This window comes from Numenius arquata, chromosome 3 (assembly GCF_964106895.1).
Source record: "Numenius arquata chromosome 3, bNumArq3.hap1.1, whole genome shotgun sequence".
Taxonomy (NCBI): Eukaryota; Metazoa; Chordata; class Aves; order Charadriiformes; family Scolopacidae; genus Numenius; species Numenius arquata.
In genome coordinates, this window is record NC_133578.1 from 58978342 (window position 1) to 59050430 (window position 72089).

The 72089-nt window shown below is 39.5% G+C and overlaps 1 protein-coding gene across 2 annotated transcripts; it reads left to right on the forward strand.

Annotated features, from left to right (window-relative positions):
• The first annotated feature begins 10079 nt into the window (after positions 1–10079).
• EMC2 (ER membrane protein complex subunit 2) lies at positions 10080–52875 on the forward strand. Of its 2 annotated transcripts, none has more exons than XM_074146069.1 (11): positions 10080–10139; positions 16282–16395; positions 18762–18826; positions 23171–23256; positions 25704–25761; positions 38277–38362; positions 38532–38591; positions 41072–41153; positions 42301–42411; positions 42765–42869; positions 50092–52875. In XM_074146069.1, exons 1-11 carry the CDS (start codon positions 10100–10102, stop codon positions 50176–50178), a joined length of 894 nt encoding a protein of 297 aa, XP_074002170.1. In that variant the 5' UTR covers positions 10080–10099; the 3' UTR covers positions 50179–52875. The 2 variants fall into 2 exon arrangements, with proteins under 2 accessions (XP_074002170.1, XP_074002171.1); XM_074146070.1 differs by lacking the exon at positions 10080–10139 and adding an exon at positions 12389–12533.
• Positions 52876–72089: the final 19214 nt, after the last annotated feature.

A 72089-nucleotide genomic window follows, 5' to 3' on the forward strand; every position in this document is an offset into this window, starting at 1 on the left:
CTCAGCCAACCTACAAAGTCTACCCATCACTCTACTATCAAAGAACATAACTCAAAGGGCTCATGCCAGCAGAAGACCACGTCCTGAAAGCCTCTTAAGACTAGCACCTGTTCTTTAAAAATCCTTGCTCATATTAGTACAGATTTGTGATGCTATTTTAAAAAACTCTGAGCGATAAATCCTGAAGTCTGGCTTTCAGAGAATGAGGCTTACAAACTACAATAAGGTCACAGGTGGTACAAACATACTCAGTATTTGCCCTTTCACCAAAGGAACCAATGAATAAGTGAACCTTAAGATGTTCTTTAAGAGGCCTGAGGACCATAGAGCAAGCTTATGAGCACCAGCCTGGGAGGCATTGGCAAGATACACAACATCTGCATTTGGAGCAGATAAGACACACAGACTTTTGGACAAGCTGAGATCTTTATTCTCTCCCACTAATAACATTCTCAATAGGGTGCAGGTGCCTCCTGTTATTTTGAGGAATTCCATCTAGCTTCTCCTGCCAGGACTTATGAAGCCAAATATACACAAAATGCATCCACCCAGTGCACACAGCCCGTAATCGTTGCAGAATGGTGGTGGATTATTCACTGGGAAGGCCGGAGGCAAGAAGTCATGGTTTCCAGAGTCACTTGAATGCCAATACTGTAAAAACTATACATACGATGATGACCTGCTTTACCTTTTTGCAACATATGGGAAACTGGAGTTAATTTTTTTTTTATTATTGGAATAATATCTGGACACTGATGAACTCATTAGCTGATCTGAAAATCTGGAAAGGGCTCCCAAAGGCAATGCAGGTCCTAGTTCAAGAGACTAGGGAAATTAGGAAAGTCACACTGGAACTTTAGTGTATAATAATTACAAATTTTTCAGGATCACTTTATGGTCAATAGCATTTTTATAGCACCTTTTGTTATTGAAATTCTTCACATTTTTTTCCTGCTTACTTTTTCTGCCTTCACAGAAAAGCAGGAATAGAACAAAAAAGTGTTTTACAAAAAAGCAACAACACCTGTTTTATTATATGAAATGTAACACATATATTTCTTTCTCCTCTGCATATATACACCAAATAAATATAGCCCATATGGCACTCTGAGTATGTACATGTTCACATTCATGCCACACATAGTTATCCTTTCAAGAAGTCACCTGCTAACTCATGTGCTATTCTGCAGACTGGAAGTGCTCCTACTGTTGCAGTACTGCACTTGGAAGATGCTGATCTGCAGGGCAGATGTTACCCCTGGTAAATTCTAAGTCTGGCAGTGTATAAAACATTGATTTTTCCGCTGGATTAAGTATTGATTTAATTGGAGCTTTTTTCTGCCTGCAATTCTGGAATCATGGAACACTGTTTCTAAACTGTACATATTGCTTGGTGGTTTGTAATATTTCAGTAATGTCTTGAGGCTTTCTGTTTCATTGCAATTGCATTTACAGCTATAAATTGTTCAACAAACACTGAATTTTATTAAACTGGCAAAATATGTGATAAAGAAAGCTAAACAAGTCCACAGTCAGCTGTGCCAAAAGCAAACAAGTGTTTTCTTTTAGATGCTAAAATAATGTGCAAATGAGACTCGGCAAAACTAAAATGCAGAATAATCCAAAAACTGAAGTGTGTACAAAATTAAAACTCAAGAGAAGAATACTCACACCATGCAGCTGCAGTTCCACAACAGAAGGGATGAATCATTCCACGTATAAGGAAATCCTTAACCATTTTTTCCTATCCTTGGCCACCGTGTATTTCTCCTTCAATATGGTTAACTTAACCAAGAGACTAGATCCCAGGCCCTGAGCTGGAGCAAATGATCCTCCCTTTTTAAAAGCTCATTTTGGGTTAATTTTCCCTGCCTATATTTACTGGTTGAGAACAGCAAACAGTTGTGCGGGCATAACTGAGGGCACACTGTGTTCTCAGGGATGAGACAATAGGTCTGGAGAAGACAGGCAGCTCTTTACATCAGCCCTGCTGCCTAATCTTACATAGGGCGTAAGTACGGTCCCCCTGGACGTGATGCCCTCTACCATCTTTTCCTTTTGCTTTCCACCTTTGCGTTCTGTCTTTTCTCCAGTGAACAAGTGTGAAAGAAGAGGGGACAGCCTTGGCTTTGTGGTTGCTGAGCTTTTTCAGCACCCATGGAATGACCATTTGGGTTCTTCCTCTGGTCATCTGCTGCAGCAGTGCCATATCCACGCTGCTCACCCCACAAAACCCCATGTGCTGTCAATATGAAATAAAAATAGTTTTCATTCAGTGTTTTGTTTTAAATTAAGTACATATAGTTTCTCCTCCTCTCCTCTTATATCCTGAGTGTTACAAAGCTACGGTTTGCATGTTATGGTTTTATCATGCCTACACATATCCAAGACAGGTAATTCAGAGGTGAACACTAGAAGGCAAAGCAACTGCAGTCCAATCAGAAGGTAAGTTGTTTTCTTCTTTCTCATACAAATAATCTAGAAAGTCATAGCAACATGAAACCCATCCTCTAATGCAATCATTCCTATTTTGTCTGTTCTTAGTACCCTTCAGTGACAAAGACTCCATAGTCTGCCCAAGCAGTCGTTTACAGCACTTAATTATCTTTACCAAGTTTTCCTTGGTGTCCTATCTTGGTGGACATCAATTTCCTGTAAACACCACATGGTTATGGCTGATATAAAAGATCTCTTTCACTAGCTGGGGATCCATTGCTCTCCTTCAAGCTGATCATCTTGTTAGGAGCATAAATATTTCACAGGTTCCTGGCTGGAAAAGCATGGTGGCACTTTACACCAGTGAAGAACTTTCTTCAAAGACTCTCTTTTACAAACCTTATGACTGCAAAATATATAGATGAACAAAGGGGAATGATTATTTCCTTAATTCATCAATTAGTAGGTGTATAAAAACTTGCAAATGTCACTTCTTTACAATGGTGAGAGAAAGAAAGAACATCACTGGAGAGAAGAAAGAAGACTCTCAGGAGTTTTGGGTTGAGAACTTTAATGACTCATTCCCTAAGAGAGATTTGCTAAAAGCAGTGTTTTCTCTTTCCTGTTTTCAGTGGCTGTAGCAAGTCTCAAGCAAGGACAGCAGATACCACTCTAGGGAGAATTCATCTACTGAACATAGACATTGTCAATGAAGACATCTGCAGCTGAGCCAGTTCTCATGATTCCCTTTACAGTTAATGGAAAGAAAGAGTTGCCTGTAGGTTGTGATTTACCTTATTCCTTGGACACCTACTTTAGGATGAGATGCACCATACGAATGCATAATTTGCTCCACTGACTGCAAACTGAATGTGAGATAAATAGCTTGTGAGATAAAGAGCTTCTATACAGACATCCAGTCTGTTTGCATTTAAAGTGAAGAAGGATGAACCCTTCTGCTGCTGCCTTCTAACATGAACAGTTTCCATGAAAGGAGTCATATTATTTGCAGGCAAAATCACAGCCTTGTTTTGATTAACTTTTTTTTTCACAAGCTGCAGTCTATTAACACTCTCTCATGCAGATTGTAATGATGTATTGTATATTCTTTTTTAAATCTTATGTAAAAGCTCTAGTGTGTAACAATATCATGGTAATTAGAATCACAGTTTAGATTATTATGAGGCATTTTCTACTTGGCTTGTCCTTTAAAAATGTTATTTCTCTCATTTGGCAGCCATACTGCCAAGGATGTGGCAAGGCGGGGGAAATGTGCAAATCATCCAGTAAAGTTTCTATCCCAAATCAAAGCTAGTGACACCCCAGGAAATTCAGAATCCTCTGTTTTCATTATCAATCCATGAGAAAACTTCCTCCCCTCCGTGAAATTTTCCTTCCAAAATCAAGCAAAGAAGGCAGCAATTGAGACTGCCTGGTACTTCAGGGTGCAGCTGAGGCTGCACTACCAAAAGCACCTACAGAGAACCTCCCCAGGCCATCTCATGGGGCAGGTTCAGAGCACATTGCTCCACGATTGCCCAGGGATACCTGCTATTGCCATGTCCATGTTGTACCGCTGCTCTTCTACAATCTGCTTCTGCTTCCAAAAAGAAGCCCCAGGCTTAGGAACTGGATGAAGCAATCAGTAGATTGGAGTTTGGACAACCAGCAAGTATCTAACTCCTGTTTTTTCAGCAGAGTATGTAGCCAAGGCATTATTTGCCCTCTAATGAATTTTGTTTCATGTGTTTGGTGTGCTTATGGCTTTGGTAGAATAAAAATGCAGCTGAGGATGCTGCTGCCAATACTGATGTGCATTACGACTGCAATGGTGGTGTTCACTGTAGCTCCTCCAGACATGCCCAGTCCTTTGGATACAGACTCTACTTTTCTAACCAGTGACTTGGAGTGTGAGAGCAATTGGTCAGACTGGTAAAAAAGCAGCTAGCTGGCAGTGTGGAAACTCATAAAGGTTAGCCAGGCAGTTTGTAAGGAAACAGTTTGTAAGGAAAATATGGGGTTAAATGACAAATAACAAGGTCTACACTGCCACTAAGCTTCTAAGTCAAGGCAGGAGAAGGGCTGAACACCTAGAAAATTAATGTTGAAGTTTGACACCTCACAAACCTACCCTAATTGCAGCAGGACCTGGCAGCACACGTTGTAAGCAGCGCATTACACAAATGTGTGTGATCAGCAAATAGTTATATGGTTAGAACCAGGAATAGGGACTGTCAAATTGAACAATTACATTTTGCATGAATGGGAGGTAAGTCCTTCATTTTGCTTTAGGAGTTCACCTTAAGTTACATCAGCTCCCTGTATTTTGATTTTCTTATCTCTAATACTGAGATTAGAAACATGTATACAGAGACTTCTTTTCCTCAGTATGAGGTGATGCCTTGCTCAAGGAACAGCATGGAAGTAACTTCTGCCTCTGCTGAAAGGAGAATGGATTAGCTACCACCAACAAGCCGTCACCATCATTTTCTCTTGGCAGGTATGATAACCAGTCCTTGTTTCCACTACAGTTCACCTTTCTTTTTAAGGGTGGAAACACAAACCCCTGTATCTATGAATAAAATGTCCAGTGATTGTCCAGACACAATGATCTCAGAAACATCGCAAAAATAGACATAGCTGAACACAAAGAAAGAACTTGGAAAAGAGAACAAAGTTAATAAATAAGGACTGGGGGGAAAGCACAGGAGAATTCTTTGTGAGACAGACACAAGGTTCAGAAATGAGAAGATTTTTAAATGGTCAGGATGTCAGGAGGGCGTTAAGAAAACATTCTGAGAGCAGACTTCAGCCTGGGGAGAGCACTTCAATTCCCTTAACTTCAGTACAATTTATTTCGAGTCAGTCAAAAAAGACCCCAAATGTACATGACACAGTACTGCAGCTATGAGGAGATGAGCAAGGGGGCTGGGGGCTGGAGAGGTAATGGCAGGAGGGAAGACCCGAGCCCTCTCGGCAGCAGGCCTACGGGCGTACAGCTGCCTGCGGTGGCCCCCACCACCCTTGAGGGAAGCCCACGGGACCTGCTCAGCTGCAGACCCGCAGCCCTGAGCTCTTCCTCCAGCTCGGCCCCATCCGCTTCCCCTACAGCCGATGGCTCAGGAGCACCGGCATGTCTGCTGCCCCAAAAAAGGGGCTCTCTGTGGTCCTGCCACCTCTTGTCCTCATTTCTTGTCCTGGCAGGCACGTGGGCACGACATTTATTTCTTCTGCTCTGCCCTCAGAGGGGTAGCGCTGCTTGCTATGAGCAAGCAGGAGACTGCCGAGCCCTGCAGGCCTGCTTAAGAAGGGCAGTGCATTCATGCTGTGAAGAGAAATGGGATGAAAATGGTGGGATTAGGTCAGCTGGTAGTTTGCAGGCATCGCTACCCCTGTCCCTGGCACCACTGGCAAGGGGGGGCCGGGGGTGGCATGGCCCTGCTCTGCCCATCTCCTGGCCGGGCTGGCCCCGTTCTTGGCCTTCTTTAAGCTTCTGCAACATATTATTATTAATAATGGATTCTTACATTTAATTAATGCCCACAGGATCTAGTCAAGACTCTACAAAAATTCTTAATTAAGCACACAGAGAGCTGTCTTTGGGACAGCAGTTTCAACTTGTACATACTCAGCTAGTAAATGCTAAAAATGAAGCACGTATTACCTTCTCATATGAACTCAGAAACTTGGATCTGTGGTGCTTGTTCACTGCCATTTTAAAATCAGCCTCGGGAGGCTCTCAGGATACAGTTTAGAGCATCAAGATTAGAGCTGTAGAGGAAGTACTGTTCAACTTAAGGATTGTTATAGTTGTCAATTCATCAAGTTGATTTATATTTCTTGTTTTCCCCAGCTTTCCAAAAGTGTCTCCTCTTTGCCTTTTTCCATGGCACGCTGAATGATGTAATTCTGGCCGTGTTATCCATTTGTGAGTGTCAATAGCCAGGAAGATTTATAGCTCAAGGATAAAAAAAACTCCTCCAGCTATGGTCTCCTCTTGTCCTTTAGTCTGGTAGGGAGAAAGAGGGAATTGATTTTAAATTGACTGTGAATACTAATGCTGAATTACAAATTCAAAATGTACATGTGTTCCATTATATAATAGTTTGGTGCTAGTCAAAATGATAAGGAAGAGACCTCCAAATTTTTCAAGATGAGTCACAAAATTTTTACTTGATGTTTGTTAATTGTGGTGATGCTGTGATAAAACTTAAAAACATGTTAAAATGTTCTCCTCTCAATATTACTCCTCGTAGTAATCCCCTAAAGCAAATTTACTCAATTATTTTCTTACTTATCTTTTATGTTGGTAAATTTTAAACTTGATGTTAGAGAATATCTGAAGTTCCAATGTTAACAAATGGATATCGAGTAGGATCAGGTTCAAAAAAATCTCATTAAAGCACAGAGTCCTTAAGTCACATGATTCAAATTTCTTGAATTTCCTGTATTTTTCATCCACTAATTTGCCTTCTAGGACTGATGTTTACCATCACTACCCAAGTTAAATGTATCTGTAAACGCTCCATACATAAAATTAAGTTTGTCCCTACCCTTGCACAGTGGGAAAGTTCATCTTAACAAGCAAATGAACCATTTGGTTCATACAGAAGACAAATTAACACTTTATTCATTCACAGTGTACATGCATCCTATATGTGTACATTATTCCTTGCACCACGACTGTCCCAGAGTTTTCTCCTATCTCCTACCTACTTGAAGGAGGCCACCACTGTTACATTACTAAATTAACACCAACAGGCTCTAGAACCCCAAATAGGTTCTAGATCTTATTAGGTGACGAGCTCAAATATCTCTGTATGTCCCGTATCTCATGCACAGAACACTGACTTCTGTGCTTTGCTGTATTGGTAAGCTGCAAATAAACTTACTATGTTCTTCTTTCTTGGCAGGTATCACTTCTCTGAACCATAATTCTGAATGAATTATTATTGAACTGACTGATGGGTTTCATAAGAAAAGAGAAAGGTCTTTTAATAGGAAACAGTGAAAAGGGGTATTTGTTAATTTTTTTTTTTTTCATTTGGTAGTGTGTAGAACCAGCTGTGATACCTACAAAAAGCTTATGGTGAGTTTTCTGCATTTTTAAATAGGCTTCTCAAAACACCTTGCATTTACCATTACTATGTAAGATTTGGATCACTGCCTTTCTGGTTGGTTCCTGCAGAAGTGGCACAATAGCAGAACATGACAGAGCCAGAAAAGAGATTTTATATGACTATTGCCTTTTTAGAACATTTTAAGTTTTATTAGCAAAACACTTTCAACTTTAGATTAAGTGATGGAGCTCCTTGGCATTAGAAAACAGCTTTCAAAACCACTGTTTTAGTTTCCAAGCAGGAAAACCTTAATACCAAACCCATTTCTGTTTCCAACTATAACAGTATCTGGCATAATGGGATATTGTAACAATAATTCCCGGCTCTTGGTGAGTGTGGACGGTTTTCTCTTCCACAGTAAGAGCAGAAGAATGCAGTGGAAGGGTCAGTTTTGAGCTCGGCAGACAGCAGCCTATGTGATTTTAGGCAAGTCATTCAAGACTATGTCCAAAAAAGGCAGCAGGCAGCACTTACAGTGCATAACTGCAGGACCCAGTCTCCTCTTACAGTGCAGGTGGAGGGCTGCGTGTCTTAGGAAGCGATCCAACATAGCCGGGGAGCTGTCTGGATCTAGCTAGCAGGGAGATCAGAGTTATCTCCGAGAACAGTAACTGGATGGAGCGCCTGTGAGGTACTGTCTCCTGCCTCCCGCCGAGACAGAAAGCTGTGGGCAGGTGCAGAAGCACAGAGCCAGGCGTCCAGGGAAACCAAAGTCCGAACCCCTCCCAAACACTTCAAACACACATTTCTCAACTTTCAGTTCCTTCAGCATTAGGTGGCAGCTGACAGGGCATTTAAAAGGATCAAAATTTTGGATTTATTTGCTGAAAAAGTTCTGTCTGGGTCGCACATTAAGCATTACAGCTAGCTCAGCAATCCAGCAGAACTGAACTCTGCAAGCTAATTTCTCATTTTACCTCAGCATTTCAGTGTTACCCTGTAATGTGCAGAGCAGGTGTGTACTAAATCCTTTATGGATCTGGCATGGAACTATTCTGCATTCATTCCTTTACCTGTAAAACGGGAATAATAGTTCCCTACCTACAGGAATACAATGCGAATAAATACATAAATGTTTTTGGGAGTGTTCAGATAATACAGACACTGTAAAATTAGCACTGAAAATTAGCTGGAAGTACAGCTGTGCTACACAAGGTCTAAACAATCCAGTGACTTCAAGGGAAGAAAAATTAGGCATACACCATCTTTTTAGACCACCATTTGAATTCCAGTTGAGGCCTTTAAGCTTCCAAAGTCATTACACGTAATTACACTACTGATTGTAATGAGAATTAGTATTTTATTCCAGTTCAAAGGAAGCAACACAATAAATACAGAAACAGTTTTCTTGATACTAGGGTACATTTGTTGATGGCGCTAGGGGATTAATTTTGCGTATGGAGTCTGAGGCATTTCCCAGAAGAGATCTTGACAGAGTTGAATGTCAAGACAGTTTCTGGTAAGTAAGCTTCTGGTGTGGTAGTTCACTGCACATGGGGTGGCTGGAGCAAACGCAGAGAAACGGATAGTTCATAGAATCACAGAATGATTTGGGTTGGAAGGGACCTTAAAGATCATCAAGTTCCAACCCCCCTGCCATGGGCAGGGGCACCTCCCACTAGAGCAGGTTGCTCAAAGTCCCCCCAGCCTGGCCTTGAACACTTCCAGGGATGGGGCATCCACAACTTTTCTGGGCAACCTGTTCCAGTGCCTCACCACCGTCACAGGAAAAGGATTTCTTCCTAATATCTAATCTAAATCTACCCTCTTCCAGTTTGAAAGCATTACTCCCTGTCCTATCACTACATGCCTTTATAAAAAGTCCCTCCCCATCCCTCCGGTATGCCCCTTTTCGGTACTGGAAGGCTGCTACAAGATCCCCCCAGAGCCTTCTCTCCTCAAGGCTGAAGAACCCCAACTCTCTCAGCCTGTCTTCATAGGAGAGGTGCTCCAGCCCTCTGACCACCTTCGTGGCCATCATCCTTGATGGTTCACCCTCATCTCCAGAAGGAGCACTGGCAGTTCACAGGCTGAAAAGAAACCAAAGTCGGCACCTCCTCAGGCAGTACGTATTCACTTTGCGCCGTGTGAACTGGACACGGACTATGAAATAAGAGGAGTTAACGTGCAGCCCTTAGTGCCAGCTCCGGTTCAGGCTAGGCCAGCAGCGACTCTGCGCTTTAATTCAGCCACGCCAGGCCCGGCGCAGGGTGCCACGGCAAAGGCGGTCGCACGTCTCCCCTGCCCGCTGCGCTCCGAGGCGAACGCAGACCAGACAAACCCCAAACCCACGGCGGGACCAGCGCCAGATCTTTAACGCTCCGTCCCTGCCGGCCCGCTTCCTCGGGGACCCGCCGCCAGCGGGTGCGGGCCTCGCCGCTGAGGGCGGGGTCGGCGGCCCGGCGGGATGGCGCAGGCGTGCGGGCCGGGCGTGAGGCGGGTCCCGGGCCTCGCCGCGGGACACCGCCCTCCCTCCCTCCCTCCTTCCCCGCCAATGACGGCCAACGCCGTCACGGTGGCGCGTCACGGGGGCGGCCGCCAAGATGGCGAAGGTGTCGGAGATGTACGACGTGACTTGGGAAGGTAACGCCGCTGCCCCGACCGGCCGGTCCCCGGGCGCAGGGCGGCGGGGCGGGCCCGGGGCAGGCCGGCGGCGGTGGTACCCAGGCGGGCCCGGGGGGCGGCTGGGGCGAGGAGCCGGATGTTCGGGTGGCCGGCACAAGCGGGGCGGCGTTGCCCGAGGAGCGGGGTTGGCGAGCCGCAGTTAGCCCCCGCCGCCGGCCGGTCGCCGCCCGGAGAGCGGAGAGGGTCCGGTGCCCGCCTGAGGCTGCCTGCCGGGATGCCCTCCTCAGGCGCCGGTGCAGGCCGGGGCCCTCCCGCCGGTGCCTCCCCGGTGTGGGTAAGGGCCCCCCTTTCCCACACAGGACAGCCTTTTGGGGTTCTTCCCGCCGCCTCCCGATGCCCCCGAGATAGCAGTGCAGCCCTCACAGGGAAATACGGCCCCTTGGCTCGGGCAGCGGGTTGTGGCTCCATCCGCCTTTTGGAACGCCTGAAAATTGCCTGGTGTTTTCCTAAAACTCGATGATAAGCATTTGCAGAGGAACTCCCAGAAGCTCTGAAGAGTGACTTACAAGTTTTTGAAAATCCTGCTCCCCAGGTCTTTGTAGCTGTTACGATTTGAGAAACCCGTAACGATTTATTGTTGTTTAGACAATTATTCAATCACCCAGTGACCCCGCCCCACCAGGGAAGGGGAATCAGGGAAAAAAGGAAACACGAGGATTGAAATATAAATAGATTTAATAGGATAAGACTAAATAATTAACAGTAATACCGGGATTAATACTGGTTCTTCAGTACCAATATAAAAAAATACAGGGATTATATTCAACCAGTTCTATCAGCAGGAAGCTGTGCACTCCCAGCAGTGGACAGCAAATGTCGGACACTGTGAGCCCTATGGCTTTGGGAGAAAGGGAAGAGCTCCAGCGTCTGGCACCAGGGCAAGAGCAAGAAGGCTCTGTTTAGGTACTGGAAGGCTGCTAGAAGGTCTCCATGGAGCCTTCTCTTCTCCAGGATGAACAAGCCCAGCCCCGCTCCAGTCCTCTGATCATCTTTGCGGCCCTCCTCTGGACTCGCTCCAGCAGGTCCACGTCCTTATGTTGGGGACCCCGGAGCTGGACATAGTACTGCAGGTGGGGTCTCATAAGGGTGGAGTAGAGGGGCAGAATCACCTCCCTCAAGCTGCTGGCCACGCTTTTGATGCAGCCCAGGATACAGTTGGGCTGCCAGCACACATTGCTGGCTCATGTTGAGCTTCTTATCAACCAACACCCCCAAGTCTTTTTCCTCAGAACTGCTCTCAGTCCATTCTCTGCTCAGCCTGTATTTGTGCTTGGGTTTGCCCCAAGCCAGGTGTGGGACCTTGCACTTGGCTTTGTTGGACTTCATGAGGTTTGCACAGGCCCACACCTCAATAACCTCCATATTCTATTTCCAAGAGTTTTGATTGACATTTGTGGCATTGTGCTAAGTGCATAGTTTTGCATATGGATATGCTGAATAGGAAATTTTTGGGGACTAGATGGGGAGTTTTGTTATAGGGACTTCTAAGTTGTTATCTTCCAATTTACATCCAAGTGAAAGACTTGGAGGGTCGGGGAAAACCTTGAAGATGTGCCTTGATACAAGCACCTGTGTGCACTTTCGAAGCACACATTTGAAAAATTATATATATTTTTTCCTCTATTGTAAGAGATGCAAAGTAAAGTAAAAATGAACATTCCTGCAGCAGGCTGCAGAGGCTCTTCTCTTTACTCCATGTGTACTTTAACAGATCCCTGGTGCAATGAGGCTTTTCACGAGTGGGGTGGTCCCAGCAGCATTGCGACCTAGTCCCTAGCAAAGAACTTGAACACAGCTTATCTTGAATTTGTTTAAAATGCTTAATTTCTATGAAACCAGGTGTGTGGTTGGTATTAATCTGAAAAATGTCCTTTATGTACTCGGTCCTTTCTAAACAATATGGTTTTTTTGCTTATGTGTTGCTCAAAGGTGAAACTGTGGTTGGAGGTCAAGGAAGAATAACATGAGGCAGGTGAAATACAGTTTATACCTTGCTTTGCTTTTCACTCGGGTTCTTTGGGACAAAGGTGGGAGTTTAACAATGATTAAATTTTATGTTAGGTAAATGTGTTGCACAGATAGTTAGGAAAGATAACTAAAAATAACTCTGATTTCCACTGTTGGAGATGTTGTGTTTGTTTTTCTCTTTATTTACTTTGTATGAAGCTGTGTCTTGAGCTTTAAAGTGTATTTTTAAACCTGTGCAGCAGGAAAACCTCTCTAACTTCAGGATCTTGATCAGTGGACTTAGATGATCAAAATGTGACTTCAGAGTGCTATTGGATGAAAAGAAATGCTTATATGTGGATATACATCATATATTTTACAGTGTACTTATTTGAGACTAAAGTGGTATGTTGCTCCTTTTTTTTTTTTTTTTTTTTTTTTTTTTTGCTACTGTTGCTAATTATCCTGTAGGAAATGTTATTTTGTTTCCTGCTTACTTCGTATATACAGGGATTAGAAACTATGTGGAGTGACAGGGAGCCAAGAATTGCAAGTCTGGCAAACCAGGATGATGTAGTAGTTTAGCATGTCAGGCAGAACTGGTGATGTGGAGCCTCTTACAGGAGCCTTTTAAGCCCTGTAGAACTTTGTGGAGGCTGTTCATAAGTATTTAACATGGTTTCAGTGATACATTAAAGATAATTTGGCCCGTGAGTGGAAATATTTAAGGGGGTGGCGGCGGGGGGGAAAGAATACCACACCTGTGTAACTTCATTTTAGGAGCAGGTTTTGTAGCACACAAGTTAGCTTGCGTGTGCAGAATTAGTATGTTCTTCAAATAAGAAGCAGTCATGATAGCCAAGAACTAATACTAATTTCACAGAAAGCTCATCTGACGTATTGTCAGAATTGGACAAAATAAACCAGCTTTTCTTTTCTTTCTATACCTTGCACAGAAGCATAATAGTGTTGACATATCAAACCCAGCTAAAATGAAGCAGTGACTTTTGGCTAGTGATTTCCTCCTTCCAAAAGGTGCAGCAGGGATCCGTGTGAACAGTAGTTGAACATGGGTCAGTCGGATCTAAGTGATAGACAGGCTTTCTGGAGATCTTTGAGTGCTGTCATGACAATTCTTGTTCCAGTCAATAATTCTTCTTCACTGGATATCAAAACCAAATCCAGAAAGGGATGGCGTATTCTCTTTTTCTAGATTTCTTTTAATATAAATTGAAAACAAGTGCAAAGAATATTTTGGAAGATTTGGAATAGCTCACGATGACTGTTGCTTAAATCAAGTAAGTTTTCTGGATCATTAAATTAAATGAGCAGCGTTAAATTGCTGCTTAAGTAGTGGCATACTATGAGTTTTTGTTACATGTTTGTGGGAGATTTTCTTCAAGGAATTCTTTGTAATTTTTGAAAATGTCATAAAATAGTTCATAAAGTGAAATTTAACATTCTGTATATGTGAGGCCATTTTCTTGCAAATATATGTATTGGGGAACATCATATGAAACAAAGAAAATCCTCAATGAATTTTAAAAGTGAGCACATCTATCTTTACTGTCTCTAGTTGTCAGAGTCCACTTTCGATTGGTTCCTTCCTATGATTTAGAAACTGAATTCACATTAACTTTGTGTGGAAGGCCTCTGGGAAATAGAAAAGTCTAACATTTTGTCTCTATCATAATCTGTGTGCAATTAAATGTTGGTGTGATGTTTTTGTTGTCTTCTGTGCTGTGTTTGCTAGTTTTTAGGTATTCCTAATTTTCATTTGTAATGAAAGGGATAGATCAGTTTAGTCTGGATTTTATATATGAATTTATGGGATTACAACAGGCAGAGGCGAGATGCTGGGATTTTAGTTGAGGCCCCTTTGAAAGCTGGGTTGTTAGGGTTAAAGGCAGCATCCGCAGTGCCCAGCTGAGCTGCCTTCACCTCTGCCTGTACCTGCTGAGTACCGGCTGTACATCTGGGTGAGGAGAAGGTGTCTGGAGACCCACAGGGAACAGTTGCCAGGTCGTGATGCTCCCTCTAAGTTTAGGTGAGCTTGCTGAACTGGTGGATTTGTGGGCTTTTTGGTTTGTTTCATATTTTGTAAGATGAGAGTTGGTGGAGCTGAGGTGTGGTGGAAGATTTGGTGTGTGTAACAGAAGAACAATACACAAATGGGGGGTCGGTCTCTTATCCCAAATAACAAGTGATAGGATGAGAGGAAACAGCCTTGAGTCGTGCCAGAGGAGGTTTAGGATGGATATTAGGAAAAATTTCTTCACTGAAAGGGTTATCAAACATTGGAAGAGGCTGCTCAGAGTGGTTGAGTCACCATCCCTAGAGGTATTTAAAAGACGGGTACATGTGGTGCTTAGGGACATGGTTTAGTGGTGGTTTTAGCCATGTTAGGTTAATGGTTGGACTAGATGATCTTGAAGTTCCCTTCCAACCTAGACCATTCTGTGAAATGAGCTCTAGAAATATAATGATTATGGGGTCCCTGAGTGACTGCTGATGGTAACAGTTGTTATATGGCAAGGTAACATTTAACTTCTTTCATTTCATCAAGTGCTTTTAGATATTGAGGACTTGAAAACTATGATCCAACTAAACAATCGAAGTCTAAGTAATTATAAGAGGATCACTTTATATCTGGTTGCTCAGGCCAAATTAACTGACGCCTTAACAGACACAAAAATACAACACAGATTATTTCTTTTGGCTTCCTGTAGAATGCTTGCAAGTTTTTAGGGAATAATAAACATTGCGGCAAGTGCGTCTGCTCCTTTGAACTTGTAATGTTTTGATTTATGTGCGCGAAGCTTGCTAATGTAAGAGAATCTAAGACTAAACCAAATGTATCAGTTGCTCAGGATCAGCCTATATAGGTGACAGGAGTGATTGTAATTTAAACTAGACATTTCTTTAGCTTTTTTTTTCTATAATCCCCGATAACTACTGGCCAAGACTTGTAGTATGTGCTGTCTGTAGATTTACCTCCAAGACTTAAATTATTATTGGCTTCTGATAGCTTTTGTAGTAAAAAACTCAGTAAGTATGACAAAGTTGTAAAAAGCCTTGTGTAAGTTTTATTGCAGTTTTCATCAATTTCTTTCTTCTGCCTTTTACTTAAAAGTTAGTATTTCTAAAACTAACGAGCCACTTGATAGATTCACATGAATGAGAACATTTATTTTTACTTTGTTTTTCGATCATCAGGCGATAACGCTCTTCTCTGTCCTGCAGTTGTTTTTCCATCACTGTAAATGCACTACTTAGGTGATGAATGGTAAAAGTGTGTTCTGTTATACATAATTCAGACACTATTCCATTTGGAATCACGCTGGAATGGAGGCATTGATAATTTCCAAGTAAATGAGTAGGTAGAAATCAGACAGTTTATTTATTTATATGGGTTTAGCTTGTCAGCTTTCGTGAATGTTTGTGTTCTCTCACATTCTTGCTGTCTAACTTTGAATTTCCAGGGACCATCATGTGTCTAGAACCATTTAACTTTACCCATGCATATGAAATGTAACCCTGTAGTGGTTTTGGTTGAATTTCAAAATATAAAATGTAGCACAATAGCAGTCTTATGAGCTACCCGAGATCTCTTCAGGTAGATGGAGGAAAGTTCAGTGCTTAATTTTTACTGTCAGTTATGTTAACTGTGCATTTTGAAGTGCAAGAAAAACTGTCAGTATTAGATCTATCGTTGTGCTTGTTTTTCCGGCTATTGTAAAGTTTAGAAAAATACTGGCAGCAGTATTTACCTGGTACCAGTAAAGCCGTTATCTATTAATGAAAACTATTTGCCATAAGTTTCCTCAAAATCTGTTCTTGTATATGGTACATCTACATGTAGATAAATGTATATGTGTATATAAAATCACATTCTTAGCAATTTCCTGATCCAGAGGATAAATAAAACCTAGGCTAGGTAGTGCTCTCCAGCTGACTTCATGAGTATGCCTGCTCTATTGGAGATCTGATCCATACTAAATGTGCTCTTGAAATAAAAATCCTAGATTTTTAGATCTTTTGTTCTCTAAACCTATTCTTCATAAACATATTTTCCAGAAATAAAATTCAAATTCCATTACTGTCTGGAAATCTCAATATTTTATTTCCATTTTTTTCTCCCCTTTGCCCCCAGATATGCGTGATAAAATGAGGAAATGGAGGGAAGAAAACTACCGAAACAGTGAACAGATAGTGGATGTTGGAGAAGAGTTAATTAATGAATATGCATCTAAACTTGGAGATGACAGTAAGTAAACAATCATTATTTTTTAAACTTCCATTATTTGATTTTTTTTTTCCTCTTTTCAGCCTCTATTTTGCGTGTTGCGTTTCTGTATCCACTGATGTTGATGAAGTATATATTACTTAGTCTAATAGGCTGCAGAATTCCTAGATTTTGTTTCTTTCACAAATATGGGCTACAGTGGAAAAATTACTTACTAAAACTCTTATTTTGCTGGATTAGTAGTTAGGCCATATGTTAGAAACTGAGCTTGAAACTGTTACCTAGCTTACATTTGACTGATCTTCTGTTCTTCAACATCATTGCAAAAATTGAAAAATACCTTTTTATAACAGAGAAAGCTATTCCTTAATCAGATCATACATACTGAAGGAATTAATCTTAAAACTGTTTTTATTATGACATTACATGTGTGACATTATAGTTGAAGGTAATTCTAAGTTTCCACTATTCATGAAATCATTATTATCAGGGCATTTTAACTATCTTATACTAATTTCAGTAGGCAGAAGCTTGCTTGCTTTCTTTGCATTTTTGAGTTTGTCCTTCTTTTAAAGATTTATGTATTTTATTCTTTCATAAACATGTCATTTGGGTTTCATTAGATAAATTAGTTGAAATGTTCCTGAGCTTCTTAGCAAATGTGTAGAAGTATCTGAAACTTATTTACATATTTGCATTCTGCTTAATTTCTTTTTTAAAAAAAGTATTATCAGAATTGCAACTGTATACAGTTTTAAAACCAACCAAACAGAAAACAACCACCAAAAAAAGCCCAAACATGTACGGTAGACTTAGAATTCTTTCTTGGGTAGCGACAGAAGGTGAATGAGTTGTATATGATGGGTGTTAGTCTTGTTGTTTCGTGTGTTTTCAGAAAATACCTGAATATTACAATGTCTAATTTCAGAATGCGTATAGAAGGGAACATATTGAATGCAATGGGGTAGATTATTTGGGTATCTCTCTAACTTGTCTTCTCAGGCAGAAGACATCCAGTGTTATTTGCGAAAAAAAATAATATAATTATTAATGTTTTTAAAATAAAAATAACTTATTGAATATTCAGTATAAGGGGTGGGGATACTATTGTCCACATCATAATTTTAATGAAAAGTTGGGATTTTCTTATGGACAATCAGTAATCCAAAGCTGTAGAGTTGGACTTCAGAGTAGAGAAATAAGACCTTTGGCATTTTTGGGGGTCTTTTTTAGGCTTGAACAAGAAAGCCCTTGTACAGATTAGAAAAAGACATCTGTCTGGACTGGATACTTGATTCTCTTACAAGTGTTCTCTTACCTAATATCTGACACTAGCCTGTGCTGGAGTTAGATTATCGAAGTAGAGGTTTGATCAAACGGGGAGAGCAATTTTGTAAACTCTAAAAGTATCTTTTTCTTGTGTTCAGAATTTTTTTAAAAACCATACTATATAATTTATATCGGTGATATATGTTACCTGTATTTTATCTACAGCTATATATGTGTTTTTGCAATCATGGAAAAAATGTATACATTATGTAATTAAAATAGAATGTATGTCTTAAAAATAGTTCCAATGGGCAAGAGGGGCTACAGGCGAATTAATGCCTGTTTTTCTTCTTTTGTATACTTAGCAAAAAATAGCAATTTCTTTAAAAATCATTGGAAATTCATACTGTGAAACTGTTTTTAAAAATATGAGTGCCTTTGGTATTTTTATTTTTTTGTTATTATTTTATATTTTTGTTTTGGAACACATTTGCTTCTGCTTCAGTCCTATGAAATATTGGGTGCACCTGATTGCATTTACATGAGTTCAAAACACTGTACTCCTAATACTTGCATTACATGTTTCCCTCTACTATAATCTCTCTTTTCTGCAACTTGTGTAGCTACACTGTTAAGTTATTTATGTTCAAGACCTCAGTAGGCCTAGAACAGAAATAATGTAATCTGTTATTGATTTAGAGAAATTGTTCAAATCCAGGAAGAAGGCAACATTTGCAGGGTTTCAGCAGTGAAACAGTTAAGGGAAATTTGTTTTCTTTCTAGCCCAAATGGCTGTTCTCCAGGTCTGATCAGAGAGCAAGTCCTAATGGGGATCTACTTAGAAGACTGCAGCCATAATCTTAGGAAAAGCAGAGAATTAGAGCTTTTTTTTGTCTTTCAAGATGTCAAAAGGTACTTTGTTACTAAAAGCAATAAAAGTACTTAAATGCATTTTTAATTAATTCCAGCAGTTTCTTAAAATGTCCCTGTTTCAGTAGTGATCCATGGGAGTAGAAGGGGAAAAACATGCAGACAGAAATCATTAATCTTATTAACATTGTAGGTGTTTCCCATTATCTTAAAAAATTATCTGCGTTTAATGTCTCTTTTGTGTCCAGTTTGGATAATATATGAACAGGTGATGATTGCTGCCCTGGACTGCAGTCGAGATGATTTGGCAATGGTAAGTTTTCAAGTTGACTTTTCCCTCAAACTTTAGTTTTCTTCCTGGGTGTCTCTTCCAGATAGTTCTTTGGACAGTTATAGGATATTCTGTACTCCATAGCTTGGACTTGTAGAATATCTATCGAGAAATACACTGCTGGGAAGAAACCATCTCCACCCACCTTCTCTAATGTGTGACTTTTGTTTAGACAGATCATGTCTCTTCCAATAGCCATGAAAATATTTACAGCTACTCTGGTATGGGCTAAATGTCAAGAATAATATTGAAGCTGCCAAATTGTACAGAGAGTGTTTGTTTATTGAAAAACTCTCAAATTATATTGGTTTTTTGAATGTTTTGAGGTAAAATGTCCTGTCATGCATATCATATTATATGTCATGTTGGCTACCATCAAAGAAAGTCATTGACATACTGGAGCAAGTCTTCAAGATGAATAAGGAGCTGGACTGCATAATATATAAGGAAAGGCTGAGAAATCTGGGTTTGTTAAGTGTTGACAAAGCTAAGAAGGGATTTTATTGCTATATTTGAATATGTGCTAATGGGAAGGTACAAAGAAGGTGGAGGCAGATTTTTGTAGATGTACAGCAAAAAACAAGTGTGAGAGACATAAGCTGCAACAAAGGAAATACTAATTAGATATTAGGAAAAAGTTTTTAAAAATGGGGCTAGTGAACGCTTTGGGACAAGTGACACAGAGAAATTGTGGAATCTCCTTTGGAGATGCTTGGAAATGGATTGGGATATGGCCCTGCACTCACTTGGAAGCTGGCTCTGTTTTCAGTGGGGGTTGGGAGCAGGCGACCTCCAAAGGACCCTCACAATTCAAATTGTTCAGTGATGCTTGATAAAAATATTGTTAATTGATATTTGTGTTTAGTCCTTTAGTATGCAAATTTATTTCAATTATACAAGTAGCAATCTAGAGAAAATGAGTTTATTTAGAACTGTAACACCTGTTCACTAGATTAAAAATGAAAAAACATCAAACCAAACAAAAAACCCCCAACAATCTTAGCTAATACTTTAAAGGCAGCAACTGAAAAAGGCAAAAGTGCGTTTTGCAGGCAAATTTTAAATTTCATCCCTCCTTCACAAAACGTTGGGGGGAAAAAAACCCCATGAGCTTGTCTTGTGCCCTGAAAGCCAGCAAGCTTGAGCTTATTTTAAATACAAGAAAGATATTTTCAGGAGTCCAGCTCTTTCATAGGGATTACTCTTTCAGTGTCTTGTTCTCTGTCAGATGGCAAAATGTCCAATAAAGTCTTTGAGCTTCATGTGATGTCATTTGGGTGAAACTTAATGGTCTGTGATATACAAGGGGTCAGACCAGAGGATGTAGTTTGGAGAAGAGCAATTTGAAAGTAGTAGGAATGTGACAAGTTTATCTTGCATCCCATATGTAGATGGTAAAATGGAAAATACACTGGAAAATACAGCACAACACGCTGAACTTGTCATGAACCCACTGAACTTCCCTTTCTTTTGTTCCTCAGAAGAAAATAGTGTTGTAGGATAGCTGTCTCTTTAAACAAAAACAAATACACTTACTGTTTAAATAAATATATTTCTGTTTTCTGATGTATATCTAAAACACTTTTGGTCTTTATTTTCAGGGTCCTTTTAGGAAGACTTTCTTTCACGAAATTGTTGAGGGAGCTAGTGTTGAAAGATCAGTTGTGAAACACTATTTATTTTTACTGACCCTGGCAGGGCCTTTAAATTTCAGTTTCTGTGCCCTCTAAGGAATATTGCTTGAGATGAGGGAGTGCAACGTTTTATATGCGGCTCAGAAAGGAGGTTAAAAGCTTAGAGGGAAACTTAGTTGTTTTTTAAAATTTTTTAAAATTTGATTGATTTATAGTAAGTAGTTAATTCAAACAAGTCAACAACATATGTGGGTTTTTGCTACAGCTGTAGTCCCAAAGTAGACAAACAGCTTTGGAACTTCTGTTTTTTAACAGTGAGCTTTTTACAGCTGTGATGCATTTTGCTTAGGGGGATAGGTCTCATCTGCTCCAAATGACTTCTATTTTTTTCTTTTTCTTCCCTTTTCTTCTTGCTGTTGTCCTCTCTCCTGCACAAAATGATTCTGGGTATCGCCTGCCCCAGCTGCAGTCAGCCAGTTCTTCCACCCCCGTGTCTTAGTGAAACCACCTACTGTTGGCAGGCACTTGCACTACCAGTGCTTTACGTGCTGAAGCCCAGGTTTATATTTCTTTGCCTGTGTCAGACCCTTAAAATTAAAAAGCAACGTGATCAGAACAATCAGAAAGCAAATCAACTGCAAAATTAAGTTTCACACACAAATGAGATTTACCATTGTGACTGCTTTCTGAGAGAATCTCGAAAGTAGATTATTGATATAGTGCAGGACCAGTCCTCCGTAATTTAAGTGATTATGGGGATTACAGGTTAAGTTTAAAAAGAGGACATTCAGTGCTTCTGAGTCCAGAAGATATTCTGGAGAATAGAATATTCTGAATATATATTCAGAATGTATTCTGAAGATATAGTTAGTCTAGTTTATTCATGCACTTTTGGTTTTGAAAGTGTTGCACTGAGTTGCTCGTGACTGTCTCACAGCTTTTCATATCACTTTGTGTCTGATGTCTTAATCTACAGGAGTTTATTTTGGCCTTGTGGTGGCTGTATTTGGTTTAATAATAATAGTGTCATCAGATCTAATGTGAACAATTCTGGTCTTGAAGTACTTCTGCACTTGAGTGCCATTTCATCAGCTTTTTTATATTGTTGGTGGGGTTTTTCTCGATGTAAAAATCCACCTGCAGATTGTGGAGTTCAGTATTATTGCAAATGTTACAATTTTTGACATCTAAATATTTTACTGGAGAAAAGCAGTGCATTTTTTATGCTGAAAATCACTGTCCTTCAGGATGCCCAGATCAGTGGGCCATAGGGTGGATTTATTGTCTGCAAAAGTTCTTTTTAAAATCTAGATTGATTGTATTGTAAAAGTTGGAGTGAAACTACTTTTCTGAAGTTTTATGTAAGTTTCCTGTCTTTTAAGAATGTTCACAGATTAGTTAAGACGTCATGTAGTGTGCTGCTAAGTACATGTAGTTTTTTATGACAATTTGCTGTCCAGAGCAGCAGTAGTTCACATAGACATCACTCAAAGTGCCAGTGAACTGTTTCTGTACTAAACCCGAGTCTCATTATGTGAAATTTTATTGTTGAGATCTTTGTTCATTGGAAACTAAGATGATCACGATGCAAATATTCTGTGCTTAGCATTACTCGTTTGGTCACTGTTTCCTTTCTCTCTTCCTTCTCCATTTTTTAGCATCTGGGAGAGATGTGAATCTTTCTGTTTGCTGTGCTGTAGCAACCTGTTTAGCTACAGAAACAGAGAGGGAACCTACTAGTTTTTACTGATTTGCTTCTGTAGTTTTCCTTTGACCAGTGGTTGTGATGAAATGGAACCGATTATGTAGATAGGCCTCTGCTAGAACCTTAGGTCTGAAAAACAGGTTTATAAGATGAGTTGTATAAATAAATGCCTGGGAAAGGAGGGTTCTGTGTGAAGCTTTTAATGTGATTCAAACCACTGGTCTTTTTGAGAGCCTGGGGACTGTCCTGCCTCCCACCGTAATGAGTCAGCTACAGACTTTGCAATGCTATCTAGCCGCATTCATGATATGGTTAGAATTAGTATGCTCTGGGAAAGTTGTGACTCAGTCCCTCTATCAAACATCCTTTTTTGCTAATCCAGAGAAATCTGCCTGGGATTAATTTCTTTTATCTAGCCCAGGTGTCTCATTGATTTCAGGAGTTAGAAGCTATGCCTTTTCTGCCAGCAGGCTCAACCCAAGCCAGTGACAAACATTTTCTTTGGATTTCAAAGTTTTATTTTAAAAATAAACACAGAGTGTAGTATTAACATAGTTTGTTCCATTGTGAGATATCCATTTATTAGGAAAGTATCACATAAGCTCTTACTGTCTTTATTTTGGTTTTTTTTTACTGTCTTGTGTTATTATGAGGCAACTAAGTAGACTTCAAGTTTTAATAGTATCAGAAGTGTTTTAGTAGGTGAGTTTAATTTTCTAGACAAATAACTATTTCTAGGAAGGCCTGACAATCTAATGACCTGTATGGAAGATATTTCTTAGAATTAGTCTTCTAACAAAGTTTCCACTTCTGAGCTTCTCTTCATCAACACGTTTTATTGCTTATTTTAAAAATTGGTACTTGCTTTTACTCAGAAGTGCCATTTCAGGTTGTTGAATTCATCTGCCAAGGAATTTTTCTTTTTTTCTTCCAGCTTCTGTGTAGAAAATTACATTAACAATAGTATTTTGTGTTTTATTTGTATAGTTTTGTCTTCAGGAACTAAGGCGACAGTTTCCTGGGAGCCACAGAGTAAAACGATTAACTGGAATGAGATTTGAAGCTATGGAAAGGTAAAACCTGAATTTAAAAAAATGTACTTTCCATCTGGAAAGGTGCTTGCTATGTCTTAAAAAAGCATTCAGGCATGATAAGAACATGGCAAAGCAATGTTTGGCAGCTTCTTTATAGGAAATAGTGGTCTGTATGATCATATTACAATGTTTAGACATTTTTATTGCATTTTTGCGTGTACTATGCAGTGTTGCATTTTGCAATCTTTCCATCAGACTTCATAGATCAAAAAGATCTCTTATAGGACAGCATAAATCATTATACAATAAAACACTAGGCACTTTTTTGGTGAAGTCTGCGAGGTATACGTTTCATCTTACAGAGCTAGAGCAGCATATGAAAATCAGTGCCATCAGTTTTTTGCCTTCGTTGTTCTCCTAGGCTCCTAATTACTGCAGGATGGGGTGGTTTTTTTTTTTCCTTCTCCCTTGTTTTCTGAGTGTGGATAAATCTAGTAGATTTAATCCTTATTAAGTTGTATAGAGTTTGTTATAGAAACAACTCAAAAGCCTAAAAATCAGACTTTTGTGAACTATCCTGTAGAACGGTTATAACATACTAAGATTAACAGGAATATTAAAATAATGAACAGCTTAAAGCTTTATATCTTTCCAAGATGAATGACCTCAGGGCTTGATGTTGACCTTTTTCTCTACCTTTCTCCTTTGGATATATCCTTGATATCAACATTCTGTTCTACCATGCCATGTTTTGCATACAGCATTGGTGAAATTTAGAGCCTTTGGGCCATCTTGATACAAAGGAATTAGAACTCAGAAGTGAACACCTAAATGCTTTTTCTTGCACTTTATTTAGTTAGCAGATGTTCTTCACCCATTGCATTCTTGCAAAATTAACTTTGAAGGTGTTATTTGATATGAGCCACCAGTGAACATCCGTTGCTTGGATCCAAAAGAGTGGATAACTGGGCCGACTCCACAACCACAGGAGGAGTCTCAGGGCAGCTAGATGTGCCACATTTCACACTCGCTTTATATCAGATACACATTCATGAAGAATTTCCGTTAAACCCAGCTCTCTTTCTGTCTTCATTTGGTATAGGTAGGAAGACAGTGAGAGAATGACAGCAGATTTTCTCCCCTTCCTGAAACCTATTAAGAACTGCAGAGGATCATAATTCTATTCAGGCATATGTGACTACCTTGAAGATGTTATTGCACGAGAACAGATCTTTGTGGGAGATGACTGCTGCACAAATGTTACGTGTTGTTTCAGCAATGAAGTGAGATTGAGCCACAGTTTTGTGGAAAGTGCTTGTAAAAATTCTCGACAAAATTTCTCTATCACGTTAGATCCTTGAGATTAGGGTAACAGAGGAGAGAGGCATTAACAAAAGCTGAGGTTTCATCTTCATAGATCTTCTCGAGAAGTCAGAGAAGAAAAAGAGGCTTCATCTCTGGGTTTTCTTGAGTAGGAACCCACCTGCAGGTGCTGTAAGCCATGCTCTGGAGAGCCCAAGGAGACTTAGGCTGAAGTGATCCCATGTTCAGTGGAAGAAGTGAGCTTCTTGTTAAATTAGGAGTGATTTCCAGGAGTTGATAAGATCCTGCCTTCCCCAGCAGGAAGAGGAAACAGTGAGGAACATCCCTGTAGACTGAGATATCCCCTGTAGACATTGGCTAATGAAAAGAATTCTGGAACTTCATCCTGTAAAGCTGGGATTGTGGCCATCATGTTCAGTCTTGTAAAATACATTGGATAAAGTAGCAACTAACAGGGAACATGAATACAGCATTTTATAGCACATCTGCTCAAGTCTGTAGCAGTCACCTTGTACTCATTTCTGCTTTTGTGCTACCTTTCGAATTTGTTCTCGTACCTGATGGTACCTGGAGTGGGCAGCTGAGCTTTGCACATCGCAGCAGTGCTTAGGGAGCAGTGAGAGTACGTAAATGGGTGTCCAAGGCAAGAAGGGGATGTGTAGCATCAAAATCAATCAACAGTAGCTCTGAAAAACTACTTGCCAAACTGTACATGAAGACACAAAGTGTTCCCTAGTTATGTGGTGATAGCACAACAGCTGTATAATCAAATGTATTTTGAGTTGAATTACTTAATTTGTCCAGCTTTGGGTTCTCTACACAGCTGGCTGAACACACAGATCTGTTTCCTGGAAGGTATAAAGCATTTATAGCAGCTAGAGTAACCTGTTTCGAGCATACTTCAAATACCAGAATTAATTAACAAAACCTAGGTTGTAATGGCGGAAAACATTTTCTTTCAAGGTCTATGGATGTAGTCTAGGGGTGGACTCCTGTGTGAATCCCTCCACTTTACTGTATGTGGCTGCTTATACTTTATAAGATCATAACAGAAGAACCTTACATGAAGTTTTAAAATAATTAAGTGAAAAGTTTGCAAAGACAGTCAAAAAGTCAGGAGTTCTGTCTTAGCAGAAATAAACGTGAGTGATTTCTTTGAACAGGTATGATGATGCCATCCAGTTATATGATAGAATTTTACAAGAAGATTCAACTAACACAGTAAGTTTAAAAGATGCTTCTGAACTGCAGTGGTTTGTTGTTTGAAATTGTGGTAACATGTTGGGGGTGTCACTGTGGAAAAACGTGTGTCTGTATTCCTGTATTTGTTTCCTTTAGTTTTCTAGTATAATACTTTATTAGAACAAATGAAATTTGTGTTTCATGATGAGAAGGCATGATGCAATACCTGCTTAAACACTGAATTTAGAAGACAAGATTATAACTAGCAACCTTTCCAGCAGTCTTAGTAGGGTTTAGATTGGGCTTTTCAGCTTTTCCATTTGCCCTGAATATTCAGTATTTAAAGAACCAATCTGGTCTGCCATGTGTCTTCTGTCTTCCTAATGCTTAATCTTATTTAATCTTTAAGTATGAATACACTCAGGTAGTGCTTGAATAACAGTTATTTTGGTTTATTGTCTGGGAGACTTTACTAACTTTTGAATCAAAATGCTATAAAGTTTTCCAATCATATAAAACAAAATCCGAGACAGGCTGTACTTTTCTTTTAGGCGTTTTTCAAATACTTGTGTAAGCCACCTTGAGCTGTTAGATGCCAAAATGAAAGTCTAGGGAAACGTGTAGAATATATTTTAATGCATTATTTTCCACAATGATAAAACTAGAAATATGAAGAAACAATGGAGTTTCAAATTTTTATATCATATGTTGCAAAGTCAGTTAATTATTATTAATCATTGTCTGGCATGGTATATGGAGGGTGTAGGTTTGTCTGCATCACTACGTTTCGAGGAACTGGTTCTCTTTACTGGGTAAACTTCTATGTAAATGTAATACTTGGGCTATTGCAGGTGTTTTGGCAGTCTCATGTAAACCTTCCTTGGTGCGTTTTGAACCTCTGCCTTTCTTTGGTCAAGTTATCTGATGTGGTTTGCTATTTAGGAGAGGGAAAAAACACAGGTAACTGGGGGTAACTAGGGTATGAAAGAGCAGGATGTAGATAAAGTGCCATCATTTAAACTACGTAAACCATTAAAAGAATCCTCCCAAACAAATTTAAAAAAAAAAACCCACAACCGAAAAACAGCCAAAGCCACCAAACCAGAAAATTATTTTTGAGGCAACGCATCTGAAAATGTTAATACTAAATTCAGCACTCGGACAACAGTGGTAGGTTAAAGTCTGTGTCTTCTAGAAGTGATAGAACTCATATATTTTGTGCAAGGGTAAGAAGAACTATTTCAGTTCTTCACTCTTGTTTTTCGCTCTCCCTAGAGCACTGCTGCTTTAACTGTGTTCTGTGAGACAAAGGTGGGGGAAATGCAGTTGCCCTTTGAAATCTGTAGTGGTTTTGAGTAGAAGTCTGAGCACAAGGTGTGTAGCTGTCTGCAGTAAATGTAGATGGATTTTATCAGTGTATGGCCCAAAGAGTTTCAGAGACACTAAGTCTTCAGAGTCATCTTAAAACAAGATGGAACCCATCTATAGTGAAGCCAGAAGAATAGATCATCGAGGTGCACATTTTATGACCTTTTGCTGAAGCCAGTGGAAAACGGAGCATGATGTTACAATGACCTCTGTGGACCACAGATCTTTGAAGTGTGCATTTTTGGCAGTTCTGCTCTTCAGTTGTCTCAATATGGTTAACGTCATCTGAGTGGTTTGTTGGATAGTTTTATAAAACAAAATGATATATTTAAATAAGTAATATGCATGAGTATTACCTAATTTGGATTTCCTCCTTAACAAAATCATAAAGATCCATAAAATGGTAATATTTAGCAGCATAAGATGTAAATATTAGAACAGCTTCGTGATCTATTGGATTTCTTAAGATCTGAGAACAGCAGTGGAGTGTTAAATGCAAAGCGAAGATTCCTTGCTATATTACTATAAAATAGGTTGGCTAAGCCTTGCATGTGAAGAGTGAAAGTTAAATAGAAAGTTTTGATAAGTTGTTATGTGCAGATTTCTTTGTGTCTTTTACCTGTTAATTATTTCCATGCACACATGTGGCTGCTGTAGGAAAATAAATATTTCAAGATTTTAAAAAAGAAACTGTTGCTGAGTTTATCTTGGCACTCACCTTACCTTACAGCGATTTCTTCTGGTCTGCTGACACATGGAGTTGCTTATATACATTCAATGTTTTGGCAACGTTCTCTAAGTGAAACATAGATATTTGTTCACACGAATCATGTAAAATCATACTTTGCATTGACTGACAGTTTCAAATAGAAGCATGGAAAAAGCTTTTTCAAAAAAATTATTTATTTTAGACACCTAGCAGACTTTTCCATTATGAAAAGTGAACTTTGAACTCACATTATGTAATGGACATTTATACTTTCGGAGGAGGTTTTGTTGCACGCAAAGCTCTGAAATTAAGATAACAGTAATTATTTCATTTCTTATGGTAGAATTCAAAGTAGTCTCTGTTTTTAAAAGATGATCACCTCAATGTCTTATCATGCTCTGAGCTTACTTGCTAAAAAAGGTGACTTATTTGACAGTGGAGCAATGTTAATGTCACTTCAGAGATCGTGTTTCATCTTTCAAAGCATGTAGGCTTTGAGTACGAGTCTGTCCCTCCTCTAAAGAGTTTAACGTTAATGAATGAAATGTGATTCCTGTGGAAAGCACGACTTGTGTTCATTTTAATAGGATAAGAATGGGAACCTTTTCCATTCTTGTCCATTTTGGTTGAAATGAAAGCTTATTAGAGCTGTAGCTGGCAGATTACTCTGTTATTAGGGCTGCATAACATTTTCCATTTTGGGCCTTTGTAATTAATTAAAATTTAATGTAGTATCCAATTGAAAATCTTTATACTTGTTTGTGGATCTTCAGATAAAATGCTTAGTCTGTTCCTCAGAACAAAATAAGAGGGTCATTGTGTTTTTAGCAGGGTTGGTAGAAAGTACTTTTTAGTTTGTTTTTGTTGTTAATGTATTTAATTGAGAAATTCTCATCCTGCTCTGCTTTGGAGGGAAGCATTGGATACTAACAGGAAAAGAGCTCTTGGTAGAATGCAGCTTTTATCTTCACTTCATGTTCTCAGTAGACTCTGCTGGAATTTTTATTAAATACATCTTCTTTAAATCCCGTTTGTACTGAGCATGATCTATCCCAGGCTACAGAGACTAAGCAGGGCTTCCTTGCATTTGCTCCTCATGGCTGTAGGAAGTAGGAAGGCTCCTCTCTTTTCTGAGTTGCACCCAAGTGATGAGCAGAAGGACAAAAACATCCAGAAGGAACTGAGTAAAAAGAGAAAGAAGCAGAATTGTGAGGACCAAAAGAGAGAGGGACAGGTAACGAAAGGTTAGGTGGTTAGTTGTAACAGGAGAGGTCAGGTCGGATGCAGGGGAACAGATGACTTGAAGGGTGGGTAGGAGATCAGAACAGAGGGATTTGTATTAACATTTAAGTCTTGGACGCTTCTCCCCACCCCCGCCAAAAAAAGGAAATAATTTTTAAAAATCACATTTTGCCTTGAGGCACTGTATTTTCTGCTGTCACTAAATAGCTTTGAGACCTACTGGTGAAATGTCTCTTATTCCCTGTAGTACCTGGTGTGTATTAGTTCTGTCAGTAACTGTTTTAGCTCTAATAGTGAAGGCACATACCATTCGAATGCTGCAAGTAACCAAACTTGTGGTTCTGCAAGATGGAATTTCTGTTCTTTCACTAAAGAAAACCCAGGTACACTTCATATCTTCTGGAGAGAAGGCTGAATGCTCAACCATGCTACTTCAAAAATGCCAGAATCTGCACACCCTTAAAATGACTGGTAGTCTTTTGAAGTAAGTAGTTATTGTTTTGCGATATCCTTTGTAAATTCATATAATACAGTGGCTAAACTTTGATATCATTTTGTAATATGAAATGTAATACTGCATTCAAACTCTAGGGATTTTTAAATTTTAAGTTGATCACTGTTCTCAGTATCTTTATTAGTGGTCTGGATACTACATTGGTGTTTATGTTTCGGATGGATTGCTTGTGTAGAATTCAGTAGGAAATTTGCATGGAATTGATATATCCATATTTTCTATTTGATATGTAAGTCCTCATTTCTGGGAATGGGGATCCCGTATAAGAACCTTACAAATGGAAGTAGTATCTTGAATGGTATTTGTCCCTCAGCAGCCATGTGAGATGAAATAGTACTGACATTTTACATGTGGAGAGCAGGTGAAAGTCCAGCTCTGCAAAATTATTTATGACTCAGGTCCTAAGCAGCCAGTTAGCTCTCTGATTTTGCTATTGATTTCAATTCTGGAATGAATATTAAATGAGGAATTTTTAAACTATCTGTACATGTCTGTATCAGATTTAGTTGAAGGCCTTTTTGTATTATTTTACCCTGGCAAAGATTCTGCTTGTGGGGAGCAATTTGAATGTAGGACCATCTGTTTTAATTAGACAGCTAAATATTTTTGTCATTTGGGCCCTACTTGTAACGGCCTTCCCAGGAGCTCAAAGATTGACAATGAGAAAGGAAATTGAGTTCGTGTGTTGAAGACAGGTTGGTGTCTAACCCACTCCACTGGCATCCTTGTGGGACCTGCAGCTTCTCCTGATTCTTCAACTCAGCCATCAAGAAAGTTGCAGAGCACTTGATCAACACCAGGGGAAAGTGAGATAAGGCACAAGGTTCTGCCTTAATTCTAATCCACATAAAATCTCATGTCTTTATTGGGATAATTCTTTTGCTGTTTTTCTTGCCACTTTTTCAACTAAGCTTTTAATACAACAAGACACTGTATATGCTTGCTTAGCTTAGGGCATGTAGATAATCTCATTAACTTCATGGGTCTAATATAATTGTGTGAACTAAGAATTAAACACAGAGTTTTCAGAACAAATTGTGTTCTGGGTGAAGCTGTTGTCTTTCAGGGTTTGTGAAATACTTCACTAACAACTCTGTTTATGGGAGTGGGCAGGAATGATGTATGGTCAACAACACAGTCATAGGAAGTTACACTTTCCCATGCTATTTTGAGATTCTTTTTCTAGCTAAGCTGGGCATGTTTCAGAAAAGACACAGGAGGTGGTTGAAGACATATAGGAGTCCAGATACTAGAAAGATTCAGGACAAAATCTTAGTATCATGTAATTAAAGCAGCAATTATATATCATGAATATCTGAGTTCATTCTTCTTAGCGTCTCTTTCTGTCATTGTGTATTACAACCATCTTGACTGTATAGGTAACTTCTTTTCCCAATTTCTTACCTCTGTCAAATGAGATGAGAATAATGAGCACTAAGTCGGACTATTGGACCTCTCTTCATCTGAACAGTGATATTTCTTTAAAACTCCTGCAGTAGCTGTGCATTTATGTTGAACAGACAGGAGACCTCCCGTTAACTTCTTGCAGATTTGTATGTTTATCTACAGGATGCTTTAAGTTTTAGAAAGGAAAATTGCTCATCTAATTAAGTATCTACTAACAGAGGGAATTTTTTGAGATAATGTGTCTATGTTTCATTAAATATGTTGCTGGTACTGCCAGGAAAGACACAACTAGTCCTAAACTTAAGATTGTATGATTGTTTTTGATTCCCTTTAAAACTACATAGCTTGACGCTGTGTCTGATACAGGATGGAGTTGGTGAGAGGTGGGAAGAGCTGCCTCTGCTGCTTCAGGTAGTCCCAAAGAGGATGGATGATTAAGCTGGGGATGCACTACATGAAGCCTAAAAAATGTTTCTTCTTTTGACAGTTAGAGCATCATTTACCTTTTCTCAGTTGTTTTTGCTTCTTGTTGAATCCTGATTGGTGAGGTGAGAGACCAGAGATCATTCCAGCACTTTTCCCATGTGTTATTTTTGTGAGTGTACCGCTTTTAAATGCTGGGGGAGATTTTGTCCCTTGAAATTAAGCTTTTGGGAATATAAGAACAGCTATACGGGAGTCATGCCAAAAGTCTATTGTCCTGTTTCTGACAGTGACCAATAGCAGATACTGGGAGAAGCATATCAGAACAAGGCAATCGTACAGTATGCTTTGGTCTCTTCTGCCAATTTCTGTTCATCTTCATGTTACGGTTTTCCTGTGCCAGAAGTCATAACTGTTTTTAATAGCTCTTAATGAAATTTCTGCATTGATCTTTTGACTGCTTTTTGAATTTGCATAAATTTGGTTGTGTCTGTCTACAATATCTTTCAGAAATGAAATCTTATCATTTATTCATGAATTGGGCAAATCTCTTCTCTTTTTCTTTTTTTTTTTCCCCAAACTTTCAGTGTATTGTAATCAATTTTATTTGATAGCCTGGAATTCATCTGTTAGTCAGCAGTTGTTTTCTGTTCACTTTATTCTTGCTTATGATTTTAGGGTTCTTTTGCATTTTTCTTCTCTCTCAGATGAGAAGTCCTAATCTGTCTAGCAGTTTTTGTTGCTGTTCTGTGCCGTGAAACCCTGCTGCTGTTCTGAGTGTCCTTTCTGGTGTGTTTTTTCTATATTTGGATGAGGAAGGAGAGGACAACTGCAGTCAGTATTAAAAATGCAAGAACATTATGGAATTACACAATGGCAAAATGATGCCACTGATGTGTTCTGTTCTCTATTCTTTTCTGATAATTCCAACATCACAGTGTTGTTGGTTTTTTTTTTTTTTAAAACCTCTTCTGAACATTGGACTGACATTTTATAGAACTGTTTATTATAACTCTTGCCTCTCCTTCGTAACTGAGCAAATTCAGAGCGCTTTACTTTGTACACTGAATTAATATTGTTTTACTCTGTATGCAACCCTTTATCTAGATTCAATTTCAAGGGCTGTTTTATCACACTGACATTCACTGGTATGAATGCTGTTGCTTGCAGATTGCTTTTTTCTTTATACTTAAATAACTCATCATCAATTAGTTTTAGCTCACCACTGTTAGTTCCATTATTAGATCAGTTATGAAGATGCTGAGCAGTAGTTTTTAGTACAGGAGACTGGTATTCTCAGTGCAGAGAACTTGCTGGTGGACAAGAACTCTTTTCTCCTCTTTTATATCTTTTGGCTATTTTATTTATCCGTGTGGAGACCTTCCCCTCTTACCCTGTGGCAGCTTAGTGTTCTTCAGAGCTTTTGGCTTCAGAGTGAGAGATCTTGTTGAAATTATTTTTGAAGTCAAAACTGACTTTTAAATGGTTCTTTATTCATCCACACTCATAGTGACTCCTTTCAAGAACTCCAGTAGATCTGGGAAACCTTACTTTCTTCTGTGTAAACTGTTCTTACTCTTCTTTGCTATATAGCATTTTTCATGTTTTCCGATTCCAGGCTTTAGCTTTTTAGCTTTTATAGCTTCTGCCAATTTGCTGTGTGCTGGTGTTAGACTTCATGGACTATTGTTTATTGGATTCCCCCTAGAGCCCTGTAAAAACTTACGTTCATCATTGCTACTTAAGCTTTGACATTATCCTTAAAGTGTCAGCTTCAACTCAGCAGCTCTGTGCCTGCATAGATTAATTTGCAAGATTTGGCCTGATTTAACTGTCTTCCATGGTTTTCCATGTCTTTTCCATGGAAAAAAAGTCTGGTAAGAGTACATTCATTATGGTGCTTCTATTCAGACTGTGGCATTTTTTGACATCTCTGTAATTCCTTCCCTTTGTCTTTGTTGCAGTTGTTCCCACTTCTGTTTTGATTTGCATATTGCAATTTGAAGGAAATTATTTTAATCTGTCAAACTCCTAGTCCAAATGCACATTTTCTAAGATGTTAAGTCCTTGATAAAAACAAATTTAAAAAAAAATAAGATTTTCATTTTAAGATGCAAAATACAATTTTTTTCAATGCTGCAGCAATTATACAGATGTGAAATTGTTCCTTTCTTAGAGGTGTCAGTCCCTTAAAATTCTCCTACTAATACTTTCTTTGCAACCATGAAATTTAGAACAATCTGAGGCTTTCTTTTGGTATGTTCTACTAATAAAATGCAGAAATTGATAAATGTTCAAATCCTCACTTCGCTTTTGAGTCTACTTAATGCTAATCAAAAAGAATCATGACAAGTGGAGGATTAGCTCTTGTGCCAGATTGGGGATTATTAGTCTTTAAAAGAAATAGGTTGGAAAGCTTCACTGTTCAATAAATATGACATACTTCAGTATCTTAGTCCGTCTGATACTGATTACGGTATGAGTGTTTCTTTAAGATGGCATCTATCTTTCCATTAAGAATGCTGTGTTTACAGAATCTGCCAATAATTTTGTTTTAAACTCTGGAAAATTGATAGGGGGAATTCCGTGTCATAGGTTCTGCATGGTCAGACACTGCAGATACTGAAATTTTTGTCTTTTCCTTTTGATTTAAGGTGGAAGGAGAAAGGAGATTGAGTTTACTTTTGCATCAGGTTTATTCTTAAAAATCTTACTGTTGTGATGTGAAGAGCTGGAATGTGTAACTCTTGAACATTACTTTTCTATCTTTGTTAATAGAATCATCACAACTATTTTAGTATGCTTCATAGTTTTCAAAATAGTCTTAAATCTTGTAGTTAAAGATTGGTTTCTCATGACTATTCTTAGTGAATTAACTTGCAATTAATGATTCAACAGATTTGTACTCTGCTTTCTGCAGATTTTTAGTATCTTGCGGTATGTCCCTTAAATATGAGGTTATATTTTGAAATGTGAGATTTTTACTAAACAAAGCCCTGAAACATAATAAAACAGATGAAGTCACCTGGTTTTCTCATATCGGCTGATACTAAGGCAGGTAATAAATTGGATGTGTGAAATAACTGCTAGGTAAAGCTTCTGTAGAATTGATGAGTCTGCCTTTCCTTATAAAATAACTAGGTTTTGTCTGGTAAAGTGGTTGTTAGTGTTGGCAGTGGTTCTGTACAGTAAAACATTTTGTTTAATTTGATGGAAATAAAGAAAATTTGATGGTATGTGTGTAAATTGCCGTTAGTTATGCTGCTTTCCTCAGGATGCTCAGTAAGCATGTGGAATGCGAGCCCCAGCTCACTGCGGAGGAAGCTGATACAGGGAGCTATATGGGGACTCAGGGACAATATAAATCAGAATAAGAATTAGAAGTTTACGGCACACAAAATTGCCCATGTTCTGGTTTTAGTGCAGGCTTTTTCACGCATATTTTTCTTGCAACATTGACTACTGGAGTCATATTGAATTTCTTTTTAAAAAAAAAACAAACCCCAACATAACTGACAATCTTCATGATTCAAAGAAAAGCTAGAAAGTCAGATTGGTGAGTAGTAGGTGAATACGGATAAAAACAATAGTGGTTTATTTTAATGTCTTTATTTTTTAGTCAGTCTTATCACTCCTAGGAATCACAGATCTGAGTACTCCAGATCTACTGAATGCCTATATGTATGTCTCTTGGCAAAGCATTCACAATATGTGTATTATAATTTTATTTATGTGATTGTAAATTGTTAGTAATTACTTTAAAAAAACTCTACAACGTCATTTACTTCTTTCCAGCATTTTTGAAGAGACTTTCAAAAATTCTGTGCTACTATACAACATTTTGTTCATCCTTTGAATGTCAGCACTGTTTTGAGTGTCTGAGCCTCTTTTTTGTAAACTAAAAAATTATCTGTAAATAAACTGACTTACCCCGGCATTTTGAAGATCTGTTTGAGGGTGAAGAGAGTGCAGATTTCAAGCGCAGATGTTGCTTTCTTTTTGGTGATAAGGAAGGTGAATAAAAAAGGAAGTTTTAAATTCTGCTTTTCACAAATAGGAAAGAAAAAGTGTAATTTTGAAGAAATATTGTGGGATTTGATGCAGTTTAGAAGGAAATAAATCTTATCAAATATATACATAAATAATTTTATTCCTGAGTGCACCCATCAGAACGTGTTAATTATTTTAATCCTTTTATCCTCATTATTTGATTGCGTTAGATAATGTGTTTGTTATAGGTAAACATCAGTTTATATAAAAAAATAAATTAATGTCTTGAGGTTGCAGTGATTTACGTTACATGGGAGTGCTGTGGTTAAGAAATAAAGCAACCATGGAGAAAATGTGTTTCCGGACTCTTTTGGAGGACTTAGTTGCATGCGATTGAAGGAGTCGTGTTAGAAATGAAAAAGGAGGGTGACTTCTGTAGGCTGTTCCCGTTTGGCTTTGCAAATGAAGTTGTCAGATGCATTGCTTGATTTTATATATTAAAACAGATGGTTTCAGTTCTCAAGCAGTTTAGTTTTGATCTGTTCAGTCTCTTGATTTTCTTTTTCTTTACATTTTGAAAATAACAGCTGAATTTTTAATTTAAAAGCTGCATTTTAAAGTAGATAGTCTGTCACCTGAAAAAATCCTTCTCTCTTCATCGTAACTGCGTGATGCGCTCCTTCGGCTGCACACACTGTTATCCCCACTTTCCCTTCTTTCATGTTTGGGGCTCAGTGGGCAGGTCACTGGGCTGTGGGTAATACCAGCCGTGGGCAGTGAGTTTAACACTGCCCTGGTGTTCCCACCATAGCAAGGGTAGTGACCTGCTTTACAAAATGCTTTGAGACCTCTTCATAAAATGTGATAGAAAGCAATGGTGTTGGGTTTTCTTGATTTTTTTCGGTTGGTTTGTTTTTTTTTCTGTTTAGTAGCAGTAGCAATATGATAAGCATGTGGGTTTATTCTTTCTATATTAAAAAAAAATAAGTTTAATTACACTGTTATTTTAATTTTAAAAACTCAAAAATAAAATAAACAGTGTGTATTTTTGTTATAGTGATAAATGTGGTCAGCAGTTAACATTTCCCGAGTCGGTTATGGCTTTTAGCCAAACGTCTCCCAGTAAAAGCAGAATGATGAATGTAACGTCACAGGTTGCAGTTTGACAAAGCAGCAGTGGGGAACGGAATGGCTGTGGGTAAAGCCACCACCCTGCCTGTGGCCTGGTTTGTCTCTTGATCACTCCGATGAATTTTCTCTCTGCCTGTGCCTTGCCTTTAAGCAGAAGAGTGAAATATTTTTTCCTCGCTTGAGTAATTTTCACTGAATTTTCATCGATTATATGTTTGTGTGGAAGGCGAAGGGGATGAACTCAAAGGAAAGAATAAACCCAGAGTTAGTGTTAAAAGCCTTTCTAGCTATGCTGTTTTGGTAGCTTGAACTAGTTTACTTAAATGCTACACTCTCCTCTTCTTCCAGCAGCAACAAATTTGTTCAGATAATGAAAAAAGAATAAGAAATTATTTAAGAAAATAGCTATGTTTAAAATACTGTAAAAATACAAGAACTCTTTTGGGGTATAAGTTACTGTGATCTTAGGAAGGTACATCATGAAGAAACTAATTTCAGAGCTATCTTAAAGTCAAATATTAATCGTTTAAGGTTTTGTTGAAGAGTTGTCTGTTCCCGTGCTGTCAAGGCTTCTGCAAGGTGATACCCAACTGCATCACTTCTCTATAGGATACGAAATGGGAATGAGGGGAATGAGCAGTGGGACTTGGTTCCCGCAAGTGCATGTGTGTCCAGGCAGACACATCACACACACCAGACTGCCTGTCTTCTCGTGTCTGACGACAGCGGTTGTGATCACCCAGGAGAACGGGGGTTACAGGCAAGGCAGGAGACTGATGGCGTTTGTTCTTTGAGGCATGTTATGCTGGAATTTGGTTTTGCTTTCATTCTGTCAGATTCCTGATCTGATGACTTTCAGGCTGGCTGAGGTGTGGTTCTGTTTGCTCCAAACTCTGTCAGGCCGGTGGGAGGACGTCCATTGTTTTGAATTACACCTCAAGTGTGTCTTGATTCACAACTCCTAGAGGGCTGAAAACTGCTTTTAGAGAACTGTAAGGAACATACTTCAGAAACTGGAATGTTGGATTGAAGTATAGAATAATAAACTGTTAAGATTCTGTGTATCTTTTCTCCTGGTGGTCTGTAACAACTTCTATGGAGTTCAAAATTTAAATACATTACAGTTCTTATAACTTTTTTTTTATATTGTTTATGCTGAAATACATTTTCCAGTCACCTTTCAAAGTACTCAGTTTTGCCATTGAAATGGCTGTTTTCTATTCCCTTTACATTGAAGAGCCTACTTTGTGCTCCAAGAACGATGAGAAACTTGTTTATGAAATTGGTGTGTATTCAACGTTAATTAAAGATGGCATTCAGCTTTCCAACAAGAATCTTTAAAGATGGCTGAAAGCCATATTTACACAGTGGCAACCAAGATGCGTCTGTGAGATTCTGTGAGACTCAGTCACCGTCTCTCCGCTATAGCCATGGATCTCATGAATGACAAGGTGGGGGTCTTTGGAATGGCTGAAGATTAGCATCCCCTGCTGTTTTGTAATTATCAGAATCTGGACAGTCATTTATTTGAATGAAATAATGCATACAGTTTGTGCCTCCAAAGAAAAGCATACATAATGTGATTGTAAGAAGAGGTTTTCATTCTCTCAGTGGGATGTCATAGGGTATGTTTATAAACTTCAACCTAGCAGTTGCTCTGCAGTGGAATTCCACTGGTATTGAGATAATAATTTGCACAGTCAAATTGCTTTCTTTACAAAAACCCAGGGAATTATGAGACCCTAATCCTTTATTAATGTCAACCCATAGGCAGCAAGAAAGCGTAAGATTGCCATTCGAAAAGCCCAGGGGAAAAATCTTGAGGCCATCCGAGAGCTGAATGAGTATCTGGAACAGTGAGTGTCTTACAAGAATACGGATTGTGTTTTGGTATTCTGATAAATCTTTTTAATTAAAATGGAATTTGCATTTGATTTACGCTTTTGCTTCCATGCTGATCATTTACAGAATCCCTTGCACATTCTTTCTTTTTTCCTTTTTTCCTCTCTTGTCTTCTCTATACAGATTTGTTGGAGACCAAGAAGCTTGGCATGAACTTGCAGAACTTTACATCAATGAACATGAGTAAGTTGTTTGCTAAGTCCACATAAAAACGGTTAAATTGAAACCTTCTCTGTATAAGTCAAAGACCTCGGTGATTTTTTTTGAAGGGCTAGTGTTAGAAAGTATGCTGTCTCATTTCCAATATAACAAGCATCAACAGGAAATAATTACCGACCTTATTTGACTACCAAATGCTTTAAGAAGGCATTTTATTTTAAACAGAAACGGTTTACTTCATTACCTGTATGTTTCAGTTATTTTTTTGAATCTAGTATTATAAAAGAAGTGGTTTGAGTGTAGCAGGGAACAGCACTTATTTCCCATAATTTTTCATTCAAGTGATATCTTTTACTCGTTATAGATTTAAGATTCTTTACTTCTAAAATCAGTTGATCACAGCAACTGATACTCTGATTTTCTTTTAGCCTCTGCAAGAACTTTTGGTAACCTTAAAAAAAAAAAAAACAAAACAAAACATGGATCTCGAGTTAGAGGCATTTGGTCGCCTGGGTACAAAACCCAATGCAATCAAGAATGCTGAATGTTGTATTAACTTGCTTATTGGATATTTAATGTTTTTGTTAGCTTTTTTTTATTGCTGTAGTGACAGGAGGAAATCCCAGTGTGAGAGGATTAGCTCAAAGCCTTAGTGCAAGTTTTCTAATATCACAGCATTAATTCTAACCTCCACCCAAAAGCATATCTTTTTCCCCCCCTCCTTGTTTAGTTCTTCAGCCCAGCCTGAACTATATCACATTGTTTCCTTCCTTTCTAGAGAGTAGTAAAAGAGTCATTCTCAGGGAAGAAATAGCCATTCTCACTGTGATGAAAAAATAGTTCTCCCATCATCTCTCCTTCCACCCCATTCTCAAAGAAAATAATTATTGAACTCTTTCAAACACTGACATAAGGAATAGTCTAGAATTTTGATATCCAGATTTCTATTTGTTTTGGGAAATTCACCAGCCGTTTTTCCAAGAAAACAGCTATTTTATTTTTTTTAATAGTTAGAAAGATATTTAAACTTGCCAAATCTGGTGGTACAAAAAAGAATGATAAATGATAGAGTGGTGCAAATATATGTATTGCACTACTGGTTATAATCTTTATTAGAAAATTATGTAATAAAACCTGAGAAATAAATTGCTTTTTCTTGTATTTGTCTTGGTTTGTTATTCCAATAAAAAATAATACGTAGAATTCTCTCCAGTTCATTGAAAAAAAATTGACTGCGCTCACTGTACTTCTGTAAGCATTGTTGCTGTTATCATTTTGATGAAAAAATTGAAGTCTTGGGGAAAAAAATTGGGATCTTGGCTAAAAAGCAACTAAGAGTTGATTTTTTAAAAAAGGAAACAATTCATCAATTTATTTGTTTTACCAGTGTTGCAAATTTAGTCTGGCTTGGGAAATCACCATATTGTTACCATTGTTCATAAACACACTTAGATGTACAAGATTCATGTAGTCCTTAATTCTGTGCTCTGTTCCGTTATGAGGACTGTGTCTTCTGCTTTTGGAGAACGAGGTGGCTATGCTTTTATCTCCAAATTAGTATTTGAAATGCATATGCAACTGTCATAACGTGAACAGGAAAAAACCACAATATATTCATTTTAAGAAATGAGGTTTAATAGATTAAATGGTTTAATATTATCTCATAATTGCTAAACTGCTTTAACTGGGATCTTAAGTATTTTCCTACACTGTCATTATAAACATTGCATCTCTAAATTTTGGAATCCTGTCATATAAACTCTGTGCAATAGTGCTGTCACATATCTGTAGAAGCAGCAAATTCTGCAGGAGTCTCTGCTAGTTGAAAGATTATGAAGCTAAGATTTTTATAATTAAATAAATGTACATTTTGAGCTAGACTTCATAATTCTTTCTGAAAGCTTCCATTTAAAGAACAAGTATTAGCCTTTTCTTTTGCAATGATAAGCTGTTGCCCATTTGGACTGGTATGATGCTATTTTCATACATAGATTTGAACTGGTTGTGTTTTTGGACCTGTTCTTGCTATGGTGTTTCAGTCTCACGTCTGTGATTGACTGTGAGCAGGTAAAGGTGACAGTGTAAATGCTCTGGTCTGTAGCTTGGTTTGTGAATCCCCAGGTAGCTGAATTTTCATGTAGAAAAAAATGAACTATTTTTTAGTTTGAGTTCAAATGTCTTATAGTGCCTAATGCCTGTTTCTACTCATCAGTCTTGTTGATCAGAAATGTCACCTATTAATAAGAAATGAGTATATTAAATGCTTTCCATGAGCAGTTCCGTACGTACTTAGGCTATTAAATTTTGTATACTTTTCACTATCTATGATGTAAAAATAGTAACTTGAGGTTTCAAACATCATTTAAAAATAAAACATTTTCTTAATTGTGAATCACGTGAATTTATAGGGGGGAGAGTAAGACTTCTTTTATTGTGATGTGAGGAAGCTGAAGCAAAGAACTTTATACTCTGTTTCATTCGTCACTGTTTTTTATATTCCTCAGCTATGCAAAGGCAGCCTTCTGCTTAGAGGAGCTTATGATGACTAATCCACACAACCACTTATACTGTCAGCAATATGCTGAAGTAAGTATTTTCAGAAAAATCAATTATGTTTGGATACATATTCTATTCTTATGTTACTGAAGTGGTGAAAATGGCCTAAAAATGGTTTCTTTAATTTTTCCCTAGGAGATTTAAGAGAGTACACAGAGAATGTTAACATCTCATAGAAATTAACATGTTAAGAAAACAGTGTTTTCTTACTCAATGTGACTAAGCTAAATGTAAGAGTAAAGGCAGGAATTATTGGAGATAAAAATTCTTTTTAAATGAGCTATTCTTGTTGAAGTGTTTATGCACTTTTCAAATTAAGTGCATGAGAATTTAAACTTCTCCACAACGGTGCTGCCCAAGAGGTAACGATATATTGCCTGTTATTCTGGAGCCAGATCTTGGAGTCCTCATAGGAAATTATTTGTGAAAGAGCACTGGAGGTAGAGAGGGCCCTTAGAAGTTTTAGCTCAAAGTTTATAGCCATTTGCACTCTTTTTTTTCGGATACATATTTTTTTTTTTCCCTAAATGATAGTGTTAACTGCTTAGAGTGCATTTAATTTATTTTGTTCTTGGTTAAAATGGGGTTCACGTTTAAACTTGAGAGTCTAAATAGCTTTCTGGTAGAAAGACTGTGAAGCATGTCTTCTAGTATTTATCCCTCTTTTTTTTGGTCTAGTAACAGGCAAAATGAATAGAAAGGCAATCGAGTAACCCTCTAAACTTTGCACGCTATTTTGCAGTTGAATGGATAATGAAAGGCATTGTGTTGTTTTGTGCAGTGGTGTAATGCTGTGCTGCAGGAATATAGAGTTAGTATGGATTTATAGCAGTCAGAATTTAGCTTTAGATTTAAAGTTCATGTTACTTTTCTTAAGAGACCATCCCCAGGTTCTAAGTATGTATAGGTGCAAAATAATCACTTTTTGTTCTTGTAGCAATAAATTAATTAAATGCTGGCTTTTTTTTTCTCCTACAGTTAAATATTTTAAATTTTTTATATTGAAAGTAGCTCGGATTTCTCCCAAGCCAGTATTTGGCGTTTGGTAGGACTCACCTGATTTGAAATATCGTGTGAAACAAACCTGAAGTGAAGTTTCGTAATATCTTTGCTTTAGGAGTGAATGCCTGAGGTATGGATGACACGTGCAAGTTTCAGGAGCTTATCATTTTTACAGGTTAAATACACTCAAGGGGGGCTTGAAAACCTTGAGCTATCAAGAAAGTATTTTGCACAAGCACTGAAGCTTAACAACAGGAATATGAGAGCTTTGTTTGGACTATACATGGTAAGCATGATTATATGTTTTCCATGTTATCATTTTGAATATATTTTTATACATAAATATTATCCTTTATCATTTGCTTATTTTTTTTTCCCCTTTTGGTTTAACTTAATAGCTCAGATTATTGACAGTTTTAAAATGCTGAGTATGTTGAGCTTTAATTAGAAAAGACAATTGTTTAAAAACTAGCTGCTAATTCATTAGATGCTGTTTACCAGTAACTGTTTTTGGTTTTTTTTTTTCTCTTTTTCCTCTGCGACTGTGCATGGTGCTCTGAATGCAAAGGTGCTGAATGCTCTCAGTTTATTATACACAAATCTTTTATAGTTACACTATTTTTATTTTTGTATTCCTAGTCTGCCAGCCATATTGCTTCCAATCCAAAAGCAAGTGCAAAAATGAAAAAAGATAATATGAAATATGCCAGCTGGGCAGCTAACCAAATAAACAGAGCATACCAGGTTAGTGCATCATTGTTTTATGATACTCTTAACACACTGCATAGTTCTTTTCTGCGCTTTTATCAACTGCTGTTCAGGAGGTTAGGTAAGTCTTGCAGATCAGCATAATTTGCTTGGATTTTTTGTGTTCTACTTCTCTTTGATTTCCTGGAAGCCTCAATTAATATAAGGTTGATATTTCACAGTTTTTAATGACTATTATTTACTTATTAGCTTTAAACAGATTTTTTTTTCTACTAACATTAACTGAATGTACACTAGTGCAGTACACAAGACTCAGTTCCACAGCTAAGTATTTTAATAAAACTTGGTGTGTCTTAATTCTTAGAGTGGTCGTGAGAAACATGGTCATCTACTTCTGTTTTACCAGAAAACAAATGAAAATTCTAGAGTTTTATTTTCCTTCAGTTTATTCTGACCTTTCAAAATCATATTTAATTGTGTTCCTAATAATTACCTTAGTAATTGTGACTGAAGTTGCTTTTGTATAGTTTTATAGATAAATGCCTATTGAATTGTGAAAATGTAGACTTCGTAGGCCAGAATCAAAGCTTACTGAAGTCATTAGGAGTCTTTTCAGCTACTTGAAAAGTTATGCATAAACATCTATATTTGCTTTTGTATTATAAGCCTCTATATTTTTTCTGTAACTGTGAATGAAAACAGGTTTAAGCCCATAGGTGCTGCTGTCCGTGCATCCCAAATGTAGTGTTTCAGTTTGACTCCCTTATAGCTGTTCTTAATGATCTGCCAATGAAAGTTTATGTATAAGTAATCCTGACCGTCAACACCATACTGTCTGGTTCTCCCCAGAACTTTCTGAGCAAAAATGTTGGTATTAAATGCAAAGACTGTATACACGTGTAACACTCCTTTCTCTTTGTAATATGTCAGTGTCAGAACCCAATATTTAATTTTTCTCTTGCTGCTGCTGCTTCACAGTTAATGCTGCCAAATGGCTTTTTGAGCAGCTCAGTCTATTAAGGAATTAAATTGGGATTTTCTTTCACGGCCAATGCAGTTTTCTTAATACACTGTATTTCAGTTTATTGCTGAGAGTGCGGCTTCTTGTGGCTGACGTGTTTTTGATGTATTACAACTTTGAAGTATTTTTCATTTCTCCTGATTGGCCCTGTAGCTTCTGACTGTACTTTACAGTGAAGAATATTGTATCCCTGAGGACATAATTAGCCATTTTATACCCTTGTGCCTGTAGTTTCTTTCTGTTTTGCTGTTTAAATGATTCCCTGCTTCTCAGTAATAAACCATTTATGTGCTCATGACAGGTGTGTATGAATTACCATCTTCATCCAATTTCCCATAAATAAGCAGGATTTCTAACAGTATAATAAGCAGTATATCTAACGTTTCTGTAAGCATCATATTGATAGAAACCCCAAGTATTGCAGGATTTAAAAAAAAAAAAAAAAAAAAAAATCCTCCAAAACCCCTCAAAGAACAGAATGCACCATTAATTGATTCACCATTAATAGAATAAAACAGGTTTTAAAAGATGTGTGAATTTTGAGTGAAAACTTTTTTTTCAATGTTTTACATCTTAATAAAATGAACTGCATAGATTAGAGGGCTTTTGAATGCATTTTTTAAGTTAATATTACGACTGAAGTTTCCAGTTCAAAGCACCAGTAGAGATCAGTTAGCGCTTCTGGAAAACAGGCCCTTTCAGGGTGCATCAGGATGGAAATGTAAAGCCAGTGTTGGCTGTGGAATGGTGGCACACCAAGATTAAGACCTAGAAATAGGCATCTCCTGGGTCTAAATGTAATGAAAGTTTGATTGTAACAGTTTGTAGTTACTTGACTAATTGACTCACAACCAGATAAGCTTGCTTTTTTTTTTTTTTTTTCTTCAGGTGGCTTTCTGTTAACATCACAGTATCTCTAACAAAATCTGTTTTGTATTGCTGGTGGTGGGGGCGGGGGTGGGGGTTGGTTTTCTGTTGGGTTTTTTTGACTGTGTGGTGGGTTGCACCTGCCTGGACACCAGATGTCCACCGAAGCCGCTCCATCGCTTCCCTCCTCAGCTGGACAGGGGAGAGAAAATACATCAAAAGGCTCCTGGGTTGAGATAAGGTCAGGGAGATCACTCAGCAATTACTGTCACAGGCAAAACAAACTCGAATTGGAGAAATTAATTTAGTTTGTTACCAGTCAAAATTAGAGTAGGGTAATGAGAAATAAAAACTAAATCTTAAAACTTCTTCCCCCCACTCCTCTCTTCTTCCTGGGCACAACCTCACTCCCGATTTCTTTCCCTCGCCCCCCATACAGTGCAGGGGGACAGGAATGGGGGTTGCAGTCAGAGACACGCTGCCTCTGCTGCTCCTTCCTCCTCAGGGGCAGGACTCCTCATACTCATCCCCTGCACAGCATGGGGTCCTTCCCATGGGAGACAGTCTTCCACGAACTTCTCCAATGTGGGTCCTTCCCCTGGGCTCCAGTTCTTCATGAACTGCTCCAGATGTGGTCCTTTCCACCACATGCAGTCCTTCAGGAACAGACTGCTCCAGTGTGAGTCCCCAAATGGGGTCACAAGTCCTGCCAGTAAACCTGCTCCAGCGTGCGTTCATCTCTCCATGGGGCCACAGGTCCTGCCAGGAACCTGCTCTGGTGCAGGTTTCCCACGGGGTCACAGCCTCCTTCAGCATCCACCTGCTCCAGCATGGGCTCCTCCATGGGCTGCAGGTGGATATCTGCTCCACCATGGGCTGGAGGGGGCAGCCTGCCTCATCATGGTCTTCACCACGGGCTGCAGGGGAATCTCTGCTCCAGTGCCTGGAGCACCTTCTCCCCCTCCGTTTTCACTGTCCCTGGTGTCTGCAGAGTTGTTTCTCTCACATATTCTTACTCCTTTCTCTGCTGCTGCTGTGCTGCAGGTTTTTTCCCCTCTTCTTAAGTATGTTATCCCAGAGGTGCTAGCACCGTCGCTGATGGCCTCGGCCTTCGCCAGTGGCAGGTCCATCTTGGAGCTGTTTGGCATAGGCTCTATCGGACGTCGGGGCTTCTAGCAGCTTCTCACAGGAGCCACACCTGTAGCCCCCCCACTACCAAACCTGCCCATGCAAACCCAGTACATAATGGAAAGTGTAATTCCACTGTTTCTGTGAAGTTCTTTTGGAACCTACGTTAAGCATTTTTGGTTGATGCTTACCAGAACAGATCACGTTAACACAACTAACATATATTTAAAACACGTCATAACTTCTTTGTGACTTCATACTTTTGTGATATGTCGTATTCTTCAGCTGCTCTTTTTAGCTATTTGGGACATAAAGTGATGAACACCATATCTGACTGGAATCCTAGGGGGAATTTAGCTATACAGAAAATGTAAGTGCTCAAGGTAGGATTTGGGAAGCAAAAGGTGTGAACACCGCCTTCCTCTCACAGAAGCACCATGAGAACCTCTAATGACTACAGCTGGCCAGGACTGCCCCAGCCCAGCCCTACCGAGCCTGTTACATGGCTGCAGAAGGGTTTGGCCACTCCAGCGTTTATGTCAGAGACTTAGAGCATCCAACTGCTACAGTAAATGGTGTTTGGTGATGTAGTAGGTGGCAGCTTCCCCTCTGAGTCAGTATTGATTTGTTGCTCCCTTAGCGTGTTGAGCGGTTGGAAATTGTTGTCTTTTGGACCTAAGGATGAAACCTTGGTTGCTTATGCCAGTGGCAGCCCTTACAGCATTCCTCCATTAACGGAGGGTTGTCTAGCCAGGATTTAAGCTAGATACTTATATTATCTCTATAAATCCTCTCCACTTTCCTTGCATTATCCAAGGCGCTTTGTAAAGTGTAATAAGAGCTTGTTGAATTTGGCATTCACTTGTTTTGTTAGTTACTATTATTATAGTTACTATATTAAATGCAATTTTTCCTGTAGTCATGTTCTAGAGAACAAGATGCATTTAGAATACTGACTTGGGTGCCATAGAACTACATAATTTGTGACTTTAATATATGAAGTTATTAATTCAAAAAGTTATTTTTGAGCAGTTGTCTTAACGGTGAGATCTTTCTCCATTTTCAGTCTGGATTTAAAATTGAATTACCAGCTGCTTGCTTGGTAATTTTGGAAAATTGCCTTTGTTTTTTCAAATTCAGTACTGGCTGTAGTTGCATTTTTTTTTATTATTTTATATGCAATTTACTTGAAATATTTTTACTGGTTCCCTTCTTTCGATTTCTTCTCTCATTCAGGCAGTTTGCTTTGGCACTTGATTTTTGCTTTTCCTGTACATTCCTGTAGGAAATCAGAGGAACTTTTTAGTTTATTGTCATTTAAAGAAAACAATATTTGGGTGTAAAAAGAAAACCTTACTTTCACCAGTGTTGGTTAGACTGTACAGCAGTGTCTTTACAGGAAAATATGGTGATAAAGAATAGTTGAATTAAATAATTTTCTGAAAAGTACAGAAATTTGATGTTCCATCTGGTTAATATACTTATTTTGATGTTAAATATGTAACCCTCTGTGCTGATTAGTACTTCTCATCTGTGCCTAATCTAGGAGAAATGTAAACTTTCAAAGGAAGACAGAAAGGTTTTGTAGTTAGGGCTGCTGCGTGGAGCTGGAATTCCTGGCTGCTAACATATGCTCTGAAAAAAAAGGTCATTATTCTCTAGGCCACTTAAATCTAATTGACTGGGTGAAAAAACATAACAAATAAAATTTAATCTTTCTTTTCAGATGTTAGGGAAGTACTCATTATTCAAAGAATTATTATAAGTTTATTATTATTATTACAAGCTTAGTTTTCTCTTATCACTGGGGAACTGGATCATCCTCTCTGTGCAGACCCTGTGAAGAATGTGTATCTGTTCTGGCTGAGGACATGAGTCACAGTTACTTTAACATCGAAACAAAATATGGCTACCTAGTGCTCCTCAATTAGATAATTGGTTTAGCATGTCCTCTGGTAGAAGTGTTTCAGCAGAGGCAGGCAAGTTTGATTAATGCTCACAAAAATATTTAATGTGATCCTACTCATAGTAATTTTCCAGATACATGCTTCTTGGGTACATTGCTAAATTCTTCTGTGTTAGCAATCCACATGTTATTTATGGTCGGAGAGGTGATTTTGTTACAAACCATTTGGGAAACAGAAAATTAAATCATGATTTTAAGAAATGGATTCCGGCTCAATCAGTCAAATTGCTGTGTAATGGCAGAATAGACAAAATAATTGTTCGTCAGGGCAAATTTGAAGTGATTACATTTCCAAGTATACTTCTGTTTGTTATGACGCGGAGTTTGGTTTTATTTGTTCAGCTTAAAGTACACGTCAGTATCATGAAGGCAACCACTCTTGAAATTAGCAAGTAACATTTTTTAAACTAATGTCTTATGTCAGTTTTGCTTTCAGTGTCCCTGAAGAGAAGTAAAATAAGTAAAAATCTTATTTTGAAGCTTTTCCTCTTCATGCTTTCTCTGTGTCTTGCCAAGCGTGCTTTTTTGACCACAATATGTTCAGGCTTCTGTGCTTTTTATTGAAATCTCTGAGTGCTTTGAATTGAAACAATTTTTCACCCAAGGATCTTGAGTTCTGTTTTTTCATTTGCTTGTTTTTATGAAAGGATTTGGACTCCCCTAGCATCTGCTTGGGACTATTCTTGTTTAGCGTGAACAAAAAGAGGATATTGTATTAAGTCATACCTAAGCAAATCCAAGATTACTTCTCTCACCTGGGAGACTGTTAAGACATCTTTGATTTTGCTCTGAAGTTGATTATTGCAGGTCACTATGGAAACTGCAGAACCTGAAGAATGGGTTTATACGTAGTACTAGAGTCAAAACGTGGCATATCAGTTCATCATCTTGAAATAGGAGATACGAAAATACGGTGTTTCAACTGTAAAGTGTTGTCAAAATAACACCATTTCATTCTCCTAACTATTTAATTTGAAATAGCATATCATTTACTGTGCCAAAACTATTTTTTGAAGAACTCAGTACTGATTGGGAATCCCAATGTTAGATTGTAGCCTGGGGGTCAAAAGCAGGTTAACAGGTCCTGCAGCTTGTTGCCGGTGTGATATTACCTGGGTTTGATGACTTAATCTTTCTTAACAGGTCATGAAGAGTTTGCTAAATTAAGTTAATTACAAGAGAGAAGGGACACATTATAAATCAAGGACTAACTATGCGAGACACCATTGGTATTTGAAATAAAAAACATTAAATTGAAAATTTATTGAGTGTGTAGATGTTAACATTTAGGTAGAGAATAGGCTATTTTACTAACAGCAAGTTATAGTTACTGCTGCTGTGATTTCTTTACCACCCTTCCTAACCCCAAATAGAAAACTTTTTAATGCAGGTGTATTAAAAATGGTTGAGAGTTTCATTTGACTTAAGATCAACCTAGTCAATAAATCCCCTGTGTTAGGTATGGCTGGTGAGTGACGGGAATTGTCAGTACAGTTCGAAAAACCCTTTTGAGGTCAGTGTGGGGTGATGAACATCTCCTACCCTTCTACTAGGCTGCATGTGTTTTGGGGTATCTGAAGCCATAAGTAGTATTTATTAAGCTGTATCCTTCTTTATTACCAAGGCAGACTTCATTTCAACTGCTTGCTGAAATTGCTCGTTGTTGTAATAGCAGGTTGCAATCAAAGACAAGGTCATTACTCACAGTTACTTTGAACCATAAAATGTAATTATATGATGACTGGATTATTTTATAGTAGATTTTCTCCATCTTGCTATGACAAAAATAGAAAATAGATTAACTTAAATAACAGGTCCATGTCTATTACTACTATTTAAATTATGAATAGGTCCATGTCTATCTACTACTATTTAAATTATGAATATAATGTGATTTGGATCACATAATTTTTATTTCAGACTTGAATTTTTTATGTTAAACTTTACAGAGCAAACAAAACAACAGAAATATCTCTATGCAGATAAATGTTAAATTTCAAAGTGGAATATTTGTTCGTGCTGCATGTTCAAATTCAGAGCAAATGAGTGAAATTAAATAGTTCTGTTGTATTTTTCATTACTTATTAGAGGAAGGCTGATATAGCTTATAGTCTAGTAAAAATGCTGAGTTTTAGAGAAACAATAAAGAGGCTATGCTTTTTGGGTTTATAGTAATTAGAGTAAATTTTTGGTACTTAACGTTTAGAACTGTTACCTGAACAGGATTTATGCACAGAATTTCTGATATATGACAATCCTTTTTTGTTGTTATTTAGTTTGCAGGTCGCAGTAAGAAAGAAACTAAATACTCTTTGAAGGCAGTGGAAGACATGCTGGAGACCCTACAAATCACTCAATCTTAGGTTGGCAGAGAGATCTGATATTAAATTTTCCAATTCCGTGATCAACCTGTAATGACGTATGGGTTATGTTACTCTAGTGCTGTTAAAAGTTAATTTTGTATTAACATGCTATCTAAAGTAATGTTTTATGAAAAGTAAAATGCGTATTTATTGCTGCTATGAAAAATATGATGAATACCCACTGAAATGAATAACTTATCCATGAAGACAACATAAAGAAATGACATGCTGCACATCAGTCTCTTCAGATTTTTGTATTTACAGTACCTGCTTTTAAGCCATAATTTGTAGAAATAAACTTGTTGAATGATTAAAAGTATGACAGTCACTTATTTGACTTGCAAATGGAAATTCCAAATTTATATATGTAGACGAGTAATGTATGTTTGAAATTTTTATCTTATTTGCATATTTAAGAATAAAAGCATGCTACAGATGTACACTTTCTGAATATTTACCATACAGCAAGGAGCAAGTATGAATACACTTTATTAGAGAAAAAAGTTGCTGTTAGTGGTTTTATTACAGAGTTGGTATCTGGTACTGTAGAAATGGAGAAAACTTATTCATGTACTTTGGTTCAGAGGGGCTCTTGTGCTGGCTTAAGGCCAAAGACATTCTTCTCTGTGGCTTTGTGGGCAAATGCTTCCATGTCCACGTAGTTCTCCAATCAGTATGTGCATGTGCACTTTTTTTATTCCTTCTGTGTGTCCTTTGTTGCACATATGTTCCATATCATGAGTTTCAAAACCATCTGAATGCTGGGCTGCGTGCTGGTCTGTACTAGTCCTGTACCTGCGGTATGGGTGCCCCTTGGCCAAGGTGTAAGCCATGGTACATTAGCTTCTCCTCAGGAACCAGTGTTAGGGCACTGTGAGGATGAGTGTTCAACTGCCCTCTACTTAATGGGGGATAAAAGTGTTCTTATGCCATTACCATGAGGCATCTAGCCCACTGTAAATCTAGACGGTAATTTGTCTTTAGGGACTTGCTTATTTACTCCGATAATTAGTCAAATACCCTAATTTATGAATTTTGTGGTCCTGGTCATTCTGGGTGTTGTTCAGATTTGTACTGTGGCAATTCAGTTGCACAACTGTCGTTTCATTTACTACGGCTTTGGTAAGATTGCAAAACAGCAGCTACATACCCTTGACAAATCCTAGTAAAAATATTGCAATGTCATTTTCATGACTGTTACCACCATCCAAGCTGATTTGAATTTCAGGTTTTATACTGCCTACTCCATATAGATGGGTAGGCTAAAGCCTATGTATTAAAATGCTCTTTCTCTGACCCTGGAGTTGATGTAATAAAACAAAGCTGAGCTCTTGTTTAAAAACAAAGCAGCAACAAAAACTTCCCTTGTGAGTACAGAGCTTGAAAATGTTTATAACTGAACTGGTTGTTGCATGAGACTGAGCCTTTAAGAAACGTGTAAGATCTCATTCCCATTACCCGTGAAGCAGGTTGGAGTATGATAGTGTGACAGGATGGGTGTTGTGCCCTGAGAATTAATTGTATGTGGAATCTTGAATTAACTTAATTCAGTACTGTTGAAATATAAAACTGCAAATACTGCATAGTATTTTATTAAATCACCCAATTCTAACTTGGGCAGACAGTGCGCATCGTGCACATCCTCTTACAGTAGGAATTCATAAATTGGCCTCAGAACAGTGTTCACAGATTATGTATGTTTCAGGTGGAAAACTGAGAAAATACCATAGGTCATCCTATGTATTTCTGTTCAGATTTATAGTCTTTTACTGTATGAGTGTGCCATCTAGAGTTTTAAACCCTCATGAGTCTTTCTTTTACCTACATCTCAAATAACGTTGTTGCATTATAAAATTAAAAATGGTGGGAAGCTGTACTGTGGACTAAAATTATTTAGCAGTACATAACGTTTTATCTCTAAGGTGTTAAAAAGCAGCAGTGCAGTATCTTGTGCAGCAGGTGTCTGTGCTGCTGGGAAGTGTCGTATATAATGTTTTATTCAGAGGCAACTTTTAACGTAACAGTGTCAGACTTGGGCATAGAGTATATCCGTTTCACTGTAAGGAACTTAGTTCTGTTTCTTGTTTTCAGTGATTTGATGACAAATTTCATCTCACTTGGCTGCTTAGAACCTTCTAGCTTTCACTACTGCTTAGTATCTTTTTGAAATTACTATTTAACACTCTGATTTGTGCTTGCATTTTGGCATAATTCCCACATAGTAAAGCTTATAAAATGATTTAGCAAATATTCCTGACAAATTTGTATTTACTTCAAAGATAAAATAAATTACTCCTGTGAAAATGCATGGGCAGACTTTGATAGAGTTACTGAATTGCAGCAATGGAAATTCAAGGTTTTTTCTGTATTCAAATGAAAAAAAAAATCTAAAAATCCTGCAACTGTATGAAATGTAACTGTGTGAAATGCCCTGCAATCTCAGCAAGCAAAGGGTGCAGAAGAGAAGCTGCGGTCTAATGTGATCTTTATAAAAGTAATTTTCCAGTTCTAGTAAATGATTTTGTAATATGTCGCTGACGCTGTCTTGGATTAAAGAATAGGTTTTCAAAGAATGGTTACTTAGTTAACAAATGAACTTGATTATGTTCTGTATTGTACTCTGACAGTGACAAATGCTACACAAAAAATGTTAATATCAAGCATGCAGTCTCCTCTTTCCAAAATAAAAGGCTGTGTTTTCATACTGTTTCATTTGACAGCAAAAACCTGAGGCCTTTGCAGAGCCAAGCTGCGTAGCGATGACTTGCGTCTTTATGTTTTGCAGCCGTGCTTTGATAATAGGCTCCATAGGCAGAGCTTAGTGTTCTCTGTTGAAGTAAAGGTCATTGAAGAACCAGCAAACCCTCTGATTCTGCCTTTGTCGTACAAGTTACTGGTGAGTTCTTCACAAGCTTTTGTCCAAATGTTATACAATTTGTATTCTGTAGCTGCAAAAAGCACATCTTGTTTAGAATATATCCCTAAATCTCTTCAGTTCAGTGCCCGGAATATCTTGCAGTTGCTATTGGAAACTCTGTTATTAGTCAACGGAGGACTTCCTCTTGGCAGCGCTATATTTGTGATGGCATCCATGTTTGCTAGTCGCTGCATTTACAGTGGAACTTGTGTTTCAGCCAGCTTTAGAAGGGAGGGGAAAAGGAAAGCAAATTAAACTTGACTTACTGGCATGAATTTGTTAGCTTCTTGTTACTTGCACCCTCATCTTCCAAGAACACCAACTGTAGCTGTAGTCAGGTTTGCAATAATAATTCTTCTTCTTGTAACTCAAGAGCTTCCATATATTCAGCTCTAAAACCAGCACTCCATTAAAATCTAAACCATACAGATTCCAGCGAAACAGTGCTCTGCAGAGCACACGTACCCCAGTGCGCAGGGAAGGGACAGTTCTCCTGCCCCCCCCTCAAGTTGGTGTCGGAGTGGAGGAGCATTAGAACATTTCTTGAATGTGTTTTCGTCTAGAAAACTAATACTGCTTAGTATGTCTTGAAATACTGCTGATTACTTGCATTGCTCAGTCCATGAATAGAATTTTAAGACTAACTTTTACTTAACTACAGATATTTGAATCTACATGGAGAATAAAGTCCTGGAAAGTAGTCATTGGTCTTACCTGGAATGACTGCACCCTCACAGAACGATATCCTATTGATAGGCACCAGCTGGAAGTTGGATTCAACCCAGAGACCAGTTTTCAGAAGTAAATGGTCATTAATCTACCTGCCTCTTAAAAAAAGAACCCAGCCAAACAAACAAAAAGAAACCACAAACAACAAATCCCCAAACAAAACCCATCAAAAATACCCAACAACAAAAAACCACCCCAAAAAACCCCGAACACCACCCCACAAAAAACCCGACCCCCCCCCAAAACCCACCTCGGGTAGAGAAGGTTGTCTTTCAGCTGGTGGATGTGAAGTGGAAAACCTTTATTGGTGCACTTCAGAGGTGAATTTATTCTGTTCCATGATGAGGAAATCCCCCGATAAAGCCGTGCAATCCTTTTAATTCGTGTCTAGAGGGAAGAGAGGCTGGAGAGCAGCACCGAGGCCTGTTCAACCCGTATGCCATGTTGGGACGCCCTATGGCAAGTTACCAAGACAATGCCGTTCATCTGCAGTTAAGAGCCCAGAGGTGAGCGCTTCTGCTGCACAGGCACCAGGGCAGATGAGAAGGGCTTACGTGAGGCTGGACCAGCCCAGCCTGGAGCCTACAGAGTAGGTTCTCAGATACGTGTGCTTGGAGACCCCACATGTTGTATCGGTCTCCACCTGGCTGTTGGTAGGGCTGCACATCGATGAGAACCTGCCTGCAGGTTTTGACCCAGCTAGAGCCTGTCCTCTGTATTTCACTTTTCTCCCCTCGGCCTCTGCCCGGCAGGAATCTTGCAGAAGATTTGTGCTGATGTGGTGGCCGACCAGTGACCAGTTTCACTGGGGCTGGGCGCGGAGGGGAGGGTACAGCTGGGTCAGTTGCTGGGTTGGTTGCTGGGTTTGTGAAGGTTTTGCACATTCTTAGTTCCAGCACACTCAATTGCCGGCGCACACCTAAAGGTCAGCGTGTAAGCCTTTGCCTTGGACTGGAAGGACATGAGACCACTGGCCTGTCCTGTTAAACATCTGCTGAGCTCCTTTGTGGGTGCTTGACCGAGAGTGTCAGAGGGTGGATTTTGTCCATGCTGAACGCCATGCAAATGTATGGAAAGATCTATTACTCCTGGTGTCACGGTGACTGCAGTTTAGTTCTCGCCATCACTGGGCCTTTGTGTGTGAAAGCATGGGGTGAGTAACTCGGGGAAAACACTTCCAGATGGGAGGTCCTTTATCCAGGGTTAAAAGGGTGGCTGGAGGGAGGAAGAGCCTCCTTTTCAGCTTGCCTGAGTCCGCATAGGTCCCGTAGGTAACTTCGCAGTAGGGGATGATAAAATGTGCTGGTTTGCATTGTGTACATAATGAGAGGTGTAAGGCTGTGTTTAAAAATATATATATCTGAAATTGCAGGGCAAAAATATTTTTCTCCTTATCCCTGTGTATTTTCAGTATGACCTTGCTGGTGTTAGGGTTCCTTGTGCAAGACACATTTAGAGCAACTGCTCACGTGGGAAGTGTTCCTGATGGGCTTCCATCACGGCGTGCCGTGACCTATTTGCCTCGGCCATAGAAGCACTGCTTGTCCCGCAGAGCGTGCCTGCTTAAATAAGATTCCTCTTAGGAGCAAGGCTAATTTTCCCTGAAGATTGAAAGATCTTTTCCCGAATTGATACAGTTTTTCTGCAGCAAGCTTTTAGGTTTTGGATACGGTGTTTGGAAGTGAAACTTTAAACCAGGCAGATGTAATTCTCCTGGGAAGCGACTGCAAAAATCAACACTGAGGCAGTTTCGAAAAAGTGAGCAGAGAGTAAAATTAACCATTACTTCTGTTTATTTAGGTAATTGAGCTTGACACAGTGGTGTGTCTGACAAGTTGGTTTGTGTTTTTTATTCCATTAAATACAGATACGACACTCAAAGCTGTCACTGGCCGTCGGAGAATATTTGTTTCACTTTAGACTTTGGAAATTGTGTGGATGTGGATAGATCACGGTGTGGGCAGCGGTGTAAGAAAACGACCCAGTAAACCAGTACGTCGTTCCCTGGACAGCTCTTGCTGTGTTCTGTTTAAGTTAGAATCAAGAATGAAAACCATGAAAAATTATTAATAGATCTATTAAGAGTCAATAGCTGTTACTTTTAAATTCTGTAATCAGCGTTGTTATTCCTTTAGGGTTTTTTTTTTTATCGAATGGTTATTGTCTGGACTGCTTGGGCATTATTAGCAGGCTGTGTTGTAAGCTGGAAATAGGTTTGAAAGATTCAAAGGGAGGATGAAAATTCTGAAAAAGCTATAAATATCTTGGTCTTTCTGACTGCAATTGAGAGAAATTGTATATAAAATGAACACAGAATTTCTGTTTTAAACATATCAATAACATTTAGTGACATGTAACAATATTGTAATTGTAGCCATGCCAGGCTTTTTGATCAAAACTTCCCAGAAATGTGATGTCTGTACGGAGCCAAAAGCTCTAATAAGCTTTTAAGTAAACTTTGATTTAGTTAAGTGTAGGCACCGCCCAGACCGAGAAAGAATCCTTTGCGAATACAGATAATTTACTTCTCTTGGGAAGCTCCCATTTTCAGGTAATTTTGAGCCTGATGAGCTGTGTGAAAGAAGCAGCTACACCTATTATCAGAGCAGTTGCAAGGAAGATCCAGGCTTTTCCACGTACAAACCATCTTCTCAGTAAAGCAGAGCTGTAGAGACGGCCGTCTGGGAGCAAACTGAGAGCAAATCGATACGTGATGCCATCACGTTGGGAGGGGGTTGGATGAAGAAGCCTAGCAAGAGATTTACGTCTGGTTTTCCTTAGGCCCTTTGTTTCATGTGAAGTTTGCTGAAGAAAAAGCCCTCTGTGGGGAAAGTTCATTTAGGTTGGCTGATACCTGTGTTTCAGCTGTTCAACTACGTAAAAGAAAGTGAATTTTTAGGGGTGGGAGCCCGACAGGCCGGTGGGGGGCTGGGAATAGTGCAAGGAGCAGTGTCCCATGTGGGTTCCAGGGTGAGAGCACCTGGGTCTTCTCTGCCTGTTACTCACCTCTAACATCTATCTTTTGGGCAAGAACCACCTTTCTGGTGTCCTTTCAATGCCCAACTGTCGTATTCAATCTTCTAAATGCCCATGTAATATGAACAGTGCTTTTTTAAAAATTCCAGTGATTTGCCAGTTCAGAGGGGATCAATGATCCGCTTTATTCCCTCCAGCTCTAGCCAGCATACGTACAAATATTTTGTTTAAAATGAGCTCCTGGGCCCTATTCCTGGATTGCTATTTAGGCAACAAAATAAGGGATGGAATTCTCCAAGCCATCGGCTCCCATTTGGCCTTGCTGGCACTTTTTTGATTCCAATTTTTTTTGAAAATCAGACCACATATTTAAGTGCTTAAGTGCTTAGACGTGGATTTGATTCTTAAATTTAGGCACCAACGTTTTTTCTTCTTTTTTTTTTTCCTTTTTTTTTTTTAAGTCCTTCATTTGCCAGACCCCTAAGTGGAAGCAGAATAGATAGTTCTCTAAACCGCCCTGGCTGTGTATTTGTAAGCAACTGAAAAGCACCTTTTCATGTATGGCCGAAAGGGCCATCTATGTGCAAAGTCATAGGAAGAAAGCAGCAAAAGTGGCTGCTGACTAGTGCATTAAGAACAACATTTTAAACAAAATAAATGCAGGAAAGGCTGCAGAGGCTGGAAATGGTAGAAGTTAGTGAGGTAAAAGGTCTACTTGAAATAAAGAAGTTGTAAGAAAGCCTGTGCTCTACCAGGCTCTGGAGCCACGGGGTCTTTTTTTCCTTCATGCTCCATCCATTCCTGCAGTCTCTTCCCTGTTACCTCCCACCAGTTGCATCTTTTGCGGTGGTTCTTCGGGGCGGGGTTTCTGTCTGTACACTGTGGTCCACCATGACATGCTGAGAACGGAGGGATGACGTCTGGTCACGCCAAGGTGGTGGTTTTTCTGTTGTTCTCTCCTGTTTCCTTTTCAGTGGTGGGTGAGAACTGCGGGTGTGTTCTTTGGCAGTGAACAAAAAATACCGGAAGGCTGCTAGATACCAGCTGTGTTCACCTATTTCTGATCACTTCAGGTAAACAAAACAGAGGAGCAGCAGCTGTCAGGAGGATGTCCGTCTGCTGTCAGGTCCCCTGTGATCTGGGGAAAGCTGTGGAACCAACTCTTCAGTGCCACTTGGGTGTGGGAGGGAGGGGACCACAAACACCCTGAATGAAGAAGACTGTTTAAATGGGAAGTGATATTACTGAGGACTGGCCGGAATGCAAGAATTTTGTTTTACAATAAAATTGAGGTTTGACTTCAGTTTTTGTTCCACATTAGAATAAAACAGAAACCTTTTCACTGCTGCAACAGCCGTGCCCACAAGGTTGAACACACATTGGATTACCAGTAACCTGACGACTGAGTCATTTCCTTGGGTTGTAGGAGATGGAGGTTTAAGTTAAGTTGTCTACCTGATTAGGAGAGAGACTTTGAACTTGAGTTTCTCGTATTCCCGGCAAGTGACATAACCATCATTTTGCTGAGTTGGTCTCTGGCCCATGGACGGCTGGAAAATGAGACAACTCAATAGGAGAGACTGGCCAATTAGCTTTGATAGGTTGGGTTTCTCTCCCACTAAAATTCGCTAAAATAAACCCAACCCTGAGAAGGTTCCAGTGAAACAAATGCTTTTCCGTGGAAAGCATCTGGCTTTTTTGGGTCCTAATGACTACACTATTAATTGTGATCTTTCACAACCAGGACATGGACTTTACCACTTATTTAATAAAAAGTGGCTCAGAGGCATTAAAAATAATCAAGGAACTTGCATCTTTTCCAGCTAACAAATCTGGAACGTACAAGGAAAGTGAAACACGAATCTGCCTTTGGTGCTTGCTCCCTTTCTTTACTTGCCATGGGCTTTATATTGTCTGGATGTGAATGGTTTCTCGAGCTTCGAGGCAGCTCAGGACAGCAGGCAATGCAGGCAGCTGCAGAGAAGAGCCAATTTTATGGAGCTTTGCCTGTGTCTGAAAAGGCGAAGGTGTGTTTTACTCTGTCTGCCTTCTCCGTGCCCAGCTTTCCCTTCCAACAGAGTCCAAGAGAGTGAGGGAAAGGTCAGGGTTCAGGTGGGGGTTTGGGCAGCTCTGTTCCCCATAGCCTTCCCCCTTCTCCTTTCTAGTTCGCCGCTGCTCATCCTGGCCATCTTCTTTTCCTCTCTGGAGAAGAGTCACTTCCTGAGTTGTGGCTGCTCTTGGGAGGAGTCATGAGGGGAAGCATCCCTTCTCTTTTCAGAGTAGAGTCAAGGAGGTGGCGGGAGAGAGTGGTGGCTGGTGAGAGGAAGCTCATGCACAACTCGTTCTGTCCTCAGGAGCGAGTGAAGGAGAGAGCCCCAGGTGAAAACCTGAGAGAAGGCTGTACGGACTGAGATACCTACAGGGACCATAATCATCCCGGTTTCCTCAAGTGCAGAAAAACCAGGTCAAGAACCTTGTGAAATCCTTGCTGTCTCTGCAGAGCCCGATTTCCAGCTTTATCCAGTGATGGTCACCCAGGAAAGTCACTGCACACGTGGACATCTTCAGGGGCAGGCTGCAGCTCAGGTAACAGCCATGATAAAAGGGAGAAACTGGGAAATATGTTGGCCTGGCAGAAATTTCTTTTAAGGAGGAACATAGAGGAAAAAAAATTATTTCAGTGCTTCTCATAATTCAAGTTCTGTATTGTGTAAACAATATATGGAAAATTACTTCTAAGGAGCATAAAGGAAGAGAAAGGTGGGAAGAGAGGTCCTTGCTTCTGTATGAGTCAGTGGGAGCTGGAGACATGGGCCAGCCTAGTAAGTCCTCCTTCTCTTCGCAGTTTGAAAGGAGAAGAAACGTGGCTTAGCCACTTTGCTTTTCTTTCATGGACAACGTCATATATCAGCAAAATACTGACGTTATAACTGAGCTTGAATAAACGGGATTATCTTGCAAGCATATGGCTGCATATTCACTTCTTTACAATTAATTAACTTAGCACTTGGCTCCTGGTAGTGTCACTTGGCTCAGAGGGCAGAGGCAGGTGGCTCCTGCTGGTAGGGAAGATGCCTGCCATATCAGCAATGACAGATCTTAAAACATTTGTTAATTTTTCTTACCTGCTTAAGGTTGGTGGATTTGGGGTTTTGGATATGATTATAGCTGGGTTGTTTTTTCCTTATGCTGATCTTTGTGTTATTAGTAACGTGTCTTGTCTCCCGAGTCATTCAGTCTCTGGGGTTATTACTTCCCCCCCCCCCCTCCCCCCCAAGTAGTTTAAAATCCCTGGTAAAATCTACATGCAGAAAATAGGTAAGTTTGTTGGAAGTTATCTTTGATTAATTATTTTTCCCCTTGTGGAATGGGAGTTACTCAATCTGTTACAGTGAGACAAATCTTGCTAAAATGTGGGCAGTGGCATAATTTTGTGTCTACCGTGAAGCAGCCTGGCACTTTGTGAGTTTTCTTATTGACTTGGCTCCGCAACATGATGCAATTCAGTAATGTAGACTTCTTCTGCTTCAGTTTTCTCAAATGTAAAACAGGATCGATGGAATCTGTTGTGCCCAAAAAATCACTGTTCTTGGGTGCCACCATGAAATCAATACAGCGCTTATCAGTTTTATCCTGCTTAACTTCATAAATATTCTATTACTAGTTGGCTGATCAACCAGCTACATCTGCCTGGGGAAAGAAGTAATTTCTGTGACCAGTCATTTCTCACAGGTAACAAGAAATTTCTGTCATGTGGGTCAGTGCTTTGGGTGACAGGAAAGTGTAGGGTAAATTTGGCAGAATTCATGTATATTTTATACAGGCTCCAGATGTTTTAAGCATTCTATGCATTTGTTTAAAAAATGGCGTTTTAATATTTGAGGTGGTTATTAATTTTTTTGCTCAAACTGAACTTTATGATGAATAGTTAATAAGTTAGCATGTCTTGTTAACCTAAAACTTTCATTAATTATGCATGGTTTATTTTCTATACATTTATTTTCTACAGAGCTTTTGATCTTGTAGTCTTCACTGAGTTTATAAAGGATAGTCTGCCATCTACATTAAGAAAATAAATGTGATTGAAATGTGTTGCATGCAGAATTTTTATATGATCAACTGCAAAGTGATAGATCACACAGCAAAGGAATTTGAAATAAAGTATGAAAAGTGCTTGAAGGAAAAAAGGAGAAATGTTTTTGAATGTTAGAAGGGTCACAGCTAATCCCGAGATGAATTATTCTGTATACTGGGAGTTGGATTCAGCTTTGATTTAACACAGCAGGAGGTTTTATTTTGATCTAAACGTGAACTTGTTGCTGTGAGTTTTGGGTCAATGATTACATTCTGTTAAAATACTAATTTGTATTTTATAAATCTATTTTAGACCATTTTCATTTATAACTGTAGTTTTCTATATATTGAAAGTGCTGTATTGCCAAGTACCTTGCAATGAATCAGACACATAACAATTCAAGTGTTCAAAGTGCAAGACAAAATAAGAAACTGATTTAAAATTTTCTTTTATTTTTAAACTGTTTTTCCATCACAAGTCTGGAAAGTAAGCGACTGAATTTTTTTAATTATCATTAGGCAGCTCTGGTATAATTTATGTTAAGAGGTTTTGGCCTGTTTATGTGTGCTGGAATTTGCCAAAATTAGTAATGCGATATTCCATCTTTAGCAAGCCTATAGAGCAATAAATAATGACACATGACTGTATGTGAGTGTTGTTAGTTTAATTTTTTTTTGTGGTGTTCATGAAATGCAACAATCTTCCAACCCAAATTCTGCAGTATTAGGCAGCAAGTTGTACTCTGAACTAAACCAGATGCTGATCAGCTCTGTTCCTATTATCGACTTGGGGCAGAGATGGTAACCAGACCTTATTTGCAATGGTAACATTTGGAACAGATTAACAGCAGTTAGGCTGAAATGAGAAACCTCCACTTTACTGAAAAGGTTCAAAACATGTAATGCTGTAAAAATCAGGACGTCTGTAGTATGTTAGATAGGAATAAATAAGTTAACTGTAGGCCACACTTTCCCCTTTGCAGGATGTGTTGTTTCCAGTTTATGAGTGGCTCTTTGAAAGGACATGTTTATGAGGTATAGTGAGGTTTAGGTCCTGATAAACCATCTACTTGATGAGGTATAGTATATCTGAACTGGCTGTGCTTGTTCATTGTGAGAGAGCCCTCCCCAGAGCCAAGCTCTACAGAAGATTTTTGTCTGGGGGACGAATCCCACGTGCGCTCCTGAAGCTCGGAGGCCCAGGATGCTCTTGAATGCCAGCCTTCTGCTGCATTCAAAATGCAAAGCCAATGAGGAACGGGCCCTGAAGGTGCCCGGCAGAGCACATGGAACACGTGGTGGCCCGTACACTGCACACTGGGCTGGAGATGTTCCTCTGTGCCTGCTCGTGGTGTCTTAGAGGATTCACTGGGAACTGGAAGGGTTCAATGGGAGCGTAGCAAAGTCCTAAAGCTTTTTAGGCTAAGAATGGCCTCACCACCTATTTGTGAGGGTTGTACAGTTATGGCTGCAGCCATAAACTTCTACAATATGTTATTTCTGGTGGTGTATTACCTTCGTCCTCATATCCTATGCTTTTTTATTGGGAATATTGCTTTAACAGGAATTGAATAGCAGCCTTCAGGTCTAAGGAGAGAGTCTTTCTGCAAAAGTCTTTCAGAGATGTTGCTGGGTTCTCATTGTGTCACCTGCTGCATGGTTTTTTCCATGCAACTAGTTTGAAAACGTGGTATTTAGGTTGCAGAGAGTAAAAGCTTTTTGAGAACTCACAAGCAAGGCTTCTATTTAAATGTAGTTATTAACTGCTCTATGTATGGATGTTGAGAGATGAAGCTAGGACATTAATTACCCTGGTAATCTGGTCAAATAGTTCATATAGTAGCCGGGTCAGCCAAGGAAATCACCAACCACAGCTGCTCGCACGGAGAACTGCGCTGGGAAAAGAACCAACAGCGAGGTGCTTCGTTCATGGGTGGAGGCTGTCGTGGTGGTGCTGGGCACTCACCACAGTAAGCTAAATGGGAAATTAAACCTAATCCGCTGTAATTACACTGGGTAAACTACCACACGGATTTCAGTTCAGTTTATGTTGACTTGAAACAGGTTTTGGATAAGCATATAGTGTGGCTGGAGGTATGCGCCAGAGCGGTAGCCGTGGTTCAGCTATGATGAGTTCTTACATGTGAGTGTTACTTTCTACAGGTGAAAGTTATAAACCTTCTTGTAGGGAGTAGCAAAAGCCACTCGTGTCTTTTGGGAAGCGGCAAGTTCATAATGATGTATTACTTTGGCCAGGTGAGCAGCCAGGAGGGATGGGTTTGACCTTCTCTGTAGGATGGTGAGAGGACCTAAGGTGTGGCCAGGTGGAGCAAGGACAGCACTGGAATGAGGAGCGCTGTCAGGAAGGTAGCTAGAAGAGACACCGAGACATGGAAACATTTACTCCGTGCAAACTAGTTAGAGATATCCTCTAAAGCATCTCTAACTATGCATAATAACTGAAGGGATCCTGGAAGCACGGGATGACTGCCTGTCTGTAACGCTGTGTCCACATGTGGCAGGTACACGCCGGTGTAGGCACTGACCCACGCTGCTGAGAGCCCAGGCGTTTGCTCCTAATGTTCAGACACAAAAACAGAGTTGCCTTCTATCTTTGAGCAAGGGCTTGCTTGTGTCCACCCAGTGTGGCTGTGAGGCAGGTTCTGGTTTGTGAGTGGGTTCGGGCATGCCTTGGACGTAGTTCTGTAGAAATAGGTTTTGCATTTTTCCCTCCAGTAGCCCACAGCTGCAGCTTACAGCTCCTGAGTGAATCCGCTTGCAGGTCCTGAGTGAATCCACTTACAGGGCACCCCAGGATGTGGTTTTATGTCATTATTTTTACTCCTTCCAAAATTTATTATAGAAAGCATGTTTGCCTTTTTTTAACCTTCTAGGTATTTGGACCTTATGAAAACTGATCAAGATTTTCTTGAATTATAGGTCAGTGTGAAGCCAGCCCTGGCCGTGGTGTTATTTAGAAGCTGGTCTGAATTTCAGGTTGTAGCTGGACCTCTTCCATGCTCCCTATATTTCAAATCAGGCAGAATGTTTTCAGATGGAGAAGAAAAGCTGTGAATACTTTGCAAGTGATAGTATTTTCCATGTAAAAGTGAAAAGGTAGTGAAATAATAAGCTTGTTAGTATTTTAAAGCATGACCTTCTTTGCGATGGTGTATACAGGGAGCTCAAAGGAGGGATGAATTTTACCTCCCAGGCTTGGAGGGAAGCAGTTTGCGGCACTGGCACCACAGAAGCAGGCAAGTGGGCAGCTCTGACGTGCAGTGGACGCAGACGTCTATGCTTAAGGAAGATTTTGATCTGAGACTGAGTTTAGAGTATCCAGCATAAGCGCACAGTGCAAGATGGTGAAGCCAGAGCATAATGTTCGCAAGCAATTTGTGGCTCAGCATACCACTGCACACTGCTATGTGGCTGTGCTGTATCTCCTGCACCGAAATGGCTGCAACCACTTCATAAAGCAGGAGCATTGCTTCAAGCAAGGGAGGCAGAGTTTTGAAGAGAAACCCTGCGGTGACACTGTTGCACGGAAAGTTTTGTGTGCCCAGTTCTTCACCCCTCTGCCTTTCTTCATCTCTGAGACAGAGAGTAGGTATAAGGTGGTATAATGTGGCACTGCTCAGCTGTCATTTCAGCATCTGCCAGAACTGTTACCAAGTCCCATTTCTTGATAGTGTCATTTTTGCTCATCCTTTACCCTGGACACTTTAAAAATTATGCTGGGCAGTGGTGTATTTCCATAGGCAATCTTCTGCTCTGAAGACAAAATCATACTATTTCTGCCTCCTGCATTTTAACTTCTCCGCGCTTTATCTTTGCAATGAGCTTTCCTCTTGTAAAGAATTCCTTAACCCTTTTAAAGCCCTTTTTATATATAGAATCAGAATAACAGAATCACAGAATCATAGAATGATGTGGGTTGGAAGGGAACACCAGGGGAAGGGACACCTCCCTCTAGACCAGGTTGCTCAAAGCCCCATCCAACCTGGCCTTGAACACTTCCAGGGATGGGGCATCCACAACTTCTCTGGGCAACCTGTTCCAGTGTCTCAACACCCTCACAGTAAAGACTTTCTTCCTGATGTCTAATCTAAATCTACCCTCTTCCAGTTTAAAACTGTTACTCCTCATCCTATCTCTACACTCCCCTGTGAAGAGTCCCTCCCCATCTCCCCTGTAGGCCCCCTGCAGGTATTGGAAGGCTTCTATAAGGTCTCCCTGAAGTCTTCTCTTCTCCAGGCTGAACAACCCCAACTCTCTCAGCCTGTCTTCATAGGAGAGGTGCTCCACCCCTTTCATCATCTTTGTGGCTCTCCTCTGGACTCACTGCAACAGGTCCATGTCCTTCTTATGTTGGGGACCTCAGAGCTGGACACAGAACTCCAGGTGTGGTCTCAGCAGAGCAGACCAGAGGGGCAAAATCGCCTCCCTCGACCTGCTGGCCACGATTCTGTTGATGCAGCCCAGGTTGGCTTTCTGGGTTGTGAGTGCACATTGACAGCTCATGTTGGACTTCTCATCAACCAACACACCCAAGTCCTTCTCATCAAGGCTGCTCTCAATCCATTCTCTGCCCAGCCTGTATTTGTGCTTGGGATTGCCCTGACCCAGGGGCAGTGCACTTGGTCTGGTTGAACTTCATGAGGTTTGCACAGACCCACCTCTCGAGCCTGTCCAGGTCCCTCTGGATGACATCCCTTCCCTCCAGTGTGCCGACTGCTCCACAGAGCTTGGTGTCATCAGCAAACTTGCTGAGGGTGCACTCAATCCCACTGTCCATGTTGCTGATGAAGATGTTAAACAGCAGCAGTCCCTGTACAGACCCCTGAGAAACGGCACTCATCACTGGTCTCCGCTTGGACATCGAGCCATTGACCACAACTCTTTGAGTGTGACCATCCAGGCAATTTCTTATCCACCGAGTGGTCCATCCATCAAATCCATATCTCTCCAATTTAGAGACAAGGGTGTCATGTGGGACAGTGTCAAATGCTTTGCACAAGTCCAGGTAGGTGATGTCAGCTGCACCAATGCTGTAACCCCATCGTGGAAGGCCACCAAATTTGTCAGACACCATTTGCCTTTAGTGAAGCCATGTTGGCTGTCACCAATCACCTCTATTTTTTTTTTCATGTGCCTTAGCATAGTTTCTAGGAGGATCTGCTCCATGATCTTGCAGGGCACAGAGACTGACTGGCCTATAGTTCCCCAGGCCTTCCTTTTTTCCCTTTTTAAAAATGGGGGGTTATGTTTCCCCTTTCCCAGTTGGTGGGAACTTCACCAGACTGCTGTGACTTCTCAAGTATGATGGATAATTGCTTAGTAACTTCATCCACCAGTTGCACCAGGACCCATGGATGCATCTCATCAGGTCCTATGGATTTGTGCACCTTTAGGTTGCTTAGATGGTCTAAACCCCAATTTTCTCATACAGTGGGTGGTTCTCCCAGTCCCTGCCTTTGCCTTCTGTGACTTGGGAAGTGTGGCTAGAGCACTTGCTAGTGAATACTGAGGCAAAAAAGTCATTCAGTACCTCAGCCTTCTCCATATCCTGGGTAACCAGGTCTCCTGTTTCCTTCTGGAGGGGGCTTACATTTTCCCTAGTCTTCCTTTTGTCACTGACGTACCTACAGAAGTTTTTCTTGTTGCCCTTGTTGTCCCTGGCCAGATTTACCTTTATCTAGGCTTTAACTTTCCTAACCTGATCCCTGGCTACTTGGACAATTTCTCTGTATTCCTCCCATGCTACCTGTCCTTGCTTCCACCCTCTGTTGGCTTCCTTTTTGTGTTTGAGCTTGTACAGGAGCTCCTTGTTCATCCGCGCAGGCTTCCTGGTGTTTTTGCCTGGCTCCCTCTTAGTTGAGATGCATCGCTTCTGAGCTTGGAGGAGGTGACGCTTGAATATTAACCAGTTTTCTTGGGCCCCTCTTATCTCCAGGGCTTTATCCATGGTACTCTACCAAGGACATCCCTGATGAGGCCATTCCAACACTCCAGTCATAGGAGCCATTCCGCCATGTCTCTGTGATGCCAATAAGACCACGGTCCTGCAGGCGTGTGCACGTCTCTATCCCCTCTTGTGTATAAACCCTTGCTGTTAAAGGTCCATTTTGCCTATTGTAAGAAATCTACTGTATTGGAATTAGTGACTGAGTTTTAAATATGGAGTTGATGTGCTGTAAATTCTCGGTCACGGTTTGCAGTAGATTTAGATTTAAACCCAGCAAAAATGTAATTGCAGGATAAAAATTGGCGATATTCGCAGCCTAGGAATTGTGTTTCAGACTTTGGAAGGAAAATGGTTTGGCTTATTTTTTTCCACTTGCAGGAACACTATTATTTGCTGACTTAATGGTTTCAGATGCTGTTAAATGAGAAAAATATTTCTGGAGTAAGTGTATTTTGCAGGTGCTTTGTCCTGGGGTGTCTCTCAGAGTTTTACAGTATGTCTATTTGTGAAAGCAGCAGGTCACAAACCTTCATAAAGTGGCTTCCAGCCAGCCAGGAGCGAGCAGACGTGGTTGCTGGTGTGCGTGTGTGCAGCTGCCCTGGCGGGGTGTCACCAGCCTGCCCACCCCCTTGCTGGGCCAGTGGCTGCAGCCAGTGACAGCATGCAGCGATTCCTCTGGAAAAAACTGTGTTCCATGCAGAAGAAAAAGGATTCAGCTCTCGAAGTCTCGAGGACACATGACTTGGGGCATTGCGCATATGCAACCCAGTCTTAACTGAAGTATTGACTGGACTTAATTACCACAACTGGAACGTAACTGGGCCCCCAAACCAGTGGGTGGCTGGGAGAGGTTTGCTCTCACCAGCAGCCTGTGGGCCTCTCAGGTAAGAGAAAAAGTTGTTACTTGTACTGCCTCCGTTTTTATGTTTCATCTATATAACACAATATATTACTGTGACTGTCTCAGGCATGCATTTAGGCCAGCTATGAGCTTCCTTAAAAAGAAAAAGCACCCTTTTCATGGTGATTCTAATTAAGAGAAAACTCTCTCCTCCTTCCCCTTTCCCCTCTCTCTGAATGAAGAGGCAGAGCCCTCAGTGTGAACTGCACTGAAAATGACTGAAACACAGAGTTCTTCTGTGAGAGACCATTGATGGTTTTCCTGCCGCTCCCCTCCGTCTTGCTTTGGACAAATTGGATTTTAATTCGATTAATAAACATTTCAACTGCATCTATTAAAAAAACCCAGAACCTACCGCTTAGTCATGTGCTCTGAAGTTTCAGCACAAGTAGCTGTGAAGTGGAAGCTGTCTTGGAAAGTTGAGGTCGAGGCTACCCCTTACCACTGCCTACGTCTTGTAGTTAGTCCCAGGAACCAGCTGACTTTCCTTGAGGAATGGTAAAACTGACCATACACACATCCAAAGTGACCCAAGTAAATAACTTCTTTCAAAGACATGATTACTCTTCTGCCTTTCACTTGTTTAGGAAAAGATAAGATAGGGTTTTTGTTCAAGATGATACATTTTTTTTCTGCCCAAATATTTTTTTCTCACGATTCTTTTTTGTCACCAGAAATTTGCATTTCAAATGGGAGAAAATAATTGTTGGTGTTTTTATTGAAATCATGAAAATGTCTTTTGTTTTGTTTTTTTCAAAAAAGTTCTGATTTGTGGTCAAATACAGTAGTTCTTTAATTTTTTAGATGCATCTTTTTTCTTCCCTCCACCTCTTTCCAAATGGAGAAACCTTTTTAGGGAATTTTCCTTATGCCAGGTCAGATGCTTTTTCCTGCCTATAAAGTATCATTGCAGTAAAGGTCAGAGGCGCTGGATCACAAAGGTGCCCTGCGGTCATATGTCGTGATATGTGACCTGTCCCGGGGGCATTTCTATTTAAGTCAGTGTGCAACAGGGGAGTGCAACAACCATTTGGAGAGAGGAAAGGAGAGCAGGTTGATGGTGATAAACGCACAAGTGGGCATTGGCCGTTGTTTCCAAGATTATAATCACTTGGGAGCTGTTTTGCTTTTGTTTTCAGAAAATGCTCAAATAAGCATTTTGGTGCTGGAGTTGGCCAGAAATGGATGGTGATAAACTTTAGCCTCCGCTGCCTTCCGTCCGCCACTGAACGCTGCTCCAGCTGTGCAGTACGTGCCCAGGGCAGAGGCTGGGAGAGCATCTCTTTTCCCCTGGGTTTTGCTCTAGTCTATGGGAAGGCCGTTTTATGGATTCACAGGAGAAAGCCCTGTCATGTTTAAACACTGGCATGGAGAAGAGTACGGAGACAACTTATTGCAGATGTTGCTTGTACGTTATAATTTACAGAAGTCTTTCTTATCTGAAAACTTAAAGTATAACTGTTTAAATTCAGCAATGACTAGATTGATATATATCTGCACTTCATTCCATGTTAACAGTTTCTGAGTCATCTATGTATCATCTGTGTCAGTAACATCCTGGGGCTGGACCAGGGTCTTAGAACTGTTTTGGGGTGTTTTTTTCCCAACTTGTTAAACATGAAAGAGAGGCAGGAGAAGTGCTAGTCAAAGATGAAGGTTTTACAAGTTTTTTTCATTCACTTGATGTAAAATAAATTCTTTACAGCGTAACTGGAATGTCTTTGCACATATTCTAGGATGGTTGTACCCAACTTTGAGACCAGAACAGTGCCTTTCCAAATAGCATACAATTAACTTGCTGCCAACTTTACGTACAGCCTTTAGTCAGAGAGGTATGTCATTTCTATTTTACAGTTGTCCAGACACACTTTTAAAAAACCTAAGCCCTATACACCAGATGTTACTTAGTCCGGTGTGGTCTACCTTGGACCCATTCCAAACCTGCCTGCATATAATTTTCAAGTCCCCACAGCCCTGCAGTGCTAGAAGATAAAAACTGACCATAACTATACCCTTTCATATTACTCAGAGCTCAGTTTAATTATCTGAAACACTACCAGATAAATAGTTCAATCAGAAGAATTCCACCGTCACGTTAACTACTACCACAGCCACTTTTTCTAATTTGAGACAGGTTTTGGGTTACTAGCTCTGAAGTCTGCAAAGTTCCAATCAATGATTAATACAACTATCTAGAGAGGGCTTTTTTTTCTTAAATTGTGAATAATGGACTGTGTTTATATGGCCTTCTTGGGCAAGGCACTCCATGAATTTATATGATTTAGTTTTATGCACAGATGGGTGGGGTATGTGTGTGTGACTTGGACTTGATATCTTAAAATCTCATGCCTTTAATTTCAAATAGGGTCATCTCCAGGAAAAATGATTTACAGATCTGCTAAGCAATCAGTAGTGCAGATGGTACCCTCTCAAGAAAGGGCATTATTTCAGTCATCAGTGCTTAAGCATTTGCTTACGGTCAAGTAAATGCTCTGGTGCTTCACTGGAAGAGATATCAGTAACCCAGAGATGGTTTTCAATCAGTGCCTTCAGTGCCTGTAAAGTCTCTTTCAGAGACCCGGTTCTGACTGTAGCCTGGCTCTGAAGAGGTATTTAGGTTTCTAGCCTTTCTTGAACAGCTTTGTGGGCCTGAGCCCTTATCCTGAGAGCGTAAGGATTAGGAATACTCTGAAGTTATTTAGACAGCATTTGCAATGTGTCCATTATTATCTCATATTACATCTGTATTTTAATATAAAAAATATTAGAAAAAAGTTTAATAGTTTGTTTATTTTGTCAACATTGTTGATTTTCTTACTATTTCCCTTTATTGGTATATGAGTTTTCTGCATATATTGGCTGTGATAAATTTGTCTCACTTGTCTTTGATGAAATTTTAAATTTGCATTACAGAACTGTTCCTTTAGTTTTGAAACAGAAAAGTGTTCAGAGAAGCAGCAAACTGAGGAAAATGTTAGCGAGCATTTGTAAGAAGCGATGACTGATGCTCAAAATGTGTAATCAATGGAAGCAAAAACCACTTGGCTATGGATTCGTTTTATCAGCACACAGAAGCAAGTTTAAGACCCATGTGACAAATTAGAATGAACAAAAAAGTTTGATTTTGGATATTAAGTATTAACCGCGTTCCTTTTCTGTGCAATCTATGGGTTGGCTGTTGTTTCCCTGAATGATGCATTACATTTCAAGTAGTGGTACTGCAGGGTAAACCTAAATCAGATAAAACTGTTTAATGGAGGAAATAGATATCTCTGGCTCACTCTATGAGTAGCGGTTTTCCTTTAAGGTTTTGTTAAAGAGAAATAACAACAGTAATAAGAAATATTTTCAGGTAATCTTTTTTAGATTTCTTTTAACTTAGGTTAATTAGAACCCTTGCTTCACACATTTCTTTTTATTTTGATTTAGATTATCTTCTGTTTCAGCTTTCTTCTCAACTTCCAATTTTGTGATCTCCTTCATGAGTCAGAACTACGGAGTATTGCAGATTTTTGCCCCTTTTTGCCTTGCATTTTAAGGACACTTTCATTTGCCAAACTGCCTCCACATCTGTGGCTACGGCTCCCTGCTCCGCTTTCTCAGTGCTCCATTTGAGCTCCTGCTAAAACTGAAAGCTTTGGGGGAAATAAATCTAAGATGTCAGTGACTTAAAGCCCACTGCTGTAAGTTTAAGATGTTTGCCTAATATCACATCACCGAAATGGAACAGATAAAGATGAAGTGTAAAGTGTATGTAACGGGGCTTGCAGTTAAGTGCAGTAATTGGAGAATGCAGGCAGCAGATCTGGGAAGGTGATAAGGTAAGCAAAAGCTTCTTGGGAAAGGTAAACTATCTGAAGAGCTGACAGTGATATGCACTGACTGGAAGGAACCCAAAATTGTTTTAGCCTTTAAGCATCCAACAGACATTGGAGTAATTGAGTAATCATACACTCTGGGTCCAGTATTCCTGTCACTGATACCCCATGCATCTCAGTTATTGGTGTAATTTAAATCTGATAGCTGCATAATGGACCAAATTCTCTTTCCTACCTTTCATAAGTTGCTCTATTTGATTCGATATGAAGAATGTTTGCTTAAGTGCAGTGAGCAGGATTTGTGTCATGAGGCTTATATTTGTTCTCAAAAATGGAATCCTCTGCTGTATATACTGTTCAGCGCCATATAAGACAGAATATTTATTCTAAAAGAAAACACCCTGAAGCACCATAGGTTAGTTTAAATTCTTAGAAAGGTGTAAACTTTTCAGTTTCTTCCAGTGTTTAGGCAGGTTTCCTGAAGGCTTACGCCAAAAATTGTCCCCAAGTCTCTCATACTTTTGGTGC

Bases quoted from the DNA above. Each gene is read 5' to 3' on its own strand.
- EMC2 (XM_074146069.1), top strand. From the start codon at position 10,100: ATGGCGAAGGTGTCGGAGATGTACGACGTGACTTGGGAAG. The intron at 10,140-16,281 runs GTAACGCCGCTG...CTTTGCCCCCAG, and splicing joins GTACGACGTGACTTGGGAAG to ATATGCGTGATAAAATGAGG. The intron at 25,762-38,276 runs GTAAGTTTAAAA...GTCAACCCATAG, and splicing joins AAGAAGATTCAACTAACACA to GCAGCAAGAAAGCGTAAGAT.